General features: G+C 37.2%; 1 protein-coding gene across 1 annotated transcript; it reads left to right on the forward strand.

The window, feature by feature from the left end:
- The first annotated feature begins 4,506 nt into the window (after positions 1-4,506).
- PCDH10 (protocadherin 10) lies at positions 4,507-46,255 on the forward strand. The gene is made up of 5 exons (XM_061140892.1): positions 4,507-7,963; positions 9,562-9,620; positions 10,172-10,278; positions 18,361-18,666; positions 45,703-46,255. Exons 1-5 carry the CDS (start codon positions 5,336-5,338, stop codon positions 45,720-45,722), a joined length of 3,120 nt encoding a protein of 1,039 aa, XP_060996875.1. The 5' UTR covers positions 4,507-5,335; the 3' UTR covers positions 45,723-46,255.
- Positions 46,256-72,089: the final 25,834 nt, after the last annotated feature.

The raw sequence follows: 72,089 nt of genomic DNA on the forward strand, positions 1-72,089 counted from the left end.
ATGTGAAGGAGCTAACAAGAATGTAAGTGTGCTCAATGTTGATCACCCACCCCATACTCAGGAAATATATTTGGAAACAGTATCAAACACTATTGCCTGATTTTAAAATACTCCTGGACTTCTTACTGATCAATACCTCTTAGAGAAAGGATAAAGTATAGCATCTGAACTGAAACAGTATTATTAGAAAATGATATTTTGAGCATTAGGATATATAATTCATGTTGCTTTCATTTGCTCAGACCATTGTAAAAAATCCATAAATCATTTTCTTTTTCATGTATTGCTTAAGTGCAATTTGTCATTTTGCATTAAAGGGTTGCTTCAGCTCATCAGTGCTTTTAATTCACTGTTTAGAGTTTAACAAAATGATGGCCCTGTCTGATAACTGAAAAGACACTGAAATGTGAAGCCACACCAATATTAACAAGGTTAAACAAAATGGAGAAAACATTTCTACATTGAATATCAAGTAACACTTAATAGCTAGTATTCTCAGTCCCCCAAACAGGTTGGTTTGTTTTCCACTGGGTTCAAAGCATTAGAACACAGTAACTAAAGAGTTACCTGAATGCTTATAACATATAGCATGTATATGCTATAAATCTTTTCCAGCAACTCTCATCAACACTCACTCTCCTGGAGATGAACAAAAACGAACAGTATGCCATTGGTTCCAAAGCCTTGCCTTCCCACCTCTGAAGTTAGGTTACACTGCTACAAATAAACCGATTTAATGGTTACCCATAAGAGCTGCCATACAGGTCTTTTGCGTTTGCTCTCTGCACTGTGCTTGCTGGGAATAATAAGTGCAGTGAACCACCCAGCTCAACCCTGGCAGGGGTTTGGCATTTGAAAGACTCCTTATTGACAATTTAAATTTTTTCCCCTTCTATTTCTTTAAAAAAGAATTCTCTCAAAGCTCTGGGCACACTGCAATAATAAGAGGATTTAGAAACAAATTGCTTTCAAGTCAAGTTAAATCACTGCAAACACTCCATTCATCCAAATGCTAGTTAACAAACTTGTTTCCCTTCCGCCTTTCCCTGAAAAAGAGTAGGGAGGAAAGCAGTCTCGTTAGTTAGTTTCAAAGTTTGGGGAAAAAAAAAAAAAACAACAACACAAAGTTTGTAACTACTGTGTACAGAAAACGTGACTGTGAGATTCTTAGCGCCCACCCTCGCCTGCTGCCCTTAGAGGACAATGAAATTAACAAGGATGGTTGATCACTCACACACCAACGAGGACTTGTATGAAGACTGATTTTGATAACCAACCCTCCAAATAATAATAATAGCTACTTTCCTCCATCTGTTTTAGGATACAGTTTGCGTTGGCCCAGAGAGTTGGTTCCTGGAGGGGGCGTGGGGAGGGAGGAGGGTTATATTAGGGATTGCTTCTCCCCGCCGGTTTCAGTTATGGGGGAGGGGGGGGGGTGAAGGACGCTGCATTATAAGGTATTCTGTACTTCAAAGAGGTTGTCAGCCCCACCACCCAGGCTGTTATTTATGTAATCACGGCCTCACTAAATTCTGGGGTCCGCCAAGTAAAAAGCAAAGGGGGAAATCTGCTCCATTGACACAGCATCGAAGAAAGTACCCAGGTTTTATTTGAGAGGCATTTTTAAAAGACAGATTTAAAGTGCTGTTTTGTTCCTTGGGTGACGGGGTGGGGCTGTTTAATGGTGCCAGGGTAAGGAGGCAGAGAAGGTTGCTAAAGTCAATGTCTGAATCGTGGCCCGGGACAACATGCTCTTGCAATTACCCTTGGCTGGAGCAACGTAGAGGGAGGCGGACAGAGGCTTGGTCTCACAAGAGGAAGACCCCGTCGTCACCCCGCCGATTCCAGGGCGCCTCGGAGACTTGAAGCCAGAGAGGCGAGACCTCTAGAGGACCCCGGCCGGCGTCGCCGGCGCGGATCCTAGCCTCTGCGATCCAAGAAATCCTGCAGAGCCCCCAACAGGCCGGCCCAGCCGAACCAGAGCCCCAAAGCAAAATTCGCTGGCTTGTCCTGTGCCGCTTTCGCCGCTAGGAGACGCCTGTAACCCACGTTTGTGGACCGTTTCCCTTTCGAACACAACTGCTATCAAAAAAAAAAAAAAAAAAAAATGCAGCTCAAGTATTACAGTGGATGTAGTGATTATTTACAGGCAAATCTGACCATCTCTCCACGTTCTCATCTCCACCTCTGGAAGCTCTCTGGCTCTAAGCGACCGTCCAAAGTCTGCTCAAACTTCATCTATGTTTTGAGAAGACAAACCCCCTCCCACAGTTTCTGGATCTGCATTGTCATTCAGCCGCATGCTTCTTACACGCAAACACGCGCGCACACACAAGTGTTTCCGTACGTACAAATGAAATATTAGAAAATTACCGTCATTTAAAAAATGCTCCAGGATTATTCTGATGAGTCAGCTTGAAGACCTCAAAACATTTCATTTCAATCCTGCAGATCTAAGGAAAAATCAGGAACGGGAAGGGGAGAAAGTACAGATGCAATGCCATTATTAATATTCAGATACACTATAATCTCCTTTTCATTGATCCACAGGTTCTTTTAAAAACTGACGCTCCATTCTCAGCTGCAGACGTGACGCTAAAATCATTTTAACTGCAGCGGTTTTCGCTGGGCTTTGGCCAATCGTCAGTTTACTGCAGCTGGAAAAGGATTAGCCATTTTTGCTGGCATCCTTTCCTTCCAACCGCTCAAAGGCTGGACCTATCTCCATGAAAGAGCCAATGGGGGGCGGGGGCGCCTAGAGCAGCAGACAGGCACTCGCGGGACTCGAGGAGGCAAGTCCCAGTCTATACTCCCGGCCATGGCCACTCGCCCTTCTTAATTCCCTGCCAGGAGGGAATGACAACATACCTCAGGATCGGGTAAACGACTCTCCTTTTCCCGAAGGTTGTGGCGGTGTTACTCCCGGGTCATTCATTACCAGGAAGCCCCAAGGGATCTTTCTATCTTGTAGCATAAGAAGGCAACTGAACAAGAGCTGCATTGGTTGAATAAACAACCCCCTACAGCCCATTAATTAATACACAATTATGCTTTTAAAAATCTTTTTGGAGAATTAACATTCAATCCACTCTGGCATTGAAGAGTTCGCGCTGTATTTTAACTTCACAAGAACTGGGTGCGTTTACGCGCCGCTTTGCCCCCGCGCTTCGCCGAGAGTGAGCACTTGGAGCTCCTCAAGCGCATCCTTCGGGGCCCCGGAGGTGTTGTGGGGATGCTCCGTTGGGGCTTATACAGAGCGATGCGCGGGACCTTGCAGGATGGATGCGAGCGCCGTGGATGGATGTGTAAGCGCGTTCGCAGATACTCGCAGCCTCACACACACTGGGGCCCCGCGTGTGCACGGCCCCAGCCCACGCACCTACCCCCAACCCCTCCCGCACACGCGTTCGCAGCTGCCCCGCTGCCCTCATCCTGCGGTCTTGCTCCAGGCTGGGCAAGAATCGGTGCTCCGGTCTAGTGTAGGGAGGAGGAGGAGATCGCCAATTGTCAGGAAAAAAAAAAAAAAAAAAAAACAGAAAAAAGCTTGTGCGCGCCGCCGCTGCGTTGCACTAGGCAGGGGGAGGCGCAGGGATATTCGAGGCGCCTTGCAGCGAACGGCAGAGCTCTGTGCCCGAGGCCAGAGAGTCAGCGCTAGGCTGGCGGGCTGGAAAGCAGAGCTCAAATGAAACTCCTCAGTCGTTGATCAAAGGGCTCACAGCTCAAACCAGATCCCCCAGCGAATTAATCTTTTGGTAAGATACTGTAGATGTACGTTTAGGAAGGGAAGAGGCGAGTATAAAGCGTCTGCACGTCTATAGGAGCCGCCAGCGTTCATCCCTGGGCTTGCATCCCCTGGCTGTTTGGGACCCACCTCTGCTCCACACTCCAGCTGTCTCACCCCTTTTCCCCGCAGCCCCTTCAGACCTTCACACTTAGTTTGACACAGCCTACGCCATATCTGTTTTTAAATGTCCTGCTAATCTCCGCCACGGTCCTTTAATTTGGTAACCCCTGCCAATTAGTGACCCCTCTGCAACTTTTTCCTGTTTTTCTCGGTGACTTATTTTCACAATGAGCAGCAAGGAAAACACCTTAAAGGAAAAAGAATGTTAGCGTCATTGGAAACCCCGCTCCCGGGAGAGGATACCGCTGCTGCTATTCTGTTTTCGCATTTGCTGATGCAAACAGGGAAACCTCTCTATTCCCTCTCCATTACCTGCGGCTGGGGACTAGGAACTTTCCGCGGCAGAGTCCCCAGCTAGCACCTCGGGACCTGCCGGGCTGTTCTCGCTCTCACACTCACACTCACCCCGGCAGCCCAGGCGCGGGTTCCATCCCGCCCGGCCCGGTTGCTGCGTGACGCGCCTTCTTGACGGCCGGCTTGTCCAATTAGCTCTGACTCGGTGGGTGGTGCTCCTCGGCGATTGGTTGGCAGAATGAGGGCGCTGCGCAAAAACAGAGAAGCGGAGCGCTCGGAGCTCAGAAACTGCCAGCCGAGATCGCAGGCTCTAGGGCTGAGGCAGGAGGAGGAGGGAAGGACTGAAAAGCAGAGAGACAGGTTAGAGGAAAGAAGAGGCTTGGGAAGGAAACAGCAAAAAAGAAACTGCTCATCACAGTTACTGAGAGGCAAACGACGGTGGAGATGGGGACAGAGAGAGGCAAGACTATGACAGCCAAAAAAGACAAATAGAAAGAGGAAAAAATGCCAAGAACATCCATCCGGAGAAATGAAGAGAATGAAAGTTTTATGCTGCAGAGCCATTCTATGCTTTTCCGGCACAAAATTCCCTCGCTGTTTTTAAGCCCTTTTGCATTTGCCAGCCGTTGACAGTAAGAGGCATGTTCAGCGGTGCCAACAGCATCTCCTCTTCCTTCTCCTCTTCCTCTTCATCTTCCTCCTCCTCCTTCTCCTTTTCCTCCTCCTCCTTCTCCTCCCATCAGCGAGAAGACAAACCGAGGACAGTCTTGAAATACCGAAATTTCCTCCTTGGGATTTGCCAGCGCCGCGTTGCGCCAAGACTGTCGGAATAAAGGACGCTGACTATTGTATTATTATTTTATTAATTGGTCAGTGGGAAGATTACAGATGAGGAAAGGGGACGCCTGTCACCCTTCCTTCTCTAAAATCAAAAAATGAGGTTGAATTGGGGGAAACCCTAAAATGAAGCAAAAGAAATAAGATTTGTAAGGACAGAAAGCCACAGGAGCCCCCCCACATAGCGCACTTTTATTTGTATTTTTTATTTGAGATTTTTTTTTTTTTTTTTTCGTGGTGGTGGGGGAGGTGATTGGGTGGCTGACTGGCTGCGGGAAGCTGCTTCCTTTCCCTTTGGAGATGATTGTGCTATTATTCTTTGCCTTGCTCTGGATGGTGGAAGGAGTCTTTTCCCAGCTTCACTACACGGTGCAGGAAGAGCAGGAACATGGCACTTTCGTGGGGAATATCGCTGAAGATCTGGGCTTGGACATTACAAAACTTTCGGCTCGCGGCTTTCAAACGGCGCCCAACTCTCGGACCCCTTACTTGGACCTCAACCTGGAGACCGGGGTGCTGTACGTGAATGAGAAGATTGACCGCGAGCAAATCTGCAAGCAGAGCCCCTCCTGCGTCCTGCACCTGGAGGTCTTCCTGGAGAACCCCTTGGAGCTGTTCCGGGTGGAGATCGAGGTGCTGGACATCAACGACAACCCCCCCTCCTTCCCGGAGCCGGACCTGACCGTAGAGATCTCTGAGAGCGCCACGCCAGGCACCCGCTTCCCCTTGGAGAGCGCTTTCGACCCAGACGTGGGTACCAACTCCTTGCGCGACTACGAGATCACCCCCAACAGCTACTTCTCCCTGGACGTGCAGACCCAGGGGGATGGCAACCGATTCGCCGAGCTGGTGCTGGAGAAGCCTCTGGACCGAGAGCAGCAAGCGGTGCACCGCTACGTGCTGACCGCGGTGGACGGGGGAGGAGGGGGAGGCGGAGATGGAGGAGGAGGCGGCGGCGGGGGAGGGGGCCTGCTCCCCCAGCAGCAGCGCACCGGCACGGCCCTACTCACCATCCGAGTGCTGGACTCCAACGACAATGTGCCCGCCTTCGACCAACCCGTCTACACTGTGTCCCTACCAGAGAACTCGCCGCCGGGTACGCTCGTGATCCAGCTTAACGCCACAGACCCAGATGAGGGCCAGAATGGGGAGGTCGTGTACGCCTTCAGCAGCCACATTTCGCCCCGGGCGCGCGAGCTCTTCGGACTCTCCCCTCGCACCGGCCGGCTGGAGGTGAGCGGCGAGCTAGACTACGAAGAGAGCCCGGTGTACCAAGTGTACGTTCAAGCCAAGGACCTGGGCCCCAACGCCGTGCCTGCGCACTGCAAGGTGATAGTGAGGGTGCTGGATGCTAACGACAACGCGCCGGAGATCAGCTTCAGCACCGTGAAGGAGGCGGTGAGCGAGGGCGCGGCGCCCGGCACGGTGGTGGCCTTGTTCAGCGTAACCGACCGCGACTCCGAGGAGAATGGGCAGGTGCAGTGCGAGCTGCTGGGGGACGTGCCGTTCCGCCTCAAGTCTTCCTTCAAGAACTACTATACCATCGTGACCGAGGCCCCCCTGGACCGAGAGGCGGGGGACTCCTACACCCTGACCGTGGTGGCTCGCGACCGGGGCGAGCCTGCCCTCTCCACCAGTAAGTCCATCCAGGTGCAAGTGTCAGATGTGAACGACAACGCGCCGCGCTTCAGCCAGCCGGTCTACGACGTGTATGTGACCGAGAACAACGTGCCGGGCGCCTACATCTACGCGGTGAGCGCCACAGACCGTGATGAGGGCGCCAACGCCCAGCTAGCCTACTCGATCCTGGAGTGCCAGATCCAGGGCATGAGCGTCTTCACGTACGTGTCCATCAACTCCGAGAACGGCTACCTGTACGCCCTGCGCTCCTTCGACTATGAACAGCTCAAGGACTTCAGCTTCCAAGTGGAAGCGCGGGACGCCGGTAGCCCCCAGGCGCTGGCTGGCAACGCCACGGTCAACATCCTCATCGTGGATCAGAACGACAACGCTCCAGCCATCGTCGCCCCCCTTCCGGGGCGCAACGGGACTCCGGCGCGCGAGGTGCTGCCCCGCTCGGCTGAGCCCGGTTACCTGCTGACCCGCGTGGCCGCGGTGGACGCAGATGACGGCGAGAACGCCCGGCTCACCTACAGCATCGTGAGGGGTAACGAAATGAACCTCTTCCGCATGGATTGGCGCACCGGGGAGCTCCGTACAGCGCGCCGGGTGCCGGCCAAGCGCGACCCCCAGCGGCCTTACGAACTGGTGATCGAGGTGCGCGACCACGGGCAACCTCCCCTGTCGTCCACCGCCACCTTGGTGGTGCAGCTGGTGGATGGCGCTGTCGAGCCCCAGGGCGGGGGCGGGGGCGGTGGCGGGGGGTCAGGAGAGCACCAGCGCCCCAGCCGCTCCGGCGGCGGGGAGACGTCGCTGGACCTCACCCTCATCCTCATCATCGCGCTGGGCTCGGTATCCTTCATCTTCCTTCTGGCCATGATCGTACTTGCAGTGCGGTGCCAGAAAGAGAAAAAGCTGAATATCTACACGTGTCTGGCCAGCGACTGCTGCCTCTGCTGCTGCTGTGGCAGCGGGGGGTCGACCTGCTGCGGCCGCCAAGCCCGGGCGCGCAAGAAGAAACTTAGCAAGTCGGACATCATGCTGGTTCAAAGCTCCAACGTACCCAGTAACCCGGCCCAGGTGCCGGTGGAGGAGTCCGGGGGCTTTGGCTCCCATCACCACAACCAGAATTACTGCTACCAGGTCTGCCTGACCCCCGAGTCCGCCAAAACCGACCTGATGTTCCTTAAGCCCTGCAGCCCATCGCGGAGTACGGACACTGAGCACAACCCCTGCGGGGCCATCGTCACCGGTTACACAGACCAGCAGCCCGACATCATCTCCAACGGAAGCATTTTGTCCAACGAGGTAAGGCTGAAGCGAAAGGACCACCATCTCTCATCTCCTCCATCCGAAAGCCTCCTCTAGCCCGGCCCTTGTATCGCTGGTGCACTGTGTATCTATTTTTAGGATATTAGCTTATTTGTATCTTTGTGGGGGCAGGAAGGGAAAACTGCCTCTCCCACCCCTTCTTGTGTAACTTAAACTTCGTGTCGTCCCTAATTTTCTGCGCTCCACCCTTCCACATTTATTTTCATTGCCCTCCTTTGGTGCTTTGCCACCTTGGACCCTCCTTCTTCCCTCTGGCATCTTTCCTTAAAAATCCCAGTCCCTTCACCCCACCCCACCCCAGTCCTTTCCCTTCTTAGAAAGCTGGGGCCAAAGGAGAAAGTGCCCGAGGGGAGAGGGAAATGCAGGGAGGGACCTTCTGGCACTGGCAAAGGTCTTTTTTTTTTCTCTTTGCATTTGTCCCAAGCATAATAAAGTTAATTGTTTGGCTTTGTTTATCGATGCCTTCAGTCGCGTGTAAAAGTAAGCTATAGATTGTTTAACTTTGCACAGTTGTCTAAACTCGAATGCATGTTTCAGTGATCCTTGTTCTCTGAACTCGGGTTGCAAAAAAAAAAGCCTTCAGTTCTACTCTGGACAGCATTTACAGACGTTCTTGAAGCCCAGCGCCCACACAGTGTGAATTTGAATGAAGTTGCTTTGGCACAAACCCCTGTAAGCGTAAACTCACGGAAAGGCTTCAACAGTCGTTGTCTTACATATTCCTTTTAGCTAATAATCACCTTCTTGCCATCGTTTTTGATGAATCACTGCTGTTGGCTTTCTTCATCAAAGAATTTGGCTTGTCAATTCCGATTTCCTTTTCTAAGATGGAGAAGTGGCAAAGTTGAAAGGAGGGAGGGAGAGGGAGAACAGAGTTGATTTCTGTAAAAGAAAGTTTGGACCGGAAAAGGTGCGTGTGGGGTGGTGGAGGCGGGGAGGAGAATGCAGAGTGTGTTTGGAGCGGGAAAGAATTGGGGTCAGGAGGGAAGCGGGTATCATGAACTCCTTTTTTGGCAGGTTATTTTATTTATTTTGAGTCTTAGATATTATTCATTGACTTTCATGAATATTTGTACAGCTCATTTGTATCTTAAGCACATTTTGAAAATAAACAACAAAATTATTCCATAAAATATCCAACCTTTTTGCTTATTGAGCGTGCTGTTTTTCTTGTGTCAACCAGTATGCACCTAAACACTTTTTTAGGCCACTGAAAGGAAGACTGCAGCATATTCTAGGTTGACTCTATTGGAGACAATTGTTTATGAGGGCCAGCTATGAGGTTATTTGCATTCTCTCCTTAAAACGCACACACACACACATTTAAAATTGGCCTTTTATTTGTGTATTTTTTTAACCTTTACTGAAAATCTAGATATGCAAAATCTGCATATCTTCTTGCCTTTACTAGCACTAGTCTTTATAATAACTAGTCTGAGATCTTAGAACAGCTTAGAAATTCCTTAAAAATGTACACAATTACTTAAGCTAGAAATAGTTACTAACCTCAAAATCAGACTGTTAGGTAAACCCATAGCGTTCGAATGCTCTTGATTTATTTATTTTTTTTCTAGAATAAACATCAGCGAGCAGAGCTCAGCTATCTAGTTGACAGACCTCGCCGAGTTAACAGGTATGGACTCCTTTTTTTTTTTCCCTAGCTTGGTGTATAGACAAATTGCGACCTACTAAAAGTAGGAATTAGGTATATTATTCAATATCAAAATAGAAAATGATAAAGTATTTCCAATTAGGACAGGACATAAATATTGATTATATTAGGTTTTCTAGACAATAAATTAAAAAATATTGGTGTGTTTCTTTTATATACAACCACTAAGTATATTTGAATATTTTGTCAGTTTACACTCTTACACTGCTTCTGATAATCTTCCTAACTATTCCAGACATATACATATATATCTGTCCTATGACAGTGATATAAACATATGCTCAGCTCTAATCATAGAATAATGATTGAGCTTTACATGCCTTAAGGGCTCAAACTGACCGCAGATGCTCAGGGTTGGAGAGTTAGGCTTAAGGTTTTAAAAACTGGCTTTAAGCAGAAATCAAGAGCTATAAGCATCTGCAGCACCATAGGTGACCATGTGGTGGCAGAAGAATGTTTTCTGTGTTTCTTCAATCTTTTTTATTCTAATATTCACATTTTTGTACTTCTAGTTCTGCATTCCAGGAAGCCGACATAGTAAGCTCTAAGGACAGTGGTCATGGAGACAGTGAACAGGGAGATAGTGATCATGACGCCACCAACCGCGGCCAGTCAGCTGGTAAGTGTGATTAAAGGGCGATGCTGACTTTTATAGTGGATTTTTAAAAAATAAATCCTCAGAGGATGATGTTTTAGGTAGTTTTCAGTGTTAGTAAACCTACAGAAAACTGGTGTCATCCTATGTTGACAATTGTATACTCAAAGGGACTTGTAATACAGTCTAATGTTCCTTTAGAGAATGAAAGTTAGAAATTCATTGTGGAATACGTGAGACCATGAAACATTTCTTTTATATGTCGTGTTCTTTCCGGGAATTATATTGCGTACAAAGGACATAGATTGCTCACCTGGTCCAGTCCCCAGTCTTCAGTCAATTAAGCTATTATTAGACTTGCTTATGGATGAAATAACAGAAGATGAATGAAATTGGTTGACCTGTACAAGGTCACAAGAGGAAAAGTGAATGACTGGGAAGCAAAATCCAAATTTTCTCATTTCCAGAGCAATGCATTTTACATACCACTGAACACTGATGAGAGAAGGAATGGTGATTAAAAGTCATGAATAGATTGAAAGCAGGATTTCCAAATCTGGGTTCTTAGGCTTCAGGACATTAGTAAACACTTGATAATGTGCATTTTCTGAGGCATTCCTCATATTTTCAACAGAATCTATGTTCAAAAGTTGACCTCTGGGTGTATTTGCTTGTAAGCTTGAAGGTATTCCCTGGTGGGAGTTACAATGTGATACATATTTTTTACTTTGTTTTACTTTATTTTTCTCCTGTATACATGTCCCCTTTAAGTTTTATAGAATCCTGATAACTCTAGTTACTAACAATTAAAGAAAACACTGAAAAGAAATAAAATATGTACCTTAAAATAATGAAAACAATTTTGCAAGGTTTGGATTTTCTTTCTACTTTGTTTGCATTTCAACCATGAAGGATGCTTTTTGAATTTCTTTTAAACTTTTTCTCTTTCAACTGAGTTTTGCGTTCATCTGACACATGAAGCAATGCAAAGGCAAGCTAACTTGTGTCACTTCTAAAAAGTGCCTGTCCTTGGACTGTGTGGAGGTCCAACTTCATTCACTTGAGCTTTAAGCTCTATTTTGGTTAGTGATTAAGCCATGGGGAGATAGGGTTCTCCTTTTCAAGGTAACTGATCCTCGAGAGCACCCATTCCTTAACACACTGCATGGACCTCTGAAAGATGTTGAGGCACTGTGTCAAAGGGCAGTACCCGCCCCACCGTCGCCTGGCAGCAGTGGTGGCTACTGGCCTCACTTGGCTCATGTGTGGTGTGTCTGAGGCTGCCTTGGCCTTGGGAAACACAGGCAGGAGGAGGGAGAGAAAAGACTGCTCAAGGGTCTCTTTATATTGCTGCAAGTCATTAATATGCAGACCTAATGAGACTTGAGAACTGCCAAGAATCCCCGGAGGTCCCTGCCCCTTGCGGGCCTTCACGCTAAGTGAACAGAGCATCTATTTAGTGTCTGGGAACCTGACAACAAACCAGATCTTGCCAGAAGTTTATATTTGAGTACAAAGTCCCTTTCATTTTTGGCCTATATATGACATATGATTTATTGTTATCTTTTAAAAGGTGTACGTTTGGAATTGCTCATTCCTATTCTTTTTTTCAGTTTCTGATTTCATAGTCAGCCTTTTAAAGCTTTGGAAACAAAATGTTTAACATTAAAAAAAGAAAATCCCCCACTGCATGTTTCCTTGGGTGTATTTTATTCCTTTCCCACTCCCCCTTACTTTTTTTTTTTTTCTGTAGCACTCCAGTCTCAATGAACATTTCAATTAGTTTAGTTCCTTAGACATAATGAGCCATAATAACTTAACTGAAGAAAGAGAAAGGAATAAACATCTGCAAAAAGTGCTAAATTTGGAAGATGGATGGGAATATGTTCTTATCAATGTGCCTTCCCAGCAGCTCTTTTATTTCACAAGCACTCAATGTTGCCATTTTGGTAATATTACTTACAAATTATTTGAGATGTCAAAACATTTGAAAATGTTAAATGCTAAATTGTATTTGGAAAACATGTTTAAAAGCGGGGTAGTTTTCATTTTTCTTATCAAAATGGCAAATTCTGTTTTTCTGTCCTTAGATTTTTAACATGTAAAAGTATTACAGAGTTAACAATCTGTGGAACTATTTCATTAGCATTTATAAGGTTGCCACAACATATGGGCGCAATGATAGCTGTTTTTGAATTGTATTAACACACTTGTATTAAGAAATAATTACACATTTTTGTGCTGAATTGCAGTCAGATTTAATGTATCTAGTTTTATTGTTAAAATGATTTTGCATTGTTTACCTTTTAAAGTATAAAACCCTAAATGCAGAGAATTAAGATGCCTTTACTTAATGACTTTTTTCCAGTCCATTCTTTGTTGTGTACTATAAACTTCACACCAAGTGGTTAGAGTATTTCCTAAAAGTTAAGCCTATCTCAGGCAAACAGGTACATCTGCTTTATTTCCTTGTACAACGAGGTATTGATGATCTTCCAATTTTGCGATATTTAGAGAATATTCTTCATAGCACATCTGTTTCCAGGTTTAGGATATGGAAAACTTTTGAGCTAATAAGCAAATCCCACTCAGCTTTAGGTTTTAAAGGGGAAAGTTCGACTATCATGGAAAAACAACACTGAAAAGATATGAATTCTGAATTCTCTAGTTTGTATCTCATTGCATGTTACATAGTATACACTGTCTAGCTTAGTTCTTCACCTGTTTAAACTTCCTAAGTCTTTATTTGTTCCCACTTTCATTTTCTATGTTAACATTAATTTGTATTTATTTATTTGGATATGCCTTCCGTTTATTCTTCTATGAATAGTTTTCTTTTTTGTTCTTTCACCCTCCTCCCTACTTGCTTTTCTCCTCTCTAAGCCATTTGCAGTCACCAATCTTGTTCATAGAAGGGCTTTAAACACGGAGGCAGCTGCACAGAGAATCACATAAGCTTTTTCAGTTTTCCACTGCACCTGGCTCCATGTGTGGAATTCTTCGACGTGACCACTGGTCTGTGGCACTTTCTTTCTATAGGCTTGTCAAGGTGCTTTCCGTTTATTTCACTGCACTATTGATGTATTGGGTAGGTATGGCAGAAGTCCAAGGAGATGTGGTAAATGCTTGTATAAACCATCACAAGGGGAGAAACTGATTAATCACAGCGTAAATAGCCAAAAAAAAAAAAAAAAAAAAAAAGCCGAAATGAACTTAAAACTAGTACATGTTCCATTTTATAATACCATTAGATTAAAAGATAGATTTTTTGGTCTGATTTAAATACTGATACAACATTTTTAGCTGTATAGTCTTAAACATTTTAGTATTATTGGAGGTAGATCTAAGATCTATTTAGCTGTAAGTAGTTGTTTTTTCCCCCCCATTTATTAAGTACTTACAATGTGCACACTAAGATTAAATTTGAATTTATTTTTAATAATTGACCTTTTTAAAATGTATATTGAAGAAGAAAACCCTCATAAGTTAATATTACTTGTTATAGTCTACCTGAACATTTTCAAATTTCTCTTCTTCTAAATTTTTTTTTTATTTAAAAGACAGCTTAGCTTCTAAATGTATTTTATTTCTTTACTAATTATTATGAGACTTGTACATGACACATGTTCAAAACTTGAGTATAAATTTAAAAAGTGATTTATATTGTCAGTGTTTTCATACTAGTAGATAAACATAAATCATGAAATAAATTAAGCCATTGTACAACTACTGCAATATCAATAAGAATTTTCAGCCTATCATAAAGTTAAAAATTTCCCTTTCTCAACTCCAAAAAGAATTTAGATACTGGTAATTAACTTCTGGCTTTACAAATAAGGTGAATTTATACCATAATCTGAATAAGCAAAAGCTTTTTTTCTTTTTCACCAGGTTTCTGGTGAAAATATGAGCTACAACTAGGTAATGCAGAGACATTTACAATTGAAAAAGATATAAGACAAATATTAAGAGAAAATGGAGAAAAATATAAACATATTAAAATATGTTAGGTAGTGAGAAAATTTTGATCTGCATGTTTTGATTTTTTCATAGATGAATTATGTTGTAAAATCTCTGCTCCCAAACCAAACCAAAAACTACAGAAATTTTGGTGATTATTGTTAATATCTCTAATTTATCCAGTGTTAAATAATTAAAAGAAGACTTAAAATTTCCTCAAAAACATGTGTGCTGATTTTTTAACTAATTTATCATATTTGGGGAAAAATACATTTTTTGAAGGCTTGTTACATGAGAAAGGTCCATGTAATTTTACTGTATTGAATTCATCAGAAAACAGAACAAATTGACTATAATTACATTTTTGAAATTACAGTTTGTTCTCAGTGGTAATATCACAGCCTCTGACTATAAGGGATCAAGTTACTTGCTAGTGTAAAAAGATGTATTTTAAAATTTGTCTAAATATATCTCTATATAACAGGCAGTCTATCACTTCAGCTGTCGTGCCATGTAGAACAGACCATTTCTAAGAAGTGGAAAAAAAATAAATTGCAAGAAATTGCAAATAAAATCTGTATGTTGAAATGTTTCTTAGGAATTACCAAAACCTCATAACTCAGGTGTAGCCTGTAGTTTTCTGCTACACAAGTCTCACAGGTTCTAAAATAAGGGCATTTGAATGAGAAAAAAAAAAAATGACAGTTGAAGTTATTTTCTCTTGGGCCTGCAACTTGAGATGTTAAAAATTTCCAAAGCAATGTGAAAGATACGCATTTTTAAATGTCCCATGTACAGAAATACTTGGCATTCCGGTCCTTTGTGCATTGACCGCCACAAAACTTAAACACGCCTCTGCTTGTCTGGTCATTAAAATAATATACTTAATGGGGACTAGTGATATACGAAAAAAGATAAAGTCATTTTCATCTTTCAGTGGCTCCCTAAGGTGAGGCCAGGTAATGGGCACAATTTATTTGGCTCTCAAACTATACATTTGAGATGAAAAAAAATTTTTTTTTCAATGAATACTTCTAAAACTTATTTGAAATTTATTGATATACTTTTTATGTGATTAAAAAATTTATTTCTACTTCTGACATTTTCCTCATGAGAAATTAGTACACTTGTTTTGTCGGTAAAACATGTGAAACATATTCATGCCATCTTCCCTCTCTTTGTAGTTTACATAAAGCTGTGTTATCACTATGGGGATCCCACTTTAAAATGAGTAGCTCATAAATTTATGAGGAACATTATGTACAAGTGTTGTTCCCCTTTCAGGCAGGTAACACTGTTTATCCAACAGAAAACTTTATCAGGTTTCTCGCTTTTCTTGTTATGCACATGATAATTTTTTTGTACAGGTTTTCAAGTCAGAGAACTTTATTTCATCATCTAAGGGAATTTTAACTAGCGTCTAATAAGTCAAAGAGGCAGAAAACCATACACTTCAAGAGAAGAAATTTAGCACAATTGAATATCAACTAGCCACGAAAACAAGTTCTAATAAAAGTACCTTCTAACATCTCATAAAAGTACCTTCTAACATCTCCTAAAAGTACCTTCAAATATCTTAAAGATAATGCAGAGAATAGATCATTAAGTTTTTTCTGTGTGATTATCATATTCAGAATTATAAGAATTCTTGGGTACAGTGCTCAAAAAGATGTGAAATAATATTAATGGTCTCATGAGGTGTATTTGAAAGGGTTTTATCAGTTATGTGATGAAAATTGTATTAATTCCAAATTTTGCATTAGTACCCATCTTTATCAGGATCTGGTAATATAATTCTATCTTAATATTTGAATTTTTCCATCAACTTCAAATTTAATATGATATAAATGTATTTTTAAAATAATTGCTCATAATTGACTTTTAATGGTACTTCCATCTATCAAAAAGACCTTTTATTCCTTATCACACTATAAATTGGGAGTGTTTAGAGTACAGTGCATCAAAATACAGATCTCTCTGGTTCTATAGCTTCTAGTTACCTGCCGTGTCAGTGTGCATCCGGGATATTCTTCTTCCCTTCCTCTTTTCTTTTCCCGCTAATACCTATCTCCTTATAGGAATAGGATAATTTAACTTCCCTGGTGTCTAGAAAATAGTTGACCTGTTTTACTTGCTGATCTTAGTCTGATTCCTTATCCCAGCTTCAACTCACATTTATGTTCCTCAATAATGCACTGATCAGTGATTTACTTCTGGGTTTATGCATGACAATTATCAATAGATTATTATAATCGAAGTCAGATTTAGTATTGTACATGCTGCCGCTGCTGCTATTTAATCGCTAAATCCTGTGAGACTCAGTATGACCCCATGCACTGTAGCCTGCCAGGCTCCTCTGCCCATGCCTCTTGCCTAGGATTTCCCAGGCAAGAAAGCTGGAGTGAGTTGCCATTTCCTTCTCTAGAAGATCTCAGTGCAAGGATCAAACTCCCCTCTCTTGCATCTCCTGCGTGGCAGGCAGATTCTTTACCAATGAGCCACCTGGAAAGCCCCAGCATTATACACAGTTTAATTTAAAATTTAAAAAGTCATTATAACATGAGATTAATATATGATAAGAAGTTTGGTGTTATTTCTTTAAACAATTTACATAATTAATTGTTTTAAACTCCAAAATACTTGAGGATAATCTGGTGGCTTAGTAATTATGAAAAATTGATTTATTTGTATTATATAAAGAGCTGTTAAAATATGCACATAAAAAATAAATGATTGTGTGTCAGGATTTTACAAACTGAAACTTGCTCAAGAGCTCAAATCACTCATAATATTTATAGAAGAAACAATCAAGTGTTTTCATTACACTCTCTTGATTAAAAAAATAATCCGTGGTTTTTCCACAACAGGCATTTCATGCATTTGAGAGTTTCTGGCATACGGAATAATCACTCTTTGGTTATTTCTAATTGATCCTATTTTTAAACATATTTAATAAATGCATTGCTCTGTCTAGAAACACATTAAAATGTGATTTTTATTTGTGTGCTTTCTTTTCTTACATAACGCTAGTTATTAAATTGAATAACAGATAGTATTCTGTAGTGCTCCAAAATGATATTTTGCTTAAAAGACTGAGTGAGCTTTCTTGGGTCATAAATATCATGTTTAATATTCTTGTCAGCCTACAGGAGACAATGAAACTTGAAGATGTCATTTGAAATCTTGGTATTCTAGGATCAGTAAGCAAACATTTCTGTGTTGTCTGGGACAAGTGTTTTCCAATATAGAACAAGTAATAAGGTATTCGTCAATAGCGCCTGTAGCTGACTCACCTTGCACTTGGTTACCTTGGTTTCACTAATTACAGTCATTTGTTCTGGGCTGGTCTAAGTGCTAAATGATAAGCAGTTTGTAGTAATATGGACTACAAGAGTGTCACTGAAAAATAACTTGTAGGAAGTCATTTTCTAAGAACCTAAAAAAGCATGCTCTTGGCCACTTTTGTTTTATTCTTATTATTTATTGGTATATCGATATATATGCCATGTTTCTGTTGAATTTCACTTTTTATTTCATGTCTAGATCTTATTATCTAAGTATCATCACTCACGCTTCCCATATTTCTTCCATTTTTGTCTCTAAGGAAAAAAAATATGACTTATCATCATTAGAAATTACAGGTAATGAAGGCTTTCCACTTGGGTTTTATTTTTTCTGTTACGAATTTCAGAGATTTTCTTTTTTTTTTTTTTTTAAATATTCATTCTCACTATTTTCCAATTATTTAAATAATTTAGAGTGAATATTTTCCTTCAACATCCTGACCAGTTTAGAAACATGTATCTCAGAGCCCTGTTTGCCAAGAGTCCTACCCTTTACCAAATAATAAAGCGATTTGGGGCTCCTGTCAGGTTAACACAAGAAAACTCTGTTAAGATACCTTTACCCATTACTCTTTACATCGCCTGTAATTTTGCACTTCTAAGCTGGGAAGATTCTCTGGAGGAGGGTATGGCAACCCACTCCAGTATTCTTGCCTGGAGAATCTCATGGACAGAGGAGCCTGGTGGGCTGCAATTCATAGGGTCGCAAGGAGTCGGACACAACTGAGCAATTGAGTGCATACACAAGCAGCTGGTCGTGTTGATGAAGCCTCCATCCAAAGCTTCTCTTTTCTGCTCACAGGTATGGATCTCTTCTCCAACTGCACCGAGGAATGTAAAGCACTTGGCCACTCAGATCGGTGCTGGATGCCCTCCTTTGTCCCTTCTGATGGACGCCAGGCTGCTGATTATCGTAGCAATCTGCATGTTCCTGGCATGGACTCTGTTCCAGACACGGAAGTGTTTGAAACTCCAGAAGCCCAGCCCGGGGCGGAGAGGTCCTTCTCCACCTTCGGCAAAGAGAAGGCCCTTCACAGCACCCTGGAGAGGAAGGAACTGGATGGACTGCTGTCTAATACACGAGCGCCTTACAAACCACCATATTTGAGTAAGTATTATATAAAAGGCTGTATCAAAGTCTTCCCTTTCAGGAAATAAAGTTCAACATGCCATTCTGCTTCGTAAAAATAGAATTCAGGTTGTTTTCGAAAACAAAGATAAAAGTGACTCCGGGATGCAGGCAGCGCTTTACAATACAAAAATGAATATACTTAACAGGAAGACAGGTTCCTGGGTTAGTAGATTAAATCAAACATAACTTCTGATGTTGTTGAAAACATTTTTCAAATGATCTTCATATTTCCTTTGAATATTGCTCACATGTTTACTTGATTTCCATGTGTTTTGAAGGGCTTAAGTAAGGTGGAAAAACATCTCTTGACACAATTCACAGAGAAATTTTGTTTTCTTATTGATACCAGCATTATTGCTTAGTCATCCTTTCCCCATAAAGACATTAAACATGTTAGGCTAAGTTCAGAGTACATTGAAGCCATCAGTTTGATAATTTTGCGTAGTTTAGTAATATGTTGGCATGGATTCAAGTCACTTATCAGAATCAGAGGAACTACATGATGAAAGCATATCAATACAGCAATATTATTCATTTATTTACAACAATAGGTTCTTCTTCTAATATTGAGACTTTGATAATTATACTTAGCTCTTTTGATTTGGGGACCCTAGTCTCTAAGTGGATTATTTTATACAACCAGTTGAATAACAAATGCTTTAGGATTATTTAGTATATTTTATTTGAGGGTCTTTGTAAGGAAATTATTCCATTTATTCTCTGCTATAGAGGAATCTTTACTTTTTAGTTAATAGTTAAATACCACTGATGATTCAATATTTTGATCAAACCATGTCAACTAATATTTGATAAGAATGTAAATTATAAAAACTCAATCAAAAGATGATTTTTATCTTGTACAGCAAATCCAATGTACATGTCATTTTCTTACTTTCATCCTCCAGTGCAAGAAATAAAAATAATGGAACTATAAATTAGAAACAAAAATGAGCCACTGCAGATATATCATTTCTTTTATGACTTATGAAGTGGGATGAAAAAAATACTTAAATGGAAGAAAAAACTAGAAGAATTTAGCCCTTTTATGTAAATATGAAAGTCATGGATTAAATACATGGAGGATAAGGATATGACTACAACTCTGGATATTGATAATAAGAGTTAGTTATTATCTTACGATTAAAAATGTGAACCTGCCATTGAATACATGCATTCTGATAGCAACAATGATCAAATTGTGTATTTAGAAGGATTGCATTCAGTTTTTCAAATTACTTAGGAATACCATTACCCCAGAGTGACATAGTATATTAGCATTTCAGAACCAAATAATTATTCCTCTCTATAAATTATTGATATTTGTTTTGCTTCATTTTATAGAGTTATGAAATATGAGGGCACAAATACTGAAAAAAAGTATTTTGTTGAACTAACAAAATCTCTTACAGATGTAATTTGGATGCTAAAGTCCTAATGTTTAACTTACACGTCCACATACACTATGATTTAAAGCAGCTCAAATTCAAATTTTAATAAATAAGGACAATGATTCACTCTTTGACCCTCAAACTAAATTCTGGATTTAAAATTTTACTTACCAAAGTTTTCCAAATTTAAAACAACATATTCTCACTAGTGTTTCACTTAAACTAAGAATATATACTACAGAAATATATTACCAGTAATGTCAAGGCAAAAATTCAAAGTGTATATGATTCAGAGTAATTCAAATGTGTATTTCTAAATAAATATATAATATTTTCTGTTAGCATATATTAACTGGTAATTCTACATTAAATATAGTGAGAAATCAGTTCACCCTCTTTAACTCTGAGTGAATACCAACCTTGATGAAGTTTCATTTACATTATAGAACTGAAATTTTGAACATCTATAAAAGTCTTTCTCTACTGACTAGTTTTTCTTTTTAATTTTAAAAATCATGGTAACATTTTTTGTTGATAAAAATTTTAATGCTGCATATATTATAATGCCAGTGTCTCTACTTTGGGAGTCTAGTATTTTCACTTAGATTTCAGGGATTATGAAATATGTTATCAGTTATATGTGCTGCTAGAAATCAAAGAATGCATGTATTATTTTACTAGGAAAATTAAGATTTTTTTGCATATTATCCAGATGTGTATTATAATCAATTAATTTTGAATAACAATTTATGTCTTCTGTTTTAGTCAGCTCAGCTCACATTGCTCAAAATTTAGGGTTTGGGGTAAAGTGTGCCCAGGATGAAAAAGAAGCAGAAAATTAGCTATTTTGCTGTTTTTGCTTATACTCTCCTCAGTTCTTCATATAACTTTAGTGATATCTGAACTTTTTTTAACTTCCAGTGTTTAATGTCATCTTAGATACACAGTTATCTTTAAAATTACTTTGTGCCTCTGACTTAATAAGAATAGTCAATTTTATGTTAATCTAACCATACAAACTAAATCAGAACCATCCATTCCTGGCTATTTTGCCCCCAAATTCACATAGTGGTAGCTGTTAATATGTGTATCATTTATCATCAGGAATGGAAATATTCTCATCTTCTAAATTGAAAAGTGCGTCCCTTATGTTACTAAAGAAACTAAAAATTAGCATTAAATACCTTTTTTAAAATCAGAGTGTTTAAATAATTCTTGAGAAAGCAGTTTTACTTTTGCTAAATACACATTTAGTTTTTAAATGAACATAATGTACATTTTGATGTTAAAAAAAAGTAGCTGTATATTTACTTTTGTGAAGCCCTAAAAAAAGCCTTATGAGGCTAGTACTATCATTTACAAATAATCCCAGGGAAATGGTGATAAGCTTAATAATACAAATGAGGTCATTGTCTGCACCCAAGAACTTTCCATTTCTACACCTCTGATTGCTAGAGTTAAAATTACAAATTGGAGGAAAACAACTTTTACACAAAGTGTGTATATACATGTTTAAAAAATATACTTTGTGTTTCTAAAAAACTACCTGTATTCAATTTTATTTCCTCCTTTTTCAATGTATAAGAAAAGATCCATGAAGAGTATATATAATGCACTTAATGAAATGGAACTTACTTTAATCAGGAGTAACTTTGAACATATCTGTTAATACTTAACATCATTAGTCATGAGCTCTTTACGAGCATGCCTTCTCTTATTTTCGTTATGTTGTAGATTTCTAATACTCTAGTAAGGATCAAAGGAATACACTGAAAGATTGAGAAAATAAATTTAAACATGTAGAGTATGGTCATACAGTGTTTAGATTTTAATCTTAAAATGTTAATAAATTTTAGCTTAGCTTTACCTTTAATTTTTACTAGAACAATAAAAAATATTAAAATATAACTTTAACTTTTAATAAAAGTTAATCATTGTTTTCAACACTTGCTAAAATGAAATAAAAATATTCTCTGGAGTTTAAAATTCCTTATATTCTTTCATATGGAAGTCAATAATTTCTTTAAAACTATAGACATGTTATTTAAAAATAACATGTGTTTCAAGTGACATGGTAAGTTAAACATAAACTAATCTAGATAGTCCAAGCAAATAAGGAACATAAAAATAATTTAAGTTCAAGAATATAACTGGAAAAAGTTATATCATTAATGTAATTTAGAAAAGCCCAATATTTAAAATAATATATTTAATATTGGGGACTTCCCTGGTGGCTCCGACGGTAGAGTCTGCATGGAGTGCGCAAGACCCAGGTTCGATCCCTGGGTTGGGAAAATCCCCTGGAGAAAGAAATGGCAACCCACTTCAGTATTCTTGACTGGAGAGTCCCCATGGACAGAGGAGCCTCAGTTCAGTTCAGTTCAGTCGCTTAGTCTTGTCCGACTCCTTGCAACCCCATGGACTGCAGCACTCTAGGCGTCCCTGTCCATCACCAGCTCCCGGAGTTTTATTCAAACTCATGTTCATTGAGGCAGTGATGCCATCCAACCATGTCATCCTCTGTCTTCCCCTTCTCCTCCCACCTTCAATCCTTCCTAGCATCAGGGTCTTTTCAAGTGAATCAGAGGAGCCTGGCAGGCTACAAAGAGAAGTCGCAAAGAGTCGGACACGACTGAGCGACTTCACTTTCATTTCATATTATTTTTGTAATCTTTCTTGCTCATGATTTTGGCTTCACATTTTGACATTATCTCTCCAGATTTTTTTTTTTTTTTTTGGTCTGGAAGCAAGTATATCTTTTAGTTTAAATCAGCCTAAACAATACAGTACTAAAGACGTAAGGATTTGTGTTTTGGAAACCTGTTGATTTCTTGTCAAAAACATAATCGTTCCCTAAGAATTGAAGACAATTATAAGATAAATCACTAATGAAGTTTCATCTAAAATGTATTTGTGAAATATTTCTTTTATTTGTTTAAAGAATCATACAAAAATAAATTATACTGAATAGAGTGAAAAAGCCTACATTGATATCATGATTTTTTTAAAATCCTAAGTCCATGAAATTTTCTACGATCCTAGGACTGTAGGAAACCATCTATTGAAAAGTGTTGCAATTGATTCTGTTTTCATATCAAATAACATTTAGAGTGGTCCAGATGTGTCAAAAAATCACTCTAGCTGTCTCCTGACTTAACTTTGCTTTTGCCTACTTTGGAGTCCTTTTGAAATTTCAACCCAAATCATACATAACATAGCATTAAGAAAAGATGTCAGAATTTGGAAACATTGCATTTAAAATATTGCTGCCACTTTAGCCTATACTTTTCATTAGTGACCATCATTTTAGGAAAAATTCTTTTTGGTATCTATATTATTTCTACCTAGAACTTCAAGATTTTATTTTTTTTTAAAAATTGTAGAGTATATTTTATTGAGTCACACCTTTTCCAATCCTTTCATTATTTTAGTCTGCCCTCTGAGCGTTGAAGACAAGATTGTGTAGGAGCATATATAGAATTCAAAATAAAATGACTTTTCTTAGCAGTACAGATTACCCTTATATCCATGTATAGTGTTTTCTTTGGGATTTGTATATTCCTCTAATGTCATAAACGTAGCATCACTTTACCAAATATTAAGTTCCACAAAAGGTATTTTTATATGTGGCCTTTTTAACATTTTTGTTTTTTAGGTCCATACATTGCTAAATGAGTGGACATCTTTTTCAATATTTTTTTCCTTTTTTAAAAATGGCTATGTTTGTTTCTGTTCACTTTTCCTTTCAAGTTGTGCTGCATTTTAAAAAAAATATCCTATTTCTGAGATTTTTGTTCTCTCACTAATCTTCATAAAAATATATCTAGATTTGTGAGCCTAATTTATTACTTTTTTAGTTTATCTCTTTGTGACAAACCTCTGGTCTTTGAATCACACCAGCCTTTCTATTTTTCCATTAAATTCTTTTATTTTGTAATTATAAATTAATCTCTCATAGTCAAAAAAGTATTCACCTCAACTCTGTGAGCAGGAAATGTATGATGACTCAGGATCAGAAGAAACCTGACCCTAGTTTATATTCTCCATATATCCACTGTTAGAATTCAATGTTCACTGAATTTTACAATATTGCACTGTTTTGAAAAATGGTAATCTATTCACAATTCATATCATTATTCCAGTTAACTGATACGGCAGCTGACTGGAATCTTCCTATACTCTAGATAAGTGAGATATTATAAGATGATATTGTTTCTTCTCCTTTAGTTGTTGAGTAATGATCTTCCATAACTAATATGATTTAAAGTGAAAGCTATAAAAATCATGAGGTGCAGATATAAAACAGAGTAGTTAATTTTAAATCTATACATCTGGCAATTTCTGTGGACAATTTGCATTTTACTTATTTAGACAACAGTGCTTCTCTTACAACATGTCATTTAAAAATTTGTGCCTTTGGGTGAAACTAGTTAGTAGCCAATAGTCTCCTGGAATATTTAGACTCATTATGCAACTATGCATATTATAAGTGCAAAGTAATTATGTGATGGGAAATGAATTAATGGGTGAATAAGTTTTATTAAAGTAACCAAATTTTCTTTAATGCTGTCATCGTATTTTAATTTACACACACGTCTACACACAGTTTTGGTATCTCTTGGAGAAGGAAATGGCAAACCATTCCAGTAATCTTGCCTGGAAAATCCCATGGACAGAGGAGCCTGGCAGGCTACAGTCCGTGAAGTCACAAAAGAGTTGGACACAACTGAACAACTAAACAACTACACACAGTTTTGATATTTCTAGGCAAACTATCTGGTAGCTCAGTGGTAAAGAATCTGCCTGCCAATGCACAAGATAGGGGTTTGATCCCTGGGTGGGGAAGATCCTCTGGAGAAGGAAATGGTAACCCACTCCAGTATTCTTGCCCGGGAAACCCCATGGACAGAGAAGCTTGGTGGGTCACAGTTCATGGGGTCACAAAAGAGTTGGATACGATTTAGCGACTGAACAACAACAGGCAAACTCTCTTTTTTCAATTAATAAAACATGTTTTAAATTGTTTATATTTCTCTCTAAATAGTGTCTATAAACTTTTATGAGGGAAAACAGAGTTTGAACTCATTCAAAATACTGAAATACACCTAACCAAGGTGTTTTGTGAAATATGATTTTTTTTAATACTTTGAGATTTTAAATTTCTTTTGATATATTCAAAGAATTGTATTCATATCCTAAGGAAGAAATATATTTATTCTTAATTTCTTAACTCTCTTAGAAATTTAATTGCTCCCCTTTCTTATGAGATCTGTAAAACAATACATGTTTTACTTACTAGCAGCTTTCACACATAAGCTCTCATCTTTCACATTTTTTAAAGCTAGTATATTTTCCTTTCTTTGCTCTGTTATAGTCACTTCTTCTTCTTACTTAGTTCCCAGGTAGGAGGTGTTTGTGTGTGTGTTATTAATTGCATTTTTCAATTCATTGATATATGGTTAAATAAAATATTGAAGGTCATACAGAAAAGACAATTAATAAAACTAACTTATATATTTATTCAATGTTTTACACTGCTTAGTAAGTGATTCTTTATCTACATAAAATCATTCTTTTTGTGCACACTTTGCATTTTATTGAATTAACATTTAGCATATTAATATTATTTATATACCTCATTTTATATTACAGATCATTTTCATCCTCTTTCTTATTTTGTACATTGGAAGTAAATCCATATAAGCATTTGTCCATCACGTGAGCCTAACAAAGGAAGATTATCAATTAAAATATAAATAGAATTATCAATCAAAAGGAATATCTACTTGGGAAATTTTCCTGCCTCATCATTCTGAAGATCATGGGTCAAAATTTAAATGCATTAATTTATAAAGATATTGTATATAAGTCTGGAATTTACAAGTTCAATTGCTTATAAATATCATTAAACATTGTTCAATACTCAATGTGCCAGACTTTTTTTGAGTGAGTCTGCGTCTTCTGAAATCCTTTTAATAGAAATTAGACAGCATCATTTAGACAATGTAGTTTAGAAACTGTTTTGAACCATAAGGTTCATTTTTCAAGATTAGATAATACTACTGAGTCAAGACTAAACTCAGCATAATGTGGATCCACTTAATGCTTCCCAAATAGCATTAATAATAATAATCTTGGAAGTTTTATGTTAAAGTCCAATAAGACTCCCTAATTACTGCATTAATGATTTCTAATAACCTACATCAGTTTAGGTGGGGACAGTATAGAAGATTTGAAAGAGTAAACCCAAAAATGTAATCACATACAAAATGACATGAATAAAAACAAGTCGTAAGGTATAAAATTTACAGGGAAAAAAATCAGGTCTTTATTTCTTATTCTTTGGTACAATACACAACTTTATGTTTATACATTTTATCTAGGCACTTAACTTCTAGGCACTTCTTTCTCCTAGAGATAGAATATTTTTAAATGTAGGGATTAAAAGATTATATGTGAACTTTATTTCAATAAAAGTTTTGTAATCTGTACTTTAAAGTGCTATCTAAATCATCAAGCATGGCTTTTAACTCATTGAGTTCAACAAGTGATTATAAATATATTTTCTGTGTTCTATTTTCATCATTCTGTTGTATGGATACAGTTATGCATATATGTATCCCATAGAGAAGCATTATATTTTTAATTTAGGTTTAATTTTTAATTGTATCTATCAATTTCCAGAGAAAGAATAAACAAGGATTGTGCTTAACATAGGAGTAAATTTATTTAACTAACTGCTACTTCATTATCAGAAGCTATTAGCATGATAATGTAGTGCTTTTTGAGGAACAGATGAGTGATGCAATCAAGTTTGGTTGTTCCTTTATTTTTTTAAACTACTAGATGTACTTTTGAGGACCAGTTCATATTGCATAATGTAGCAAAATTAACCATGACTCTCTAGAGAAATTAGATGTCTATATTATAAGGAAGACATTATTTTTACTGCTTGTAAAAATGTTGTAATCAGTAGGGCATTTTTTTCTTTTTTACTGTTGATATCAACTAGAATCCCACACAAGATTCTAATATCACTTGTGTTGGATATTTAACTGTATAATTTACACAAAGTAGAAAATTGACATTTGTTTGTCATCAAATATTCCAAGATTCATATATATGCCAGTAACTATGTTTCAGCTGAAACTTGCATAATTACTGTATTATTCCATAAAAAGCATATTTGTAAATGTTTTTGTCAGAAATTTCCAAAATAAGTGTTTGAAAGGTAAGAAAAATTTAAGCCTAGAAGTAATACATAAATAAACTCAATATCAAATTTATATTTCCTGGATTATATTGTTAATCATCCTCGGTAAAGAAATAGGGTAGGACACTTCTCTTATACCTAACTAAACACTGTTGGGCTTTGTCTCAAAGGGCAGCATATGATAGGAACTTTTTGAGTCATAAATGGAAACAATAGATAAAGTATACGTAGCAAGATGTCTTGATGATGTACACTTGATGGTGTATTTAAGATAAAATACTTCCTGTGTAGGTTTAATTGACATGGTTGTAGGTTCTCAGATAAGAAAGTTAATGTTATAGTTTGACAGTTGCTATCAGTTTATTTTTAGAAATATGTAGAAAACCTAGAGATTGACCTATAGAATTATTGTACTTTTCATCTTTAATAAATCTGATGCCAGAACTAATCCCCTTGCTAATGAGTAGCAATGTGGCTTCAAGTTTTATTTACCATAGAATTGTTGATCAGACGATTGCATTGGAGGTCATGAATCTAGATCTGTCCTCGGGGAATATATCTTGATTCTTGACTTATCTCAGTCTTTTTGATAAGAACAATGGTAACAGAGAACAATATTATGTAGAACCCATACATTCTACTAAGTTATGTTTTTAAACATTTGAAATGATGGATAATTTCAAGCTTGTTCAAAAAAGGAAATAGTTTACTAAACTCTCCACATTCTCCAGCTTAAACAATTATCAATTCTTGGACAAATTTGTTTCATCCAAAAGCTAAATACTTCCTCTTCATTCAGATTTTGTAAAGCAAACCCAGAAACCTTACTGTTTAATCCATAACTCTTTCAGCAGGTTTACTAAAGTTTAGCAGAACCAAAAGAGTACTCTCTCTCCTTGAAAATTTTCTTGCTATTGTTCATTGTCTGGTCATTGTTCAAACTTCCATAATTTTCTCATAACTCTTACTTGCATTTATAATTAATTTTATTCATGATTAAAGTCAAGTTTGTTGATGGAAACCCATCTTTATTTTAAAACTTTGATTAATATATGATATGTATATTGGACAGGCACGGCATGCACATCATACCCATATAGAAAAGTACAAAAATCACAAATGGATAACTCCAGAAGTTTCCAGAAAGGGAACATTCCTGTGTCACCTGGAAGCACATTAACTGAGTACTGAGCCTAGTAGCCAGAACATCACTGGCATCTCAAAAAGTCCACCATTCTGTCCCCTTTCAGTTACTACCACTCACAGGGTTACCTAGACAAAGATTAGTTTTTGTCCTGGACTCTAGCCAAAGATTAATTTTTCCAGTTATAAAATTTTATAGAGTTTGAAAAAATAGTGCAGTATACTTGAGTTAACTAGAATATAATAGCTAGTTATTCTCTCGGATAACATAAGGAAAGCAAATATAGCTAAAATATATCAGTGTATAAGCTAAAAAGACAATTTACTTAGGATATATTCTCCTTGGATATGATTTCTCTTACTATCTTCGGAGTTCTTACCACATCTAATATTTTTTAAGTGCTTGATATATCTCATTATATCTTCTTATTGAAACATAATCTTCTGTTAACTTCGTGGTGTTTTACAGAAACAAATATTTAAATACGTTGACTTGAATACCAGATTATAACAACAGAGTAGAGAAATTAAAATGTCTTTGTTTCACATTTCTTTGAGTCTCGATTAGAAGATCGTTGCAAACTGGAGACCAAGACGCTTAAAGGAGATTCTGAATAAAGTAAAGAGATTAACATTTTGGAAAATAGCATATCTGAAGAGAGTCTAAAAGGTCTGAGGGACTGCAAATTGAGAAGAAAAGGGGATCAGTAACAAAGCAAATGTTAAGTGTTTAAACAAATATGACACAGATAAGATAGCGATCAGTTAATCTGTTTTTATTGAGAGCAGGAAAGAAAAACAAAATGGATCTATACTGAATCCTGAGCGATTTAAATGACACGTTATGGTAAATATCCTGACGCTGACATTGGTATTCGTTCCTGAGAGATACGGAAACATTACCTAGAAAGCTTTACAAACTACAAACGTATGCATATGCCAACTGTGATTTGGTGGAAGAGCACTTTCTAGTCCTGTGATATATTCCCGAAGAAGGCTTTTCTAACACTGGGTCTGGTTGAAAGGAGTGAGGGGATGAGGTTCAACTTTACTAGGGGAGAAGAGAAAGGCAGTTGAGAAAGCCCGTGCTTTTATATATTTCCTGCCCTTCCTGTTTCTACGTAGATGACTTCTTCTCTTTTCTACTTTGGAATTTTGGAAAGGAAATATTTGGTTTCTTAAATCCTTTTTTTCCCCTCTCACACATGGAATTGAATTGAATGATTAAATGTTCAGGAGCAGAAATTAAGAAATCATAGTTTTAAAAGGAAACGGGAAAATAATACAAAATCTGAGTATGAAAATGTCTAGTATATTTTATGTATGTGCAATAAATACCATTGGGTTTGTCTATTAAATGCATGTATTATGACTTAAAGATTTAAGACTTCATATTATATAATAATAATTTTTAAAAAGAACCCATGACTATAGATTTCAAATATCTATATGAAGATATTTTAAATATTTTAAATGTCTTACTTCATCAAATATTGAATCTTTTCTTCATTGAGTTGGCTTGTTTCTCTTATAATAAGAATTTTCCACTTTAGGTATTATATTTTCCTCTGTTGAGCAATTTTAAGGAAAACCCTTGGTGTTAGTTACTATGAAATGGCTCACAAATAAAATGAAACATTAGTGATTCAAGATCAAGTTGCCTACTCTCCTTAAACCTAGTAGTGATATATGCTTTCTTAATTATTTTGGAAGATATAGCAAACAGGCTATATATGATCATTATATCTTGGGTTGATTATTTTGGAGAGTAAATTAAAATGTAGCATTAGCATAGTAACGTGGAGGCATGAATTCATTACACACTTAAGAAAGGAAAAATAAAGGGGAATTGTGTTAGTTAAACATTAAATCTAGATTTAATAATAGTAGCAGCTACCTCTGAATGCCTATTTAATATAGGCATGAGAAGATGAAATAACATGAGTTATTCTCACAAGTCAGAGGTGATGAAACAAGCTCTATGAATTTCAGGTTATAGTACATAATTTTAGAATTATTTTAGAATATTTTATGATCATATAAATCCATTCAGTTTTATATAGGTAAAGGGGGTTTAGTATTAGACAATGTAGCAATGACTTTTTTTGGTAAAATGCAGTGAATTTTAACTCCTTTGAACTTGAATTCAAGCTGAAGATTTGAGAAATCTACATTTTAAAATTATATTATGAAATGATGGGAAGATAATTATTTCTCAATTATAACAAAATATTGACTCTATTTAAATGTTACTGGGAAAAGTATACATTTTTAAGTGCAGATTTACTTTAGAATTGGTTTTAGGAAAATACTTGACGTTGAATAATTTCATTTTCATCTCATACTTAAAACTGAGCCCGAAATCTAGAAATACCACCCTGGAGAACTTAAATTGAGTTTGGAGGAATTTTGTAGGAATGTTTGTAGGAATTCTTCATAGAAATTGTGATTTCTAAATGTTTATGAAAAGTGTGCTAAGGTATCTAGTATGAGGAAATATTGCCTTCACTTTAAACAGAAACATTTAATGTAGCTCACAAAGGGCATATTCTACTGCTTTAAAATTAATTTTAAATATATGTCTTTTAAAAAATCATTTAAAGTTTTTCACATTTCAACTACTTTCTAATTCTGAGGGGTAGACATCCATAGGTCCTATTGTTTGTAATACTCTTCTTTGATACCTCGGCCATTTAAAACTGTAAAAAGGTTTTTAACCAGCTGTTTTAAACAAGTTTTCCCAAACAGTGTGACCCACATTCAAGAAAACTTATTATTGAAGACCTATTATATTGTGGGGATGGTGGTCTTCAGTTTTGTTTGCCCTAGATTATATGAATGTTCTGAAGACTGGCCAAATATGAAAATGATTTTGGCTCATGAACTCATCAGAGTGATGTGAAAATAGGATCGATATCATAATTTAAGATACAGATGTAATAACTGAATCAACTGAAGTACTCCTGGAAGATATCCAGGGGAAAATACCATGAGAACTCTGGTTGAAAATGTGTAAGGGGCATCTGATCAGCTTTATTACTGGTGATCACAGCCTCGGGCATCCTCACTCTGTAAGGACACTATGCTTCATGCACAGGTCAAAAAACTGAGTTTGGGTCATTTCAGAGTGACATCTACTCTGGGCCGTGTTAGAAACATGCAAAAGCATTTTTAATTATTGATACCCCTCCATTCCATACCTCATAATACCTGATATCAACCTTTGAAATAATTTTGAAAAAATGAATGAACCAATCTCAGGCATATTATAATACCAGCGAAATACTTCTTCTTTCTTTATGAAGCTGTTCACCTAGTTGGACTGGTGTGTCCTTGTTGTTGTTGTTTAGTTGCTAAGTTGTAGCCGTCTCTTTTGTGACCCCATGGACTCTAGCCCACCAAACTCCTCTGTCCGTGGGATTTCCCAGGCAAGGATGCTGGCGTGTTACCATGTCTTTCTCCAGGGGATCTTTCCGACCCAGGGATAGAACCTGTGTCTTCTGCATTGGCAGGTGGATTCTTTACCCCTGAGCCTCCAGGGAAGCCTGTGGTGTCCTTAGTAAGTACTTTAAAAATACTATAGTCTTATTGTTTTCAGGACAGGTTTTTCGAAGCATCACTAATTTTATTCATTTTGACTTTATGATAGTTTGGAATGGTTAATTTCACAAGGCATCATTTTCTGATTTTGTTCTCAAAGCATGCATGTATTTCCTTTGGACCCTTAGCTTTCTACAAAATTATAAGAGTGGATCTTCATTCTGATCCTCATGTCAAAGAAGTGAGGTGTACTTAATAGCTCGGGTTAGAGGGCCAGTCTGCCAAGGTTCACATACTGACCCAGCCTGTTACTAGCTGTGTGACCTCTGTAATTTCTTTAACCTTCCTGGAACTCATTTTCCTCATCTGTGACACAGATCCTCAAAAGCTCATTGTGGAGATTAAATTATTTAACATATTTAAAAGCAGTGAGTGCCTGGCCCAAAGGAAGCACTCATTAAGTGTTCAAGGCAACCATATATTCAGTTAAAATTGGAACAATGACATCAGCCTGAGTATGGAGAAAATTTAAATTCTGGGTTTAAATAGAACTAATTATGCTTTCTTTTACTCCCAGAGAAAAATCAGACTCCAAATGTTCTTTTCATGATATATCACTATTTTACATCTGCAGTATATATTCTTTCACATAATACATATGCTTTAAAAGTACAGTATGACTATTTTTCCTTTTCATCTGTGAAACCAATGAAATGTGTAGAAGAGAACCAAAGGCATAATGCACAGCAAATACTAAAGTTTCTTTGTTTCATAATGATGTTAGTCACAAAGCATGGTTATAACTTTTAATATTTCATACTCTCATTATTTTACTTAACTTCTGTATTTCCAGTGAGTAAAGATATCGATTATGTACAATAAGCAGTAAAAATAATCTGACAAAGAATACTCTTTTTTGGAACAACAGATTGGTATTTCATACCAATGAATATATTTGATGAGTGTAGAAAAATAAAGAACTTATATTTTTTCAAGTCAAAAAAATTTAAAAGTGATACAAACAGATGGCCATATCCAATTTGACTTTATCTGAATTTTGACAATTGTACTAACCCTTTAGAGTAACTTCTGGCCTTGGGCAAGATATTGTTATTCCAGAGTTCTGATAGCCCTGGGTGAGAGACATAAGTGCCCTAAAATTATCACACAAAGTAAATGTAAAGAGTCTATTAGTGTGGAAAATTGGGTCTTTTCTATAAGATATACTAGGTATCTATGCCTGCCTTAAATCAGTCTTTACACACAGAAGCTCCTTTTTCTGTGTACCTCCTTTTTCTTCTTTAAAATCCTGTTATCTGGTAAACCTGATTCTCTCAGTCTACCTTATATTTATATTTTTATACTTTTGTCTTTCAAAGTCAGAAAGAACTAGAAAACGATGTCATAAGCCTTTTTGACTAATGGCTGAAAAGCTGCCCAAATTTTACTCTTTGTTTATGGCTTATTCACTGGACTCTCACCAGTATAATTCTCATGATTTTATGGTTTTCTATGTTTTCTGTCTTCTGCCTTCCACTTTAGTTTTGCATGAAAGTGAAAGTGTTAATTGCTTATTGGTATCTGGCTCTTTATGACCCCATGTTCTGTAGCCCACCAGGCTCCTCTCTCCAGGCAAGGATACTGGAGTGGGTAGCCATTCCCCTTTCTAGGGGATCTGCCTGACTCAGGATTTGAACCTGGTCTCCTGCATTGCAGGAAGATTCTTTATCATCTGAACCACCAGGGAGGCCCATAGATATCATTATTTTCCTAGAAAGCAAGAGGCCTAACAACTAAGCTGTTGTTAGGTGCCCAGTTGTGTTCATCATATGTGCTTATTTCTTTCTATGTTTGGCTCCTATGAAAATAAAATTTCTTATTTTTTATTAAATAGTGAAAGTTTCCTGCATTTATAGTGCTGTTTCCCAGCTATGAAAGAAATGACATCTTAAAATAGATTTAGCTTTTTTTCACCTAATAGATTCGTGAATGATATTAAACTATCAACTGTATTAAGCATTGTCTCTCAAAATGCAATGGTTTTCAATGATTCTATGTTCTAAATTTACTTTGCTAGAATAAAATGGCTTTGGTTATTGTTGGGAAAGATCCCTAAGAGCAGGGGTCCCCACCCTCCAGGATCTAATGGCTGGTGATTTGAGGTGGAGATGTAATAATAATAGAAATAAAGTGCACAATAAATGTAAAACATCCTCCTCCACCCTAGTCCACGGAAAATTTGTCTTCCACAAAACCAATTCTTGATGCCAAAAATGTTGGGGACTGCTGTCTTAGAGTGTAATCAAAGAAGAATTTATAGAATTCTCTTTTGGGACCAATATTGGAGCACTATGTGATTTTTAACTGATAGACAAAAAGTACAGACTTTCATGAAGAAAAGTATGGGATTAGAGAGCAAAAAAATATTAAGTGAATATTCTAGGTTTCTAAATCTTTAAACTAAATCCAGGATGGATATTGGAAGTTAAGTTTGAAAGTCATGCTTTGGATAGATTCAGACATAATTTGAATGACAATACCGATAGTAATTAGTAGCTAACAATTGTTAAGAACTTAATATGTTCCTGGCATTATTCTAAGAACTTTTCAGACATTAATGCATTTGAATCCTACAACAGCCAACTAAAATAGGTATTCTTACTGTCCCCATTTTATAGATTATCACATTAAGAAAAAAGAGATGGTGGGGAGCCAGCCCATGGTTTGGCATCTGATTCTAGTGTAAACATCTCTAACCAATTCACTGTTAAATCCCTGGCTTAAGAAATTGGACACTAGAACGAAGTCAGCATGGATTTGTTGCATGAGGTTTAATTTTTGGTGTTGTACTAACAGAGAGTTATTGCAGTTTCAAACTTTGTGGTAATATGGGCCCAATGGAGAATGAAAATGAAAGGATTAGAGTAATTTTGGGGAAAAAAATTATAGCATTAGAATTTTAAATGCAACAATAAAAGGTAAAGGAAGTATTAATAGTTATCAGGGCTGGTTCTCAGGGCTTCCCTACTGGCTCAGACAGTAAAGAAGGTAAAGAATCTGCCTGCAGTGTGGGAGACCTGGGTTTCTGTCCCTGACTTGGGAAGATCCCCTGGAGGAGGGCATGGCAAGCCACTCCAGTATTCTTGCCTAGAGAATCCCCAGGGACAAAGGAGCCTCCTGGAGTCCATAGGGTCACAGAGAGTCTGACATGACTGAGCAACTAAGGTACAGGGTAGCTCTCAAGTCTTGAGACTGGATGATTGGAAGAAGGCTGCATCTGCCATCTCACAGTTGTGAGATGGTGTTAAAAACAAATGTGCTTTCTTTTTAAAATTAAGATACTTAGACATAAAAAGTAGACACTGTGAAAGATGATAACTGAAAATACTAGGAGGTTGAGATGTAACAGTACTTATTTTTGCATAGGAAATATTTGATCAAATGTATGTGACCTTTAAGATGGCTCAGTGGTAAAGAATCTGCCTACCAATGCAGGAGATATAAGTTTGATCCCTGGGTCTGGAAGATCCCCTGGAGAAGGAAATGGCAACCCACTCCAGCATTCTTACCTGGGAAATCCCATGGACAGAGGAGTTTGGCGGACTACAGTCCATAGGGTCCCAAAGAGCTGGACACAACTTCGCCAGTAAACGGCAGCAGCAAAAATGAGAACTTTAATCACTTTAAATATGATATTTTAAACGCCGGGATTAAAATTGCCCCTGTGTCATCACCATTTCTGTGAGTTGCAGACCAGATGCTTCTAGGGAGTGATTTACTTTACTTGTGAACGTGTCTCTGTGAAAAAAGAAACCCTGAAGCAGTATTTTATTTTAAAAAATATTCACCAAAATCTTTATGTAAATCATATATAAATCTTATATACAGTTAATATTAGTCTGTGATCCTAGCTTGAGCCCAGTTTGTCTTTGTCAAAATTTGTGAGAAAAAAAATGTCTGATGCTTTTCTGGAGGTTCCTGGTTTTTACTGCTGCTGGTGGAACCCGAGACTTGAGGTTGTTGGGATAGAATGACTTCTTTTAGCAGCTCATAAAACTGTTTTTTTTTCTGTCACAATTATGCTTAGAATTGAGTTATCAGCCACGAAACATCCAGGTAGTCATTTTGGCTGCAAAACATTTTGTCACTTCTGGAAGATTTAGGGTGATGGAATGCAAACTATTTCCAGATGTGTGAAGTATAAACTCTGGATCCTTGCTTTTTCTCTGTGAGAAGACACAAATATGCTTTCCTTTGCATTCCCTGAACCCAGGCTTTTCTTCCTAATTCATCAAAATTAATGAAAACCCCTCTACTTTTCTGTTTGACTTTCATTGTCAAATAATTAGAGAATATATTTACATCCATAAACTTTTGACTGTAATATTCTCCACTTTAAGAATGCTGAGAGGCTTTCTGTGTGGCTTCAGCAATTCATATTTTTATTAGCTTTAAGGGCTTTTTTGTTTAAACCCTGCCTGCAGTTTTTCTTTCATGCCATTCAATGATTGCTGGCTCCTTTATATACCAGTTTTCCCAAGCCCTTATTCTTTGGCATTCCTTTCTCCTTCTGGAATGCTCTCTCATCTACAGATCCACTCCCTACCATGTCTGCTTGAATATCTACTCATCAATCAAGATTCAACTCCTTTTACTTAAATGGAAAGTCTTCTCAGACAACGATACATATATATGTTCTCCTTATAACTTCTTATAGGTTTTATATGTAATTGCTGTTTTTAAAATATCCTGTAAAACTAGTTAAGCTATTGGAAGGGTAGATCTCTTAGATAAGAATCCAAGTGTACCTATTTTAAGGTCTCAAAACCCAGAACTTTGTCTGGAGTGAAGTAAATACCCATGAAGGCTTATTAGACTACATCAATGAATCAATAGATGAAACATCCTGAAGCCAAAAAAGCAAGTGCATTTTTTCTCCTTGTTGTTTAGATATCTCCCCAGTTAACATAAATTAATATAATTACAGTAATCTCTGGATGGGAAAACAAACAACTCCCCCCAACATAACCATTTCCGTTCCTAACATACACTGTCCTAGATTTCATCATCTTTCAACCTTCCATGATTTTCATGCTCTTCTATTCTGGCCTTACATATTTATTCTTTTCTGATTGGATTAATAACCTCTTTATCCTCATACTTCAATATCACCAACTGCTAATGTCACTATATATCTTTTTAATTGTCTGTCACATATAATTCACAAACATATATATAAACATTAAGTAAAAATAAGGTAATCTTATACATGAACCTAAAACACAATCCACTACAGAGAAACCAGTATGAGCAAGAAATTGTTGATAATTCAGGGCAACTATGGCTAGAGGCAATTTTTTCTGGCTTTCCTGTAGGTTTTTGGGGTTTTTGTGTGAACTTTTAAATCTTTGGTATTTTTGCTTTTCATCATTATCACATAAGTTATTTTCAAATTTTTTCTTTATGACATTGTGGCAACTAAAGAATATCTCAGATGCTTTTTTTTAAACAAAAATGCAAAGTTTTTATTTTGCTCTATGAGAACTTTATTATCAGACTTGTACGTACGTTCAGCCTCTAGGTAGATTTTATTAACGATATAGATATGTTACATATAAATATACATTATTAATACTATTTAACCAGAATCTCTTACTGGCCTTAACAAAGGTTAATTATTTAAAACTTGAACTTGTTCCTGGATTTATTGTGATACTTTCCATAGATAGTAAATGTATTACATAACTTTTCCTTTTATTTTTTACTTTTATTGGGCGGTTAAATATTTGCAGTAATTAGGATAAACCTTAATCAAACACAAAGTTTACAGTTATGGAATGTAATATAAGGATTTAAACCTTGTCATTTAATTAGAATATAACTAAAGTGATTTTTAATGTTTAACAAGCATGGTAATAATCTTATTTTAGCAATTTAGCATTTTTGTGATGTTTTAAACCTGGGTTTGATTCACTGCTTATCAGTTTTCAAATCTCTAATTATCCTATTCTAGATTAATTTGAAAGGCCAAGAGGGAGGTAGTTTAATGAGTTTCCAGAATAGAACTGAAATGAGAATGTATATTTAGGTTTAAATTTTAGAATAAATAATTAAAAATTATACTTCTTATAGAAAGAAGAAAGAACATTTAATCAAATATGCTATAGCTACCTCACAGAACAAGTATCTGACTCAAAATCAAAGTTAAAATTTAACTATAATACAAAAAAATTTAAATGACAAGATTGTATTCATGTATCAAGATTGATTCATGTATGTATACATCTATGATTCATGTATTCATAGATAACTTATTTTTATGTTTTATTTTTATCTCCTTTTGAATTCTGCCATTTTAACTTTAAAATTATTTTAGATGGAAATATGTACAAAATTTATTATATGACAGAGTGCTCTGGAATAATTAGAGACTATAGTGTAATATTTTTCTAGGAAACAGCATAACATTTTCCTAAGTGATAACTAGTATCATATGTGGGATCTTGTAACTGATGCTTTGAGACTAAGGTTGCCAGATTTAGCAAATAAAAATACATGATACCCAAATATTGCATGGGGTGTATAAACAATTATTCATTGTTTTTTCTGAAATTCAAATATAACTAGACTGTCTGTATTTATTTGGCAACCCCACTCAAGAAGTTATTGATGCTGAAGTCTATGTTCTTAGATTCCTAACCTGTTCAGTGTTTGTTTGTTTTTTTTCCCCTAGATACAGAAAACTATGGTTAGCTTTCACTTTTCAGGGTGTCAGCATTTCAATCCTCTTCTGACCATGTAATTCCTGTTATTAATTTGTTGTTTGTTTTGACATAGAAGCAACTGAATGATGTTAGGGGAATTCAAGTATATTAAATAAATAGCCATACTTTTACACACAGTTTCTTTAAGTCACGTGTGTTGTCTCTATTTTTTTGATAATAACCCTGTAAAAGTCATGCTATTAGTATAGTATTTACCAGCCCAGAAGATTTTCCACTTATTTTCATAGCTTAGCTATCTAAAGCATTAAATTATTTTGAAATCATATCCCGGTAGGCTATTAGCCATTAATAAATTGGATACATGGCTATATGTTTCTAAAATGAAGATCTTATGCATTTATTCTTAAAATTTCCCCATCTTTCACTGCTGGAATTTCTGCTTGGTTTTCACATAAAAGATGAAGTTGTGTGTGTCACTAATGGTTGGCTTAATATTGTGATACAGTGATGTTGGTTGTTGTAAATAAGCCTATACAGGTATAACATCCCTATTCTTAGAGGAATGACTAATGACATGCATGAATTTTCCAAACTTTTGCTTGGAAAATTAATGTTATTTCAGCTTCACAGGGAAGTAACTAATTTGATCTCCCTATAATGTTGTTTTGAAGGAAACTACTTGAAATGTCAGTAAATATTATCAACTCCATAATTTTCAAAGAAAAAAAAAATGAACCATTTATTCTTTAAAGAAGCATATGAATATCTTGCTAGAATTTATATACACATGATAATGGCATTTGTCTAAGTTAAATGAAAGATCCTTTGCCATTATTAAAGTGATAATTGAGTGGATTGTCTTCACAAAAAAATTCACAGTATTTCTTTATTGCCAGGTAAAGGATATAATTTTCAAATAGTCATGGAACAAATCATAGTTTCTATATCTTAGTACATTGTGGTAAAGTTTTCCAGAGATTTTTTCAATGACATTATGAACATGAAAACATTAGAGTTTCATTTCCTAAATATGTGCCTATATAGCTTCAAAGATTTAAAAAATAATTCAGTCTTCAGACTTGATTGTGAGATACCATTGAGGCAAGGGGGTTTTGTTTGTCAAAGAGATGGTGGCCAAAGATTTCTGGGTAGGGTTATGTCTTATTATTTTTTCCTCATCAGGGAATATTCATTAAGCTTATGAGGCATAATTTCTGACATTTTTAGATAAGTTTGTAACACATCCATCGAATCTATAAAATTTTATGTAAGTACATCATTATGGTAAAATTTTTAACCATATATTTTAATGTCAAAGTTTAATTCTTTAGTGTTTAAAAAAGATATTTAAAATATTGATAACTTTTGTGTCTAGATGATTACCATGTTTTTAAATGTCTTGCTTAAATCAATTCAAATAATGATAAAGTATATTGTCTAATTAAAGGAGTTAATTACTATCAATATTTTTTTCTTGTAGATTTAAAAGCACTCCTAGTTAGCATAATTAATTCGAGACAAAGATTTTTAAACAAAACAAAATTGAGTTACTATAATTACACCTACCCTGTTAAAAGTATTAATGATAGTTGACAAAGTTGCAGTAACCTATAGAATAGATATTTCTTGATGAAATACATTATTGTCTTAGTAGGCTTCCCAGGTGGTTCAGTGGTAAAAAATCCACCTACCAAACAGAAGACTCAGGTTTGATCCCTGGGCCGGGATGATCCCTTGGAGCAGGAAATGGCAACCCACTCCTATATTTTTGCCTGGGAAATACCGTGGACAGAGCCGTCTGGCAGGCTACAGTCCCTGGGGTCTCAAAGAGTAGGATACAACTTAGCAACAGTACCAGCATCACCTTTAATAAGAATATAGTTTTGAAGTATACATACACATACACATCACATATACACAAATACACACAAGTATGTCGAAATTTCTAGAAGCCTGTGGATCCTCTATCGAGAAGAAATTCATGGTGTTTCTGGAGAGTCTCTTCCTCAAAGCTATATGAAGGTAATGGTATTCTCTCATACTTTTGGACTGTGCTTGTAGACAAATAGAAGCCCGTATTTTCAAGGCTATTAAATTTTTTAATTAACAACAAAACAGGCTTTAAAAATAAGTTCTAAGCAATACTAAATTCTGAAATTTTCACAAGTAGTAAATTCAGGACTTTGCATAGTGCATGAACTCAGCTTCATCCCAAGGGTAACTTCCAGTTTATGAAATTAATTCCATCTTTGCACAAACCATTCTTAATAAGCAAATGATGTCCAATTTATTTTTATTTTCTAATCTTAAATCGACATACAGTCTACATCATAACTAAAAAATAAATGTATTGGTAACTAGATTCTTAGGTAAGATGGTGACTATTTAGGGGTGTCAGAGTTGCTAGACCTAAAGTGTCAATGTTTACCTCTTATTTTAGAAATGATTCATTTTACTCATTTATTGATGTACATTTGTAATCCACAAATCTACAGTTGCCGATTTCTTATCTCTTAAAATACCCTTGGGTTTATTTTTTAATTTAATAGATATTTAATAACTACAAAGTATATTGTAAGCGTTGCATGCCTATATAGATTAAACTAAAAATAAAAAACATGGTTGTATGACATATGAATGTTCTGAAGGCTTTTTGAGTCATTTATTTCAGTTTCGTTTCTAAAAGATTAATCAGGTTTATAGGTGGAAATCACCTTCTCCAAATGAACTCTTTCTAGATATATTCTATGATCTCTTAACTCTGTCAAAGTAGAATAAAGAGGTGTATTGTTTGATGAAAGGAAAAAAGAAATTTAACATGAGGGTGGTGTGAACAATATGAAATAAATATAAGAACTCAAGATTACATTGCTCTGAGCTACTGTAGTTAGAAAAACAATCTATATTATACTAACAGAAGGCTTTTGGTCTTTATAATTCATAATAAAGCATAGCATGTAATGGTTTTAATTATATACATATCTAATTTAAAATATTTTTGCAATTTTTGAGAGGGGGAAACATAATATGAACAATATGCAACTATATTGAAAAAGAAAAGCAAATGTAAGTGTTCAAGTGGGAAGATAAAAAACAAAGCAGCAACTTTTAATAGTTAATGCAACTATGCTCATTTCAGAACTTCAGGGTTAAAGAGAAAAAAAAATTCTTTAGAGACATTTTTGAAGATTCTCTTCAAAAATGGTTTGAGAATGAGACAGAGGAAAGTTAAAAGAACTGATTATTCAGCTGGAAAGATCTCTAATGGGGGCTTGCTTTTAAATGCTCTTTCAGTTTATGATAGACTTTCACACAGGGAACAGAGAGCAGGTGTTTCAGACTCCTACAAGGGGTAACGGGCTTAAACTCTTGTGTGCTAGGTTGACTTTATACATAAAGAAGTGTCCTGACCGTGAGACTCATGAAACATTTGAATGACCTCCCAAGTCGCTTACTGATCTCCGCTTCTAGAAGTTTTTCACTGTAGTGGAGAGTCTCAATCATGTGGGATATTTGAAGGCTGTTCTTTCTTCCAGTGGCAGAAATAGATTAGATCACTTCATAAGCTTTATTTATTGCTTTAGCTTCTGTGATCTACATTGTCATGAAGTATAAAGGGTATTACGCTTCTTGCTATGCAAGCAGAGGAATGTGACTATCCAAATGATTAAATTGTCATTTTAATGTATCATACAAAATTATTTTTCATCAGATTATTATTAAATGATAGTATGCTGAATAAATAGAATACCACTAGTGATTTTTTCAATTATTTTTGCAACATACATATTTACAGTCATTCTTCTTAAGTCATTAGAATTTTTAAGTGTCCAACAGTTTAATATCATGCATTATAAACTACTAAAGGCAACATGATTCTCCAATATGAGAAAAAATTTGCATCATGGAACTTTCATTAAAATTGTACATATATGCTAAAATATACATATATACATGGTAAATATACACATACATATATGCTAAATTATGAGAAGGTGGGTATTTGAATCTCTTCTACATTAATAGTAAGTTTTCATATGTAGTTAAGACTGTAAAACAGCTGTCTTAAATGTAACATTTTTATGACTCATTATGAAGAATAAATGCAGTGAATGAATCGAGGAGGAATGGCAATCATCTTTTTCCTATTACTTTTGATTTGACTGAAAGTAAAATGTTTCATTCCTATCAAGTGATTAAATCCCCACATATGCTAATGAACAGCTAAGGAAAAATGTATTTGTGAAATGAAAAGAAAAAGCAGAAATTCTTCAACTATGCTTTGATAATTCCAAAATATATATAGAATACATCAGAAAGCATAGAGATTCAATGTATTTGACCCATAGTCTCTAGCCTGAAATGCAACAAATGCATTGACATAATAGTTAATACTATGGAACAACTGTCCTTGGTACAGAGCCTAAAATGTAAAAAGATCGATTTTTCTTTTTTATTGTGTGCTACTTGTTCAACCTTAATCCATACAGCACCTAAAGAAAAATCATTATTCAGTATTCAAACTTCTTAAAAGTTTTGAAACAAAATGTATATAACTATAACTTTAGTAAATAAAACTTTTTATTTTCTCTAGCTTGTCTAGCAATCCTTAACATTTAGGAAATTAACTTTTGAAGTAAAAGAAATCTTCCCTCTCCATTCTAATTTCTTCTGACCTTTAACCTCAGTCCTTACACTTGTCTAATTCACATTTGCATTCCTGAATTAACACATAGGTGGGAAAAAGTAAATTTAATGAAAGGTGGTTTATATTATCCAGAGCACTACTGGAATAGGTGCACTTTAAATAAAAGCAGCACACATGTAACCCTAAGCAACAATAAAATAAACCTTTTAACACTTAAGCTTTTGTTTATATTTCAGATATTAATTATAACTGTGAACTATTTTCATAACACTATTTCTTTTGGTACTCTAATTAAATCAAGTAAACATATAATATCTATGCTAATAGCTTTGTTCATAAATGATCTTTTAACCTAATTAGAAATATTTTACTGATTTAAACCTGTGTTAGGTTCACCAATTTCTGTATTTATACTAAGATGAAGATTTTCAGTATAATTCATTTTTTTTTCACATAAAGTGTTGGTTTATAGGTTGAAATAGGTTATTCCTGAGTTTCTTTTGGTTTTGAACTTAGTAGAATGATGGTTCTTATACATCAGTAGTTTCTGATTTATACTGTTTAAGAAAAAACTTCAACCTGTAAGTAATATCTCCAACTTATTTGGAAAAAAAAATTATATTATTTGTAAGATGATGGTATATTCTGGGTTGCCGGAAAAGTGCAAGAGTATGTCTTGTGTACTTATTAATAGTGCTACCTTTTAGCCACACAGTTGTTCAGTTTAGGCAATAAGTTATTTGATCACAACAACTATATGTTCTAATTCATTTTATAAACCCAAGTTTCTATGATGGCTCAATATTTTAATTTCCTGGAGAATTTTAAATCTTGATTGATATATACAAAATAAAGCATTCATTCATATTTATTAATTTTATCATGAAGCAGAGAATTTGAACGCAAGGGCATATGGAAAAGTAGGATTTGATTTTTTGAAAAGAGCCAAGTTTCTATTTGCTTTAGTACTATGTGTAGCATTATGACCAGGTAAGTTATAATAGCTACCATGTGGTCCCCTGTTACAGCTAACACATTTTATAATTCATGATGTTATATATTATAAAATACATTTGATTATTTTCAATACCAGTTACTACACAGAATAAGTATATATTTGTTTTCACTTTCATTTTTGTCAGTAGTGGTACTTGATTTTTACAATTTTATTTGATGTGTCTTTTCTAAAAGGTCAACAAATGAAGAAATGCTTGATGATCTGGTCAGGAACTGGGTTTTTGAGGAGAAATAAATGAGATAGCAAAAATAAATTAAGTATAATTTATAACTTGAAAATCTACTTAAAATGAGTAGAAATACTGTACAAGAGGAATTGAACTCCTCAGCATGTTCTTACGCTCATAAGAACAGTAAAAATATAACTATTCACCAGATTGAAACAATTCAGTTATGCTATTTAGCATAGCTCTTAATTTCTCACGAGATACACATACATGTGTTTTTTAATCATGATTGAACTATCTTGATTTTTAGCACATTTTTATTATATATCTTACGTGCCAGATACTGAGCTAAAAGACATAGTTTCTCTTCTCATTGTGATCGAGGTCAAATATTACAAAGATAATGAATAACTGGGAAGAAATAGCCTTTATTTTTTATAAATAAAAACTTAAAATCATAAATCTACATGATTGAATCTGGATATTCTGCTTCAAAACTCAATAGTACATTCAATAATATCTTTTTCTCCCCTTCACTTTTTCCCACTTCAGGAGAAAACTGATTCCTTTGAGGGGATAAATTTACCTTAAAAAATTATAGCCCATAAAAAGATTTGATCTTTATATAATTCTAAAAAATTAAACAAACAAACCTTAAAAATGTGAATCATCCTTTAATTTTTAACTACATAAACACTTCCTGGTATAGTTTTCTCTTATTATTTGTAGATTTAGTATATGAAATATAGAGCTTATTAAGTTAAATATATATCTAGTTATTCATCGATATCCTGAAGACTTATTCTGGAAATGTAAGGACTACAAATTTTTCCTCTATTCTGACTGTACATAGATAGTGAAGTGGGAATTGTTTTGTACATAACCTTAAAAAGTTAATCACATAATTGGGGGTTGGTATTTAAAGCTCACATTTCCCTTGCAAAACCAATTTGTATAAATGTCAAAATTGTCATTTTCAGAAAGTCAAACAGCAGAATGACTATGACTATTAGAAGCCAAAGGGACACGGAAATATTTTGCCATCACAGGGGTCTTTTACAGGGATACAACTTGTTTCTTACTGTATTTGTTTCTTTTACAATACTGTGCAGTTCTAACCACCAAAAGTCAGGCTGTTTTTCTTAGAGTATTTTTCTTTTCTTTTTCACAGCACGGAAAAGGATATGCTAGTCAATTCTACAGGACTTATCTGAAGCAGCATGATTTGCACAAAGTCGACCAACAAAAGCATCAACTTTTCAACTTCATTTATCTTGGCCATCCAGTTAGTTGTGTATAACTGAGTATTAGGTTGCCGACAGAGTATCATGGCCAATTATAGGACCTAATTGCTCTCAGCAGGCCTGAGAAATGAGTTGAAATGTGCAGAACTGTAGAAACTTTAGGCAACTGATTTTGCCTCTCCGATCAGTGTGTGCCTGTTTACAGCACTATATATCTTTCTCTCTCCAAATGTCACTGAGCCCTTTAGATGTTTATATTCACCACGAGAAGCCAGTCATAAAGATAAAGGAAATTTGTGCATTATAAATGCAATATCACTGTTTTAAACTTGACTGTTTTATATTATTTTTGTGTGATCAAGTGTTCCCCAAGCTATTCCAACTTTACAAGAGATTGTGATTATGTTCTTCTCACCTGTGGGTTATAAAAAATGTATTCTGAAGACCCACAAAATATCAAAGACATTCTGTAGTTTATACACCGTGTTGCAAAGTGTTTACTGTACTATTTCAAAGCTTCTAAATAAATATAAAATATATATATTATATTATATAATTTTCCTAAAATGTGGTACAACTCAGTTGGTTTTTAAATGGATTCATACAATCCGCATCATATAATAAAATAAAAGGTAATTCAGGGTCCCAAAGATAAACATACGAAGGAAAAGAAAATCATTTATCGTTTCCTCCCAGTTTTCATATCTTTTTCAACCCTGTTTTTCCTTGTTTAAAAAAATGAAGCTCCAAGCTACAAATTTTGTCAAGAACTCGTACTGAATTTTCAATGCCAAAGATATAGCTGTCGATGTTATCAAAAGAGCACTGAATATGTATTCTCAAAATATCTAACAATCTACATAATCTCAATTCTACTTCTATGGCTTTGAATTTAGAATCACTTAAAGCTTTTATAAAGAATCTATACCTTTACCTGTATTTGTTGTTAGCAAAAAAAAAAAAAAGCACTGGTGTCTGTACATTTTGTGGTGTAAAATATATAGCTGAAAATTACTATTTTAAATGAAGTCCTCAATCATACAACTCACACAGAATTTTATTTTACATAGTTTTGCATAGTTTCATGACTTCTAATAACACACGCTACACATATAAAATCTATATGAATATATAGAGATACATAAATACCTAAACTGGTAAAGAATAACTATAAGATATAAAGGTTCTCTAAATTTAAAACAAATAAATTTGGATATAGAAACATGGTACATTACTGTTTCAGTATTATCTTATGTGTGAGAATTATAGGTTAAATGTAGTCATTATTTTATTAAAGAGAAAATTCTTCATGAGTCAGCCTTGAAAAGTGAAGTTTTCCTTTTATGTTTATGTCAACAAGTTGATTATTAAATTTAGTAATCTGCATTTTCCTCTTTTACATATATTCCTTATATTATGCTGCTGTTTATTGCTTGTTAAAGTACAAATAAGTAAGGGAAAATCAGAAGATGTGAGATAATCTTCTAAGCAAAAACCAGCTTTGTCACAGTTCCTCTCTAAAAAACTCCTTCAACATTATATCTAAGTACTTTCCCAACCCAAATTGCAGACTGATTTTGAAATATTTTCCTTAATTTTAACTGATCGCATGTTCAACGATAGTTTGAGCCAGACTGTTATTAAAGAACAGAGTAAACTTGATACATAACAAATGTCTTCCACCTAATTTTATGTCATTTGAATGGGAATATTTTCCTAGATTTAACAATAAAATGCATATAAATATGCATATATATTCCTAGGTCATTGCTGTGTATATTTGAGTGATATCTTGGTATCACTTATTTGTCCTATCAAAATAGATATTAGTATGTCACAATCCAAACCAATTTATGTAACAAAATAATCTGTAGCTTTTGGGGACCTTTTAAAAATATTTGAGGCTAATCCATCACATATGACACAAAGAGCACACACATTCACTAGAGGCAGCAGTAAAATTTTCTCACAACTTTTGCATTACTACATTAATATTTTAGATGATAGACTGTTTTAGTAAGAAACTATATGTTTTTAAATAATTTAACTGGAAAAAAAGTCTGTTCATTGTAATCGCTTTTTAAACAAGAAAATTATTTTCTTGTTGAATCACTCTGCTTTAATTAAAACAGTTCATTCACAATTTTACAAATATGGGGGGAAACCCACATCCATCAGACTTATTACATGCATTGAAAATAAATTATACTCTAAGAGTTATACTAATTCATCTGACCAAAAATTTATTTTATTGTTTAGTCTTTCATATCATTGAATATAATCCCCCTTGAATCAACTTCTCATATCATATATTTGCTTATTTTTATAATATATTGTAGCAAACACATACTAATTTGCATTTTAGTTCTTAAATTTTATGATCTTCAAAAATAACAATTTTTTTGCCTAATCTGTGATACAACTAGAATGATTTAAACATGAAATATTAAGTGATTAGTTATTAATCTATTCCTTGCAACCAGCATAAATCAGAAGTTACAACACAGTAAGCATATGACTTTATTAAATTGGCCAAAATGTTAGCTACCAGTGAGGGGGATTTTAAGATGGAAAGATTCAACCAACCAATGAAGTTTTCCAAATGAACATTTACTAGGTTTGTATGAAAAGAAAATTTAGAGTAAGTTTTCTACTTAATCTAGTTATCCTTATATCCAATCTTCCATAATTTTATACATATCAATGCAAAACAATATCCAAATCATTAGACAATATTCCATCAATGAATTATTTCAGAAAAGAATAATCATGACATTTACTCCTTGTTAACACGGTTAGTTTTAGAGTAGTAAAAAGTTAATATTTTCCTGTGGAAACAGTGTCTTGATGTTTCAAAGGTATGTCAAATGACAATTTTTAGAAATATTTCATCCATATGTAAAATTCCAATTTTTAACTTGTGAACTTAATTTTGTGAAATCATTTTAAATCAGATATTTAAATATTGCATCACAATTACCTTACAGATATAAGGTGTTTATATCATTACAAGCATATCATCTATCTTAGTAAATACTAAGGAAATATGTATATTTATTTTATGAAGATATTAAATGCAATGCCTTTATCAAACATTGCAAATTAAGTGCTACAGTAGATTTAAATATTTTAATTATTTTTTCTCCTGTTTCATTTCTTAATAGTGTTATAATTTGCTGTCAGATCTTTTGTAATGTAGAAACCGTCCTGCATTGCCAATAAGAGGAAGAAAGAAAATCCTCACAGTTTGTGACATAAACTTCAATAGCTGTGCATTAATTGTACTATTTAACTTCCAGAAGTTATTTACTGGAGTAAAGTTCATCTTTAATATAATTATTCAGTTAGAATGTTGCAAGTGTTCAGCAAGATAAAGAAAATAATTCATGTCACTGACTGATAGTTATTTGTCATTGCATGTGGTTTTTTTTTCTCCCCTTTATATTTCTGTGTGTGTTTAATATCCAAGGAATTCAAAAATACTGAAAACATTGATATACTTGATAGTTTTTCTGAAAATCTTATATTTTTCATATTGCAATTTCTTAGGTTATCTTTTTCAACTCAAATTTTGTAGTGGTAAAGGCTTTGCACTTAACATCCTTTTTATGTTCCTTTTTAACAAGGAAAAACAGAAAATTACAAAATTCCATATTTTTTATGCCATGGAGTAGTAAAATTACTTTATATATTGTTAGAATTTCAAGGAATATCCCTCAAACAAAACAACAAGACCCTAAGACAGTAATTTGTGAAACTACTGTTCGGGTTTTTTTTTTCTTCTAAAACTTGGCATAGGTTTTAGATTATAGCATTCTATGAGAATGGGTGGTGGTTGTTGTTTGTTGTTTAGTCGCTAAGTTGTGTCCAACTCTTTGCGACCCCAGGGACTGTAGCCTGCTAGGCTCCTCGGTCTGTGGGATTTCCCAGGCAAGAATACTGGGGTGGGTTGCCATTTCCTTCTCCAGGGGATCTTCCTGACCCAGGGATTGAACCTAAGTCTCCTGCATTTTCAGGCGGGTTCTTTACCACTGAGCTACCAGGGAAGTCTGTGGGTTGCTGGGTGCCGCCAGAGTATTGCAGGCAATAATATGACTAAAATTCTAATACCTTTAGTGTGCATGCATGTATTTCTAACCACTGCTATTTTTAAGTATTTGTAAAATTAGAAAAATGGCTTTTATTTCTTGAAAACTTGTCACATGCTTAGTTTGAAGTTTTACACTCGAGATGTTTTTGAGTTGCATGAAAATAATGCATTAATAATGCAAAAAAAATTAAATTTTCACATGAGACTCAAAAATTTCTGAGTGACAGAACTCAGACTTCCAATACGTTCATACATGCTTGAGCTGAAAGTAAGCAGGGAATTTCAGCTCTAAACACATTTTTGAGACAGTTATCTGTGAGTGAAAACAGGGTATTATAACAAAAGATGAGTTTAAATCTTAACTATAGTGTTTGTTACTGTGAATGCTATAATAATACATAAGTAAAATGAGTGTAAATGTAATATATTATTTTATACTGCTGTATACATATGAAATAAATAAAACTAGGATACATATTATGCCATTTTTCCATGCATGGGTCTTCCACTTACGCCTGTGGGAGCTTTGAATAAAAATCAGTGGCAAATGTGGCCCTAAGTTTAAAAACAACTAATGCTGATTTAGTAATTTTAGTCTTAATATAACAGGTCTAAGGGGACATCTGTTCAAAACCGAGTCTCATTTGAAGCAACATATGCTAGGTTTAAAGGATTTCACTATATTTATAGTTTTGAAAGTAGGCATTTAGTTCCATATGAGTCTCATGATGGCCATAATGAATATTTTATACATGTATTTTTCCACCTAATGTTATATTTTCTTTTTAATTTTTTAAGTTGTAGTAATACAAAAGTCCACAAGGATTAAAACAAAGTTATATGTAGGATATGAGTGCCTTCAAGCAATAAAAGAAAAAAATTTTATCTGAAATTTTAGAAGCAAGCTCTTTCATATTTAAAGTCAATGGAAACATTAAAAAAAAATCACATGGGTATCATTGCCCAAGTTGAAAACATGAATTAAGGTATAGAATTTTCTATAATGTAAAAAGAATCTGAATGAATCATAGAAATTTATGTTCTTTAATAGCTAAAAGGTAATAGAAAAAAATATGTGCTTCTTAATCCCATGTGTGGTTTGCATAACTTATTTTCTTGAGTTCAAACTACACACATCTGGACAGAGGTTTGTGTTACGAAACAAAAGAGAAGACTAGGTATTTGAACATGTAATTAAGCCAGTCTGATAATGGAAAAGAAGTACATAAAATATACAGGAATGATGGTTCTCAGTTAAATGTTAACGGCTATAACTACAAGTAGCTTTGGTTCCCCTGTGCACCTGTATCTCCTATCCCTTACTATTATCTGCTCTGTGAATCATATCATGGACTCTTCTATTTAATCCAGATTATGAATTTTCAGAGGTAAAGTTAAATTTTATTAGATTCTCAACATATATTATGGTTTGACAATGAGGGGATGTAACATGGTAAAATCTGTCTTCAAGAAAATTTTATTAATAATTTGCTTTGGGAACCAAAGAAATAAGAGGAGACTATTAAATAATAAAATAATCAAATAATTCAGTGATCACATTTGTGGTCAAAACCCAACATTGAGTTGTGAGAGCAATTCAATATATTAAGGCAGTAGCATAAGATCAAAAATAAGTATTTAGGACACAAAAAACGTCAGTTCAGTTCAGTTGCTCAGTCGTGTCCAACTCTTTGTGACCCCATGGATTGCAGCACACCAGGCCTCCCTGTCCATCACCAACTCCCGGAGTTTATTCAAACCCATGTCCATTGAGTCAGTGATGCCATCCAGCCATCTCATCCTCTGTTGGCCCCTTCTCCTCTCACCTTCGGTCTTTCCCAGCATCAGGGTCTTTTCCAATGAGTCAGCTCTTCGCATCAGGTGGCCAAAGTATTGGAGCTTCAGCTTCAGCATCAATCCTTGCAATGAATATTCAGGACTGACTTCCTTTAGGATGGACTGGTTTGATCTCCTTGCAGTCCGAGGGACTCAAGACTCAAGAGTCTTCTCCAACACCACAGTTCAAAAGCATCAATTTTTTGGCACTCAGCTTTCTTTATAGTCCAACTCTCACATCCATACATAACTACTGGAAAAACCATAGCTTTGACTAGATAGACCTTTGTTGACAAAGTAATGTCTCTGCTTTTTAATATGCTGTCTAGGTTAGTCATAGCTTTTCTTCCAAGGAGCAAGCATCTTTTAATTTCATGGCTGCAGTCACCATCTGCAGTGATTTTGGAGCCCCCAAAAATAAAGTCTGACACTGATTCCATTGTTATACCCATCTATTCTCCATGAAGTGATGGGACCGGATACCATGGTCTTAGTTTTTTGAATGTTGAATTTTAAGCTAGCTTTTTCACTCTCCTCTTTCACTTTCATCAAGAGGCTCTTTAATTCTTCTTCACTTTCTGCATATGGGTGGTATCATCTGCATATCTGAGGTTACTAATATTTCTCCCAGCAAACTTGATTCCAGCTTGTGCTTTCATCCAGCCTGGCATTTCACATGATGTACTTTGCATATAAATTAAATAAGCAGGGTGACAATATACAGCCTTGACATACTCCTTTCCCTATTTGGAACCAGTCCATTGTTCCATATCCAGTTCTAACTGTTGCTTCTTGACCTGCATACCGATTTCTCAAGAGGCATGTAAGTGATAGGGCCCACGTGGGGTCTCATTGATAAGATGGCTCGTTACATTGACCTCACAAACAAAGATTAAAATCACAGTGATCTGTGAGACTGACCAAATTGTCCAAGTGGCATCCTGTTATCTCACTGCTGCCTGTCTTCTCATAGGTGCGAGACCACCAGATTCCAGACCTCTGGCTACGTGACCATCCCTTCAGAGAATTTTTCATTGGTGGGGTATGAGAAGGACTCCATCAGGAAGGAAGGACGCTTATTCTCCTTAAGAGCCAGTCACCCTGTCTTTTTCCTCTAATGCATTTCCCTTTGCTTGCCTAACTGCCCAGCTGGCTCTCTTTTTCTCTGCACTGGCCTTACATTCTGGTGCTGAAACCCGGGAGGGAAGATCCACCGCAACTGGGTGGGCTCCTCTCACAAGCCCACCTGCAGTGGTCCCCTCACTTGGACCTTGCTGAGAAACAGGCGAGCTCTGAGACGTGACTCGCCACTTGCCTTCCTGGACTGACATCCACACACCGGCCCACATTTCATCCACTGGTTGCAAGGGTGAGTGAAATCCCATTCCCTCGGATCCTCTCTCTCTCATCTCTTTTCCAAGTCCTAGCGCTAGGTGGGAGGACCCCCCGGCCCTCAGGCCCTTGGCCTTGTGCCCCATCTGACTTTGGAATAGGGGGCACCCATTTCTAAGCAGACTATTATTACTCTTTGAAAAAGTCCTGAGAACGGGGATGCCTTTTCTCTAGGACTTTTCTCCTCACTTTCCGTCACCCTTGTCTAACCTCCCTATTTGCCACAATGGGAAATTCTTAACTCCAGCCCTCAAAATCTACTCCTCTAAGATGCCTTCTCCGAAACCTAAAAGCCTTGGGCTTCCAAGGGGAGATAAGACCAAAAAGACTTATTTACTATTCTAACACTGTCTGGCCGAAATAGAGACTTGATAACAGCTCCCAGTGGCCAGAAAACAGAACTCTCCATTATAAAGTTCTATGAAACCTTGATAACTTCAGCCGCTGCCTCAAGGGAAAGTGGTTAGAAATCCCTATGTTCAGGTTTTCTTCACTCTCCGCTCTCTCTGTGAATCTTGTTCTACTTCTCAAATACTCTTAGCCCACTCTGGGCCCCATCCTCCTAATAAAATGTCTCCCGATCCCTGTTCAGACTTTTCTTCTTCCTTGGACCCTTCTGACCACAGCCCACACCCTATAGCTCCCAATCCCCTTGTAGCAGCTCCAGATTCACTTTTCGGAATCCTCCAGCTCCACAAGCTCCACTTTACGTCCCCTCCTCCCTCCCTCCTTCTTAAGCAGGCCTCCTCCACCTGCAGCTCCCAACCCTCCTCCCCAGCCTGTGCCTGAGATAAGCTCTTAGAGCTCAGCCCCACCCTCTACCCTGAGGGTCCCAAGGCTTTACCCCAACCTTCCTAGATCTCCTCCCCAGACCGGTCTGAACAACTTTAAATCAGGAAACTTCACCGCAGGATCTCGCTCCTTCCTCTGCCCCAGTTCTCCCTTACCAGGAAGCAGCTGGAGCAAAAGGCATTGTTTGGGTTCATGTCCCATTCTCCCTCACCTATCTGTCTCAGATTGAAAAGCATCTCGGCTCCTTCTCCTCAGACCCGGATAATTATCTAAAAGAATTCGGGTATCTTACCCAGTCTTAGGACTTAACCTGGCATGATATTTACATCATACTTTCCTCCACTCTTGTCCCAGAAGAGAAGGAATGAGTTTGGTGAGCCTCTCAGGCACATGCTGATGAGATACACACTAAGCCCATAGGGGCAACGGCTGTTCCCCGAGAAGATACCAACTGAAATTATCAGGCAGGGAGACCTGGATGAGCATGTGATTGCTTGTCTCATTGTGGGCCTTCAAAAGCAAGGCATAAAGCCCATAAAGCATCAACTTTGATAAGCTCCGGGAAATAACTCAAAGACTACATGAAAACCTGGCACAATTTCTAGCCAGGTTAATGGAAGCATTACAAAAATATACAAAATTAGGCCCCACTTCAGCAGAGGGCACCATTGTCCTTGATATCCATTTTATCTCCCAGTCATCCCCAGATATCCAAAAGAAACTAAAAAAGGCAGAAGAAGGCCCTCAAACCCCTCAATGAGACCTTTTAAATTCATCCTTTAAGATTTTCAATAACCAGGAGGAACAGGCAAAGCTAGAGAAGACCCAACGGGATCAGGCCAAATACCACCTTTTCGCCACTGCCCTAAGTGGCTCCAAGCCTCCATCAACCAACAAAGAAAGGAAGCCACCTGGGCCCTGCTTCAAATGCGGCAAAGAAGGCCACTGGGCCCGCTTATGCCTAAAGCCAAGGCCCCCTCTGGGTCCATGTCCCAGCTGTGGCATATCGGGACCTTGGAAGGTCGGCTGCCCAAATCCCCCCTCCAGGGATCCAGACATCCCCTCCTGGTCCTGAGCAGGAGTCCTCTGACCCAGCTCTGCCCAGCCTCCTTGGACTCGCCGCTGAAGACTGAAGGTGCCCAGGGCCCGAGGCCCCAACTCTCATCACCTCTGAGGAGCCCAGGGTAACTCTCATAGTGGCAGGTAAGCCAGTCTCCTTTCTCATTGACACGGCAGCCACTTACTTTGCTATGCCTGCCTACTCTGAAAAAACTAAGGTCTCTCAAGTCTCTGTTTGGGGGTTTAATATCTATGCCACGAATAACTGAGCCTCTACCTTGCACACTTTAAGATACCCCATTTTCCCATCCTTTTCTCATACTCCCCAAATGCCCCACTCCTATTCTTGGAGAGACCTTCTCTCAAAATTCAAAGCCTCTTTTACTATCTCAAGCCCACCCTCTGATCTAGCCTGGTTACTGCTCCTTAACACCCACCTCTTCTCACATGCGTCTACAACAGGTTCCTTTCTGTTTTTTCCAGACAAAACTCTATGTACAATTATTCTTTTTTCTTTTTCTATGTACAATTCTTACCCCCAATTAGGAACTATGCTGTCACACCTCTGTAATCACACTTCACATCTCTCCTTCTCTTCAGCCAATCTACCATGTCTCAGGAACTGCAGGACATTCTCTTAGGAGACTCCCTTCTGCATATGGTATAAATACTCCTCTTGTGGGGGCTACACTAGTGAGTTCACTGTCAGCTTCAGAGACTACTAACAAGTTCCCAGAAAGACTCCTATTTGCTATCAATTTCAGCTGTTGTCTTCTTACTCCTGGAATATTTTTCTAATGTGGAACCACTACTTATTTATGTCTTCCCACTAACGAGAGGAATATGCACCCTGGTATATATGGCCCCAGATATTTCTATTGCTCCTAACAATCAGACCCTTCCTATCCCACTAACTCACAACCGACCCAGGCAGGCAATTCAATTCGATCCTCTATTAATCAGTTTAGGAATAGCTGCTGGGATTGGGACAGGGACCGCAGGACTCACAACCTCTTTAAGTTACTATCAAAGCCTTCCTAAAGACCTCACTGACAGCCTAGGAGAAATAGCTAACAGCCTTATCACTATCCAAAACTAGCTAGATTCCCTGGCAGCCATGGTCCTCCAAAACAGAAGAGGATTAGACCTCCTCACCGCAGAGAAAGGAGGCCTATGCCTATTTTTGGAAGAAGCCTGCTGGTTCTATGCCAATAAATCAGGCATTGTAAAGGAAGCAGCAAGAAATCTGACAAACGGCCTGGAGAATACACCAACACCTCAGCAATTCATGGGAAAAGTGGTAAAGCAATTGGAATTGGATGCCCTGGGTCCTACCTTTTCTAGTCCTTCTCCTTCTATTTACCCTAATTCTAACTTTCCGCTCATGTTTAACGTGTCTTTTTTTTCAAAATTTCTTCAGGATTGCTTACAAGCCTTCACCAACCGAACTATCCATGAGCTACTTCTAACTCACTCAGATTATCAAAAACTTCTCCAAGCTGTGAGACCACCAGATTCCAGACCTTCAGCTATGTGGAGAACATGCCTTCAGAGAATTTTTCATCGGTGGGGTATAAGAAGTATTCCATCAGAAAGGGAGGATGCTGGTTCTCCTTAAGAGCCAGCCACCCTCTCTTTTCCCTCTAATAAATTTCCCTTTTCTTGCCTGACTGCTCAGCTCACTCTCTTTTTCTCTGCACTCACTTTACAGTAAGGTGGTCTGGTATTCCCATCTCTTGAAGAATTTTCCACAGTTTGTCGTGATTCACACAGTCAAAGGCTTTGGCGTAGTCAATAAAACAGAAGATGTCTTTCTGGAACCTCTTGCTTTTTCTATGATCCAACGGATATTGGCAATTTGATCTCTGGTTTCTCTGCCTTTTCTAAATCCAACTTCAACATCTGAAAGTTCTCGGTTCACATACTATTGAAGCCTCACATGGAGAATTTTGAGCATTATTTTGCTAACGTGTGAGATGAGTGCAATTATCCAGTAGTTTGAACATTCTTTGGCATTACCTTTCTTTGAGATTGGAATGAAAACTGACTTTTTCGAGCCCTGTGGCCACTGTTGAGTTTTCCAAATATGCTGGCATATTGAGTGCAGCACTTTCATAGCATCGTCTTTTAGGGTTTGAAATAGCTCAACTGACTTTCCATCACCTCCACTAGCTTTATTTGTTGTGATGCTTCCTAAGGCCCACTTGACTTTGCACTCTAGGATGCCTGGCTCTAGGTGAGTGATCACACCATCATGGTTATCTGGGTCATGAAGATCATTTTTGTATAGTTCTTCTGTGTATTCTTGCCACCTCTTCTTAATATCTTCTACTTCTGCTAGGTCCATACCATTTCTGTCCTTTATTGTGCCCATGTTTGCATGAAATGTTCCCTTGGTATCTCTTGGTATACTAGAGAACTCTTCAAAAAAAATTAGAGATACCAAGGGAACATTTCATGCAAAGATGGACATAATAAAGGACAGAAATGAAAAAGGTAGCATAGAAAAATATCAAAACTCATCATTTGTGATAAAAGCCAATAGTTCTTTGTGAAATATTTTTTTCAGATACATGTGTGAACTAGGTCACAATGTGAAATGTATTTCTTACTGTGAACATTGCCTTAAATGTTAGAAAAGCACTGCACCATATGATCTATATTTCAAATTTAAAGTTATTTAATGGATCATTGAAAAAGCAAGAGAGTTCCAGAAAAACATCTATCTCTGCTTTATTGATTATGCTAAAGCCTTTGACTGTGTGGATCACAATAAACTGTGGAAAATTCTGAAAGAGATGGGAATACCAGACCACCTGACCTGCCTCTTGAGAAACCTGTATGCAGGTCAGGAAGCAACAGTTAGAAGTGGACATGGAGCAACAGACTGGTTCCAAATAGGAAAAGGAGTATGTCAATGCTGTATATTGTCACCCTACTTATTTAACTTATATGCAGAGTATATCATGAGAAATGCTGGGCTAGAATAAGCACAAGCTGGAATCAAGATTGTCAGGAGAAATATCAATAACCTCAGATATGCAGATGACCCCACCCTTATGGCAGAGAGTGAAGAGGAACTAAAAAGCCTCTTGATGAAAGTGAAAGAGGAGAGTGGAAAAGTTGGCTTAAAGCTTAACATTCAGAAAACTAAGATCATGGCATCTGGTCCCATCACTTCATGGCAAATAAATGGGGAAACGGTGGCAACAGTGTCAGACTTTATTTTTTTGCGCTCCAAAATCACTGCAGATGGTGATTGCAGCCACGAAATTAAAAGACGCTTACTTCTTGGAAGGAAAGTTATGACCAACCTAGATAGCATATTAAAAAGCAGAGACATTACTTTGCTAACAAAGGTCCATCTAGTCAAGGCTATGGTTTTTCCAGTAGTCATTATGGATGTGAGAGTTTGACTATAAAGAAAGCTGAGCACCGAAGAATTGATGCTTTTGAAAACTCTTGTTGGAGAAGACTCTTGAGAGTCCCTTGGACTGCAAGGAGATCCAATCAGTCCATCCTGAAGGAGATCAGTCCTGGGTGTTCATTGGAAGGACTGATGCTGAAGCTGAAACTCCAATACTCTGGCCACCTGATGCGAAGAGTTGACTCACTGGAAAAGACCCTAATGTTGGGAAGGATTTGGGGCAGGAGGAGAAGGGGTCGACAGAGGATGAGATGGCTGGATGGCATCACTGACTCGATGGACATGAGTTTGAGTAAACTCTGGGAGTCGGTGATGGACAGGGAGGCTTGGCGTGCTGCGATTCATGGGGTCACAAAGAGTCGGACACAACTGAGAGATTGAACTGAATTGAACTGAACTGAATGGCTGTGAAAAGACAGGCAAGATCTTTTTGAAAAATTACTTCACATCTGAATCTTTACCTTTTAAAATATGGGGAAGTACACTAACTAAGCTGTAGAAGAGAATTAGGTGAATTGATGTGTGCTAACACACTATAAGTGGCATATTTTATTATTAATATTTTTTCTATCACTTTATTCTTGGTTACCTAAAGCATGGAGTACAGTATGAGAATGGAAATAATTCCTCTCTTAAAATTCCAGACTGCTTCAGAGTTGTATTTAAGCAATACTAATTTCCAAACTTCAAGATGAGAATATACCTAAATTTGGTACCCACTCATCAGCTCAGTCCCTGGATGCCTCTTCATTTCTCGGTGATACGGTGTCCAGGAAATAAAAAATCACCATTGACTTTGAGTCATCTCTCTCAACCCCATTTTGACAATCTCAAGTTGCTGTCTGTCTACACTAATGAAAAGTGTATATGTATGATTGCCCTGATCTTGGGTGGCCTAAGCCTGCAGTGGCTTAGAGCAGGGCCTGGGTTTCCAGCTGGAGATTGAGGCCAGGTCACAGTGGTAACAACACCAAATCCTAACCACTAGACCAGCGCTCAGCAACAAGGGCCCTGGCTCTTGGGCTTTGCAGAAAAGAATTTCCATAAAGATGGAAAGTAGTGAAGAAAGTTAAGTATTTATTAAGAGGAAAAGAGTACAGTAAATGTGGATAGACATGGGGGAGACTCAGAGGGAGAATCTCTGAGTCATACCCTCCTGACTGTTTGAATTATTTCTGTGGGGCATTTCTTCCAGGTTTCCTTTGGCCAATCATTTTGATTTGCCTTATTCGTAGTCCATATTTGGTATATCTTAGGATCATCCCAAGAGATGTGCATATCTCTTAGCCAAGATGGATTTTACTGTAAAAGCCTGTGGGTAGATCATCCCTTGGCATCACTCCCCTTTGGCCTCAAAGAAGCCTTTCTGTGCATGTGTGGTCAGGGAGGTCTCCTGACTTCAAGAATGAGAAATGTATGGTCTGAGTAGGACCAACCTCCTCCCTCAATTGTCCTGTTATTCTCCTCTAGCAGTTTTGATCCACAGGAAATGAATCTCCAATCACTTTTCTCTGGGGGGCTGGGGAGTCGTCTTATCTCCTGCCTCAGCACTAGGCCATATATACCTGATTTTTTGACCTAACCCCAATGCGCTTTCTGAATATCTTTATATTTCCATGCAAATAAATGAGTTAGAATTAACTGCCTATCTGACAGAATCACATTTTTTTTTTGCATATGACTTATGTTATAAAAGTGAATGTAGGCAGTACTCACTATCTGCTCAGTGGAAATTGGATTTCTTTGTAATCATTCTAATTGTAGACTTCTTGAAGTTGTCCTTTCTTAGCTAGGCAGACTGTATTCTCCAGAGCTGTCCTTCGGCTCTGCAAAAAGTTTAAACTTTTTTTTCTCTCTTTCTCTTTAATCAATTGGAAGGTTTATGTTCTTGTAAAAAATAGGATTCAAATTTATCAGCTAAAATAAGGCAATTCTTATTCATCTTTGACTAAGTTAATGTTTCTAAGGGAGCATTTATAGTTTAAAGAAAATTTATTAGTCCATGTAAAAATTTCTATTGAGAATATTGTGTAGATTAAGATACATTTGTCTTATTTCCTCTTAACTTATGCACTTTTGAGAGCAGTTGATAATCATTGGGCAACTCCTCAAGGAATCCACTTAGGAGTAAGGTACATTTAATTAACACTGCCATCAGGTTGTCTGGAGCACAATTCCCATTCTCTCCCATCCCCTAATCAGTGTGAATGACTCCTCTTAATCATGACAAAGCGAGGAATACAACTGTTGACAGGGTGAATTGCATAAACCTGAAATTTTGAATTTTATTCTGAAAGTGTGAGACTTCTGTCACTCTCAGTTATGTTTCCTAATTAACAGTGGATTGAATGGCCATTTTCAAAGTTTTCTGGCAATTATTTCTCTCAAAATTGATATCCGTGTGTGTGTGTGTGTGTGTGTGTGTGTGTGTGTGTTTGATGGGTAGAGGTATTAATCAGCACCAAAGAAACGTGTGGATGAATACATGAAGAGACAGAATTTTGTGCCCTTCTCTTAGTTAGTGTTCAGAATATTGAAATGCCTGGTTGGAAGGTAATAATATTTGATCATCAATAAACTGGGTTGAGCTCTTCCACCCTTGAGCAACCAATGGTCAATTTTTTTTTTTTTTGGCATGTGTGAAAACCATTGCTGTTTATCACTGGGCTACATGGACCACAATGAAACAACACAATGGTTACACTAAAGTATGCTGAGTAAGGTTGGATTAGAGAAAGAAAGTGAGAACTGAGAGAGAGAAAAAGAAAGAGAATACCATAATTTTCTTTCATTCTATGGTAAGTTTTAAGAGACTGAGAAGCAGTTTTGATTTTTAAAGTCCATGTTGTCATACACCTATGTAAGTTAAAACAAGGAGAAAAGCAATGAAAATAAATGATTGTTGAGTAATTCTAGTTAAAATATTATGAAGAATGAAATAAAGTGATAGAGTATGCCCTGCTGCTGCTGCTAAGTCACTTCAATTGTGTCCGACTCTGTGTGACCCCATAGACAGTAGCCCACCTGGCTCCCCCATCCTTGGGATTCTCCAGGCAAGAACACTGGAGTGGGTTGCCGTTTCCTTCTCCAATGCATGAAAGTGAAAAGTGAAAGTGAAGTTGCTCAGTCCAGTCGTGTCCGACTCTTTGCGACCCCATGGACTGCAGCCTACCAGGCTCCTCCTTTTATGGGATTTTCCAGAGTACTGGAGTGGAGTGCCATTGCCTTTTCTGAGAGTATGCCCAGTAAGAAGTAAAAGAGGGAATAAATAAATTCATATTATTTAAAATATAGTATTACCAAACACTTTCACTGAAATGCCTGAGTAAATGCTTCCTTGGTTTCCACTGTTTCTTTGACAAAGATGTATGGATTCACATGTCAGTGTTTGCAAGCATTACTCAGACTCAGTTCAAAGGTGTCTCAACGACCTTAGGATAACACACTTGTAATTATAAAAACCAGAAAAGGGAAAAATAGGTTATACCATTAACAAATCATGTGGAATCACGTGATACTGGTACAACTTATCTCATAAATCTATATGACAAAGTTGTTGCAGTGTGATTATCAGTTCAAGATACTGCTGCTGAGGTGGGAAACAAGTTTTCAACTGCAAATCAGTTATGTGGAGTGAACGAGGTATATGTATTAAGTATATCTCAAGTTTAGACCTTAGCACAGAGTTTTAGTTTAAGATGCAACATTTCTTTTAACACTCTTTGCAGAAGAATCTATTCCAATGTTAGATGCAGCAACAGTTAAAAGATGAAAATAAATGCTGCAAGTAACTAAGTATTATCACATTTAGATTTAGTAAGACAACTCATACTGGGGGGGAATAAAAAGAGAGACCCAATGTTGTATAGCTCCAGCTAGGCAACAAATGAGCACAGCTAACTTCAGACTGGGCTAGTAAAAATGGAGGTGTAAGGACAGAATTGAGAGACATGTCAAATGACAGATAGATTGAACCTCCTCTCAGATTAGATGGTCAGCTGACTGATGAGGGAGAAGGAGAAGTTATCACTGAGACTATTTGTCTGCCTGAGTGGATCTTTCTGCCTTTAACAAGACAACAGAAAAGAAAGAAAAAGGTTTGTGGGGAAGATAAGCTTATTTGTAAAAGAGTCTGATAACTTTATCATTCAAGCTTTATTAAGCTTGTTATCCAAATGGGACCTGATCAGTCTTATGTTTTAAAATTCCCAGAGAATTTTAGACTTTTACCCTTATGTCAAATAAAAGTCTCTCTACTGTATTCCACTTTATTCTTCGTGTGATAATTGATGATGATTATTACTTTTTAAATGATACTTCCTCAGTTAACTTTTTTCAGTAATTATGTTTATTTGGAAATTATTCTATAAATATGTAATATGTAAACTATGAATATTTTTAAAGTCTACTCTTTTTTTCACGTGGAACTTTGGCTAGTGTATTGCCAAAAATGTGCTTGATCAATTTAAAAAGAATACAGATTAAATCAAATCCTCTGGCTCTTCCTTTTTAATTTTTTTGTGACACACACACCTGCCATTACCAATGAAGAGGAAGAAATGTAAATAAAAATAAATAAAAGAAACAATAAGTGTAAAAAACTTATTTTGTAACCTACCTTTGCATCTTCATTCAAATAATGTTTTTAGCAACTATTTTTGAAAAAATCAGGCTTCCCAGGTGGCTCAGTGGTAAAGAATCTGCCTACCAATTCAGAAGCTGCAGGAGACGCTGATTCGATCCCTGGGTTGGTAAGATCCCCTAGAAAAGGGAATGGCAAACCACTCCAGTATTCTTGCCTGGAAAATCCCATGGATAGAGGAATCTGACGGGCTAGAGTCCGTGGGGTAGCAAAGAGTTGGACACAACTGAGTGACTGAACACGCATGTACACATCCTACCTATTGAAGATGAGACAAATACAGACCAATTGATGGGAGAACCTAACCACTATCCTAACTCTTCTCACCTAGACCCTTTCTCTTGACTCACAGTCCTCAGTCTGGGCTAACATATGCTTCCAGTCCCTGTGTCTTATTTTAAGTTGAAATCCTAGGAGCAACTATAATTAAAAATACACAAATACGTTAAAGCATATAGAACTTCATTTTATATTTTAAAATTTCAGTGCTCTCCCTGCCACATGCTCATCTGTAAGTATGATTCTCATGTATAAGACACCATGAAATTGGAACTAAGAAACTAAAGACAGTTCTGACTGTCCTCTTAGGATTTATATTTAGAATGTTGCTTTAATATATGCATTTCTATTCGCCTTAACAACATGCTAGTTGGCAGTGAATAAGCAAAACTAGAGTCACACAAATATGAGAACATCTCCCAGAGAAATCATATTCAACAAACTGCTGCTTCACCACGAATAGGTCTGAATAGCCTGATTTTGTAAAATCATCATCATCCCACCTAATAAGTTCACCCAGTGGAACTCAACTTACTTCACCTAATTTAGTCAAATATTGAAATATAAATAAGGTAGAAAAAGGGTAGTTTAATCATCAGCTATCCACCCTATTAAGGAAGTCAACCCTGAATATTCTTTGGAAGGACAGATACTGAAGCTGAAGCCTCAATCCTTTGGCCACCTGATGCAAAGAGCCGACTCATTGGAAAAGAATCCTCATACTGGGAAAGATTGAGGGCAGGAAGGGAAGGGGTTAACAGAGGATGAGATGGTTGGATGGCATCACCAACACGATGGACAGGAGTTTGAGCAAGCTCCTGGAGATGGTGAAGGACACTATCCTTCACTAACTGCGTGGACTGCAATATGGACCATGCTGTAGTTTATGGGGTCACAAATAGACATGACTTAGCAACTGAACAACAAGAATCCACCATATTGATGAGGGAGAGACTTCCACCCTAGGGTTATAGAATGAAGAACACATGATACCTGAAGCTGGACAGACAGATGAAATTGACAGCAATCTATTAGTTATATATTCTTACAGTTTGGGAGGGAAGGACACCCCACAAAACATAGGACTTCAGTGTTTTTAAACTCAGGGATAGAAGGAACTCCAGAGGCTATGAGAAGTTGACTTTTTTTTAATATATTAAAAGGAAAGTTTTCTCCTTGGTTCCTCCTGGAGCATGTGATTGGCTTATTTGAAGTCACTGAGGCTGGCAAGGAAATGAAACTTACTAAGGAGAACACTGTGCCTAAGGGATCTTGTCTTTGAGTGGAAAATGAGGAAGGTAAGTTTCTGCCATTAATGGCACTCCTGGTTATCCCAGCTGTCAAAGCAGTACATAATACTGGGCCTTAATTTTAGTTCTTAGACCATAATTAACTACTTGATGCTTTGCCATCAATTTTTATATTGGTGATTAGCTGAGATTTCCAGGGAGTAAAAGTGCCTCTTTAGGATGTGAAGTAGCCACTTGAGGAGGAAGAACACCACATAGTGAGGTGATTTTCAAAAACATGGATTTTAGAGGTCTTCCTTTTATGGACAGTAAGGGAAACTGAGGAACCTCTGTGGCATTGTATGCAGAGTGCTTGGCCCCAGGGGACCTGGCTTCAGGCTGATCCATGCCTGTGGCAATAGCAGGGGGTCCAAGTGCTTTCTTTGGGCCTGGGCAGGGGGCGTGGGGTGGGGGGGAGCGGTGGGGAGGTGCATTTTATCTCTCAGCTAAACTGTCTGCCTGGGGTGAAGTGCATTGAATGACTTCTTCAAAAACTCAACATCATCTATTTTGAGAAGTGAAAAGAATGCCTTGGCCACTATCTATGATCATTGGAATTCTGAAGGCAATAAAGGGTGTTCTGGTGAGGCCTTGAATTGGGGGCTTAGTGCAGACAGTGACATCTTTACCTTTATTTAAAGTTTAGGTCTCTGTGAGGCAAGAGATTTTCAGAGTCCTTTACCTCTTTAAAAAAAAAAAATATTTTTGGTTGTGCTAGATCTTCATTGCTGCCCGAAGGGTGGAGGACAGGCTCAAAAGTTGTGGCACACAGACTTAGTTGTTCCATGGTTATGTGGGATCTTCCCAGACCAGGGATCGAACGGATATTCCTGCATTGGCAAGTGGATTCCTATCCACTGCACCACCCACGAAGTCCCAAAAGGAGCAATTCTCATGTAGCACATTTGTGTGTGTGAGCTAAGTTGCTTCAGTCATGTCTGACTCTGTGAAACCCCATGGACTGTAATCCCCCAGGCTCCTCTGTCCATGGGGATTCTCCAGGCAAGAATACTGGAATGGGTTGCTATGCACTCCTCCAGGGGAACTTCCCAACCCAGGGATCAAACCCTGGTCTCCTGCATTGCAGGCAGATCCTTTACTATCTGAGCTACCCCGGAAGCCTGTGGCACATATTAGTTTGTTTTAAAAATGTACAGTAAATGGGTATTTACTGGCCTGGGTCTCTGGTCCTAAGGTGACTTCTGGTGTGTAGTCAACTGTGCTGATCCTTGGGTCCTTATCACTTATTAAGAACATACTAGATTAGGAATGGGAAGCAGCAATATTCCCCTGAGCTTCAGCACATATAATGGTGACAGTATGGCACATAAACTGTATAAAGTCCCATTAATGTTCACTCAGTTGCTCCCAAGAGACTCTCCAGGTTGCCAAGGGGGCTGGGAATATGCTGACCTCCTCTAGCACCATGGCATCTGACAAGGGATTGAGGAGAAGTGAAGCTCTTCCTCCTGCAGGGTGATAAGTTAGAGGGTCCGAGTTTGGCTCCAGCTGTAGAAATGAGCCATGGTCACCGTGCGGAGCTGGTACAGTGCTGGCTGATTCCATAATGTGAGGAACAAGGGCCAGCTTGGAGTTGGGGCATAGATGTCCAGGGTCTGTGAGAGACTCTTTTCTGAATAGCTTAGCATGTGGCCAACAATCATCACTCTAACGGCATACAGCACAAGTCCAAGGGGGCAGTTTCCTGTATGAGAAGATCATAGGCAACTTGTGGCCTCTGTACATGGGCCAGAGACTCCAGGAGCCATGAGCAGAGGTTGCTAAAGTCTCTACAGTGAAGGAATCTCTGAGGACACTAAAGGAAGTACCTGCAGATTTCAATTTGGACAGATTCTAAACCTTTTTGTTTGAAGGTTCTCCAGTAAAGTTGCGCTGATTTGTAAGCAACTGCATAAATGGGCTTAAGTAAAACTGTAGATAAGTAATATGTGGCTTCCCAAACTCCTGAAGACCTGAAAGATGCTGGATTATATAAACATTGTGGGTGCTGAGAAGGATCAATTGCTGTTTTGTTTTTTTTTTCAGTTGGGATGGGGCAGCCCTCAGTTTGCCAAAGAAGTTTCAGGAATTTAACAGAAGTTCCAGGGCCTGCCACTCTGGAGAGGGCAATGGCACATCCCCTTTTTGTGAGCTCCTTTGTGAGAATTTGTATGTCCTAAACATTTGTGTGAAATGAATCTCCTCAGATGTCATCAGTTTAATACAATACCTGTGCTCCTGGAGAAGGCTGCATGCAATTCCTGTCTTAGCAGCAAAGACTGTGTGTGATAGCAAGACTGCTGGGGTCCCATGGGTAGCCTGATAAAGGTATATTGCCTTGGAGGTGAAGGCAGCATGTGGCTTAGAGTTTGCTGAAATAAGCATTAAATAGAACATAATAGACAAATCCATAATTTTTGTCCACAGGTTTGCAAAGAGTCAGACACCATTGAGCAACTGAACTGAACTGAATAGTCAAATCTGTAGTAGTTAAATAGGTATGGGTTGTTGATTGGATTAAATCAATAATTAAAAAAAAAAATCTATGTATTGAGGATTTCCCTGTGGCTCAGACAGTAAAGGCTCCATCTGCAGTGAAGGGGACCCGTGTTCGATCCCTGGGTCGGGAAGATTCCATGGAGAAGGGAATGGCAACCCACTCCAGTATTTTTGCCTGGAGAATCCCATTAAAAGAGGAGTCTGGAGGGCTACAGTCCATGGGTTCACAAGAGCTGGACATGACTGAATGACTAAGCACACATGTACACATATTAGGTTTTGAGTGTGAGGGTCTTATTGGATTGAACCACAGCACTAAGGTTGTTGTAATCTACCATAAGGTGCTATTTATTTTAAATTGGAGTACAGTTGCTTTACAATGCTGTGTTAGTTTCCACAGCACAACCAAGCCAATCAGCCATATGTACACATATGTCCCTTCCCTCTTGGTATTCCCTCCCACCCACTCCCCGTCCCACCCACACAGGTCGTCACAGATCACTGAGCTCCCTGCCAGCACAGCAGGTTCTCACTGGCCATCTATTTTAACACGTGGTAAAATATACACATCAGTCTCAGTCTTCCAATTCAGCCCTCCTCCCTTCCCCTCCACTTGTCCATTCTCTATATCTGCATCTCTATTCCCGCCATGCCAATAGATTCATTTATACCATTTTTCTAGATTCCACAGATGAATGGATAAAGATGTGGTAGGTGTACACAATGGGATGCTATTAATTCTTGCCAGGTTTAAGAAGAAGCCAAAATTCAACTTGGGAATAAGATCCATGGGTTCCATTTTTTAGGCCAATTTTAATGCCAAAGACTTATTTTAATTATAATATATTATTCATTGTGTCATACCATCCATGTCCACTTTAGAACTGTGCTAAAATTAGGGCAGCAAGTGCTACAACCATGGGAAATTTAGGAAAGTTAATGGTTGGATGATTAAAGTGGAGTTCACCAATTTATTCTCTATTTTATATGCAGTCATTCCTCTAAAATTATAAATGCTATTACATTTAAATTTGGTGGGATTTCCAGTATACTGCCATTTAAGTCCCAGTTTTGATTAAAGTCATAAAGTCTTGTCATTTGGTACATTTCAACAGATGTTAGTGAATTCAGAACTTACATTGTAGACACACAAAGCCAATCAGTGGTGTTCTTATCTTTTTGTTGTATATATTCTTTTAGTAAAATTTTAATTTTCAAGGCCAAATTGTGTACATTCGTTTAATTTTTTTTTTTTTTTTTTTTGGTTTCTTCCCTTTCCCATTCCTTCCTTCCTTCCTTACTTCTTTCCTCCTTCCTTCCTTTCCTGTTTGTTTTTTCTTTGCCACTGGATTCATTTTGTTGGTGGTGGAGGTGGAGAGTTCTTTCTAACCTGCTCTCATTTATGTTTTTTTTTTTTTGACTCCAGAAAGCCTCAAATTACTATCATCAGTATTGTAGCCTCCCCCAAGGCATTACAGAATGCAAGGATCCCCTTAGCTTTGCCATAGAGGTGCATGGGTGTTTTTCCCCTATCATCCCAAGAATTAGGATCTTTGTTGCAATACAGAAGGAGACAACAGAGCTCCAGGCCCCACGTCCAGAGGTCAGTTATTTAAAATCAGCCTTTGCTATATTCTTAGGAGCTTCCTTCTGTTTTGTTTGTCCTTTTCCCTCTGTATAATTTTTTTCAATATATTTTCGATTTATAGACATGTTAAATAGTCATGACTTTCAATGTCTTCCTTTATCTGATCACCCTTGGGGCAGACCTTCTGGGCTGTTGAGGGGAAAGAGCTTGGAAGCTGAGCTACCCACCTGTAGACATCCATCTCCTCCTCCAGAGAGCATCAGGCAATGTCCCCAGGGTCAGGGACCACTTCCAGTAAGGACAGTTTGTCTACAGTGTTGATAGGCAAGCAAGCCCCGTGATCATATTACCCCTTGGCCTACTGGTAAGGAGCAGCACTAGGAAAAGCCCGGCACATTGCCTAGGGGCTTTCTATCAGTAAAGCAGTGGTGTCACCACCTCCATTGTCTTGGGAAGAGCTGGTACCCCGTACTTCTTCCTCTTAATCTCATTATTATTACTGTTTTTTCATCAGTGCCTGGGCCTTGAGTTACCGCAGATATGTACACTTTGGGCTCAGGAGAATACATGGGACAGCAATAAGGGAAACAGTAGCACAGGTAGCTACCTTGCCTCACTGATTCTTATCAGATGATTTGAGTGCCAAGCTTAAGTCTCCATAGATGGTGATCTCCTTCCTTTCCACAAAATTCACAATGAATCATCCTAGGTCCCTCCTGAGGGTGTACAATCACAAATAGCATCCATAACGGCTGTCCCAAGCAGCTAGTGATGGTTACTAAGTTAGGTGCAGTGACCCGAAAGCTCTAGCTTATCCTTGGTAAGGGGGACTCAGGCACCAGCTGACCAGTTAAGGTGCTGGGGTGTCTCTTTAGCTGTGTGAGAGCCAAAAACAGACTGAATCTGAAAGAGCCCCATGCCAAGCTACAATGAACAATTCTCCTCTTGAGGATAAGATCATTTTAATGTGGGAAGAGAGGGTAACACAAGGAAAAGGCAACACAACACCCAACCCAAAACACAAGTCCACTCTGCCAGCTTTTGGCCGTTGGGTCCCAGGTAGCCTTCCCTGTGTCATGAAACCACTCATCTATCTAAGAGCAGTTAATTCAAGTTGACTGTGTGTCCCTGCTCATGGCTGGACCATTCTGTCAAAGGCTGTCATACTTGCCTCCTGTTCATCCTGTCGGTGAGGGAAGGAGTCCCAGCGTAGTGTCGGAGGGATGGAGAAGACCAAAATCTTCAAGAACCCTCGAAGAATTTAGCTTTTAGTCTTGCTGGATTCAAGCCAAATTTGTCAGATGTGATGCTTAGATTCCTTGAAAAGTTTTCCATATTGTCTTCCAAAGCAGAATATTTTCATAAATAAACTTCTCATGAGTTCATGTGATTTGATGTATAATCATTTTCAACCACATTGTAGGTACTTAGTAACTCTTTCAGTCTTTAAATGCAAATCTTTCAGTTTGGGGGAATTTTTCTGAATTATTTGTTTCATCATTTTTTTTTTTACCCTATTTTCTTCATCTTTTTTCAATTCCTTATTTGTAAGTTGAATCTCTTTCACTGACCTGTACATTTTCTTCACTTTTTCTTCTCTATTTGCTATATTTTAAAAATCTGCTTTCTGGGAGATTTTCTCACATTTGTCATCCAAGTTTCTGTTGAGCTAGTTATTTAATTACTTCATTATTATTTTAAATCTAAGAGATCTTATTGTTTTCTGAATATACCTTTTTAAAGCTATTTTGAACTCTTTCATGCAGGCAATGTTTTCTCTTAGTGATCCCACATTAAACTGGTCCTGCTGACTTCCAATCTAAGAATCTCTATTTTAACCTCCTTAAAGAATAAATCTCCTATCTTTCAACCAGAGGGGGTAATTGATCACCTGCATGTGTGGTGTCGATGAGGGCAACTTGAAGTCTAATTGCTTCTTAATGACACTTTTGATCCTTCTTTTTATTTTTATATTCACTCCCACTTCAGAACTAATTTGTTCTATCAATTCCTGAGCCTTTGGAATTTTCTATGGGATAAATCAGATTTCTTCTTCACACTCTAAGTTTCAGTTAAAGATTAAATATTTTCAAAACCACTGAGTCAATTATAATTTGTTGATCTACTTTTAAACTTCCAAAATGTTGTTGGGATTTCCCTATAGTTCAGATGGTAAGGAATCTGCCTGCAATTCAGGAGACCTGGGTTCTATCCCTGGGTTAGGAAGATCCCCTGGAGAAGGGAATGGCAACTCACTCCAGTATGCTTCCCTGGAGAATTCCATGGGCAGAGGAGCCTGGTGGGCTACAGTCCATGGGGTCGCAAAGAGTCGGACATGACTAAGCAGCTAACACACGCACAAAATGTTGTCACTGTTGTTTTTCTTCCTTATTTATTTGTCTTTTATTTGTTCTTTTAGGTTTTACCTTTAATTTTTTTATTTTAGTGGAGTTTTAGGAAGAGTGAAGGTTAGTGCATGAATTCATTATTTCTCTCTATTTAAATGGAAGCCTGAAATGAGCTTTGGGTTCATGAGTAAAACCTATGAGTATGACAGAGAATGTCATGAAGATTCACTAGATTAGTGAGAGTTTGTGGGATCCTTGATGGTATATTTTTCGTTGTTACTAAGGCTGTATGGAAGGCACTGATATGTTTGACATTGGATCATATTTGGAAATTGATAATCTAAATACAAAATATAAATAATTTGTTTCTTTCATTGCAAATCAATAAATGGGACCACAAAATATAATACATAATCCCATTTTCCTCAAAAGCAACTATTATAATAATTTATTTTTCATTTTGATTAGTAACAATTTTATCCTCATCTTGAGATTGAGTGGAGTTTTAGTTCAATAATGATAATATCAAATGTGATATGCATTTGTTCTATTTGACATAGATTAGAATGGTGATTATTTATACAATTGTCTTTAAGGCTATAATTACATACAAAAATTCAATTTAAAGCCCAATAGAGCTTTTCTCTCATTACTTTGGTTTACTCAGCATATTACTCTAGTTTGAAGAGCATCTGAAATTAGTGTCCAAATAGTATCAGGCAACTTGCAAGCTTCAGTACTTGAGGTCAATTTAATTACACTGTGCATGACAGAAACTAGGCCATTTGGGTATTGCCTTTGCCACCAGCAATTGACACCTGAGTGTTAATGAGCTGGTAATTAAGAGCTGGCACATACAGACACATTTTACTGTTTGGGACTAGGATAACCATATGCTACATAACTTCAGTGCTAAGTATTTTGTTAGCTCCAGAATTTACACAATTATGTTTGTGAGGGAGTTATTTTTTATCTCAACTTTTTCATAGTAAAAAAAGGAAAGTTATTTTAAAGATTTAAGGAACTGTAGTCACCATTTTCAAGTTGTGAAACTTTCTGTAGCTAGCGGGATT

Source organism: Dama dama, chromosome 5 (assembly GCF_033118175.1).
Source record: "Dama dama isolate Ldn47 chromosome 5, ASM3311817v1, whole genome shotgun sequence".
NCBI lineage: Eukaryota > Metazoa > Chordata > Mammalia > Artiodactyla > Cervidae > Dama > Dama dama.

Coding starts and splice junctions, on each gene's coding strand:
- PCDH10 (XM_061140892.1), top strand. CDS start 5,336: ATGATTGTGCTATTATTCTTTGCCTTGCTCTGGATGGTGGAAGGAGTC. Junction 7,964..9,561: donor GAAGCATTTTGTCCAACGAG/GTAAGGCTGAAG, acceptor TTTTTTTTCTAG/AATAAACATCAGCGAGCAGA. Junction 9,621..10,171: donor AGACCTCGCCGAGTTAACAG/GTATGGACTCCT, acceptor TTGTACTTCTAG/TTCTGCATTCCAGGAAGCCG.